Below are 72089 nucleotides of genomic sequence, written 5' to 3'. Positions count from 1 at the left end.
AATACTGTCTATGAATAACCTAGATCTTGGTATATATGACATAGGGAAGACAAGATGAAGGAAGATATTTGAAGACTGCCGTGTAGAAGCAGAAGTAATTATTCGCTACTCTAAAGGCAGAAATAGACGGATTATAAAATGTTACATTTTGACAACATAAAAAAAACAAAATTTAATAAACTAGAATTGTGCAACAGAGATATCCGAGTAAAGGATATACATCTATCAAAAAACTACAGGAAGAATTATTGTATTAGATGGAAGGCTGGCTCATTGATTGCCAAAGTATCTTCCAGTTTTTTTGTTTGTTTGTTTTTTGTATTTTTTTGTGGTACGCGGGCCTCTCACTGCTGTGGCCTCTCCCGTTGCGGAGCACAGGCTCCGGACGCGCAGGCTCAGCGGCCATGGCTCACGGGCCCAGCCGCTCCGCGGCATGTGGGATCCTCCCAGATCGGGGCACAAACCCGTGTCCCCTGCATCGGCAGGCGGACTCTCAACCACTGCGCCACCAGGGAAGCCCCTCTTCCAGTTTTAATCTACTAGGATTCCATGAATCAGTTTTGGTTTTATGGATAAATCAACAAAGGAACACTGTTACTTAAAAAAAATAATAACTGATTATACCTGCATTTTCCAGATTGATCATCTACATTACAAACCAATTTTATTCATCAGAAAATATCTTGAACTCCACTTTATGTAGATCCATGCTATGTGCATTAACTGAGTATTAAAGCTTTTTAAAATAGTTTTTTTTTTTTTTTTTTTTTTTTGCAGTAGGCGGGCCTCTCACTTGTGGCCTCTCCCGTGGCGGAGCACAGGCTCCGGACGCGCAGGCCCAGCAGCCATGGCTCACGGGCCTAGCCGCTCCGCAGCATGTGGGATCTTCCCGGACCGGGGCACGAACCTGCGTCCCCTGCATTGGCAAGTGGACTCTCAACCACTGTGCCACCAGGGAAGCCCTAAAATAGTTTTAAGTTGCTTTTCAGCTCAGCTTTCTGCATAACTTAATCTTCAACAGAGAATTTTTTTAACTCAAAGGTGGAAAATTTTTAACATACCATTTCACTAAAATACCGAAATCTAACTTCATTTCTTTACTTAGCTATCATTAACCTATTCTTCACCACTTATGATTTTTAGTAATAAATAAAATTTTTTCTTCCAAAAAGAACATATAAACCTTGTTTTCCACAGCTACACAACCCTTATGTCTCAAGTACTAAGGTTATATTTCAATAAAACTATTTTCATCCTATGGCAATTTTGGTTCAATATTCTGTCAGATTCCATTATTGTCAACATATTTCTAATGGCCATTTCTGTTGTTCTATATTTCATCAAAGGTGATTTATATCACCTGTATAGGGCTGACTTAGGTGTCTAAGATGATACTACAGAAGTAATAGTATGTAACTTCTGAGGCTAGGTCATAAAAGGCATTGCAGCTTCCATCTTAGGTTCTTGGATCACTTGAAGTAGGGGAAGCCAGCCACCAGGTCCTGAGAACACTCAACCAGCCCAGTGGAGAGGCCCAGGTTGGGGGGAATGGAGCCTTCCCACTGACAACAGGGATAAACTTGTCAACCTCTTGAGAAAGGCACCTAGGAAGTGAATATTCCAGCCCTAGTAAAGGCTTAAGATGACTACAGGCCAGCCAAAATCTTGACTACAACCTCATGACAGAGCCAGAGCCAGAACCACCAAGCTAAGCCACTCCTGAATTCCTGTCTGGGAGAAACTGTGAGAGATAAAAAATGTTTATTGTTTCTTTAAGTAATTAAGTTTTGGGGTGATTTATTTCATAGCAATAGATAACTAATATGCAGCATTGCCCAGATCCCACATATATTTATGCCATCATTAATATAGAGAAGAACATATATTGCTCACTTTTAAAAGAATTTTTATGATGTTTCTGTTTTGGTTGTTCATTTTATTTTTATGTATCTTTTTTCTCTTAAATCTAACTATTTTAAAGATTAATTGCATAAGAAAATATCCTTGGTACAATGTTAAATTTAGAAAAGCAAATTACAAACTCTCTACACAATATGAATTATTCCAAAATGTTCATTTCTGTCAAAGTGGTGGGATTACACATAATTTTCTTATACATAATATAAAAGTTAATTATTGTTGCCTAACAAACAATCCTCAAAGTTAGTGCTTAAAACAAGACAACAATTTATTTGCTAACAATTCTGCAATATGGACTGGATCCAGCTGGGCAGCTTATGTCTGCTCCATATGGTATTAACTGAGCTTACTCATGCATCTGCAGTCAGTTTGCAGTCTGACCAGAGCTGAAGGATCCACGATGGTTCCATCCACATGTCAAGGTCCTAGGCTGGTATGGCTGGAATGGCTGAGGTCTGGCTGAATCTCTCTTTGTAGTCTTTCCACAACAGGGCCTCTCTTTCTATAAGATCTCTCATCCTCAAGTAAATTAATTCAGGCTTTTTTACATGGTGTCTCAGGACAAGAAAATGCTGCAAGGCTTTTTTTTTTAATATAAATTTATTTATTTACTTATCCATTTATTTATCTATTTACTTATTTTTGGCTGCGTTGAGTCTTCATTGCTGCATGCGGGCTTTCTCTAGTTGCAGCAAGTGGGCTTTCCCTAGTTGCGGCGAGCAGGGGCTACTCATCACGGTGCGCGGGCTTCTCATTGCACTGGCTTTTCTTGTTGTGGAGCACAGGCTCTAGGCACACGGGCTTCAGTAGTTGCGGCACGTGGGGTCAGTAATTGTGGCTCATGGGCTCTAGAGCACAGGCTCAGTAGTTGTGGCACACAGGCTTAGTTGCTCCACAGCATGTGGGAATCTTCCCAGACCAGAGATCAAATCCGTGTCCCCTGCATTGGCAAGCAGATTCTTAACCACTGAGCCACCAGGGAAGTCCCTTGCAAGACTTTTTTTTTTTTTTTATTGCGGTATGCGGGCCTCTCACTGTTGTGGCCTCTCCTGTTGCGGAGCACAGGCTCCGGACTCACAGGCTCAGCGGCCATGGCTCACGGGCCTAGCCACTCCGCAGCATGTGGGATCTTCCTGGACCAGGGCACGAACCCGTGTCCCTGCATCGGCAGGCGGACTCTCAACCACTGTGCCAACAGGGAAGCCCCCTTGCAAGAGTTTTTAAAGCCTAGACCTAGAACTTGCATAACCACACTTTCACCCTGTTTTATTATACCAAACCACAAGGCCAGGCCAGATTTAATGTGAAAGAGGACTACACAGGCCTTGAAATCACATAAGCATGGTTCACTGGGAACAAATCTTCACACATATAACATGTGTATTTTCTAAATATTCTAAAATAAAAATACACTATTTTTATTTCAATAGAAAAATAATTTTTAAAAATTGATGGCCATAAAGTTAAATTCTTGGAAGAGGGTCACTGCTGAACCTGGTTTAGAGGGAAATAAGTCTCTGATCTCTACTGCCTCAACTGGGAACACAGAGTTCTTTTATTTGATGAATACCTTGGGTTGATGCATACTCAGTTGATGTAAACATATTTAATTATTGTTCTTACACCAATTTCATGTTTAATAGGTATACGTGATGCCTATTTTAAGAATTTCTAGGGATAGAAGCTTTCAATTCAGTCACCATTCTAAATGTTTTGTCTGCAATATTTATGGATGGTTACAAGCAAAGTGGTTATGGTAGAAAAGCTTTGGAGTAATCCATATTGTTATATTACTAAAAAAAAAAAACTCATGAAAAGGACAAATCCTCACGGGCAATAGGAATTTTTAAATCAATTCACTTTTATTTAAAAACCTATACATGCAAGACCCTAACTTAGGCACCATGAGGAATGCAAAGCAATAAAAGACAAACCCTTGCTTTAATGAACATTAAAAAAATAATAATCAGATCGGATGAGTCCTAAAAGATTGCCACACAATAGCTTTCTAAAACATCTTGTTAATAAAGTTATAAATATAACCTTCAAATTTAGCAACTTCTGGGCTTCCCTAGTGGTGCAGTGGTTAAGAATCCACCTGCCAACGCAGGGGACACAGGTTCGAGCCCTGGTCTGGGAAGATCCCACATGCCGTGGAGCAGCTAAGCCCGTGTGCCACAACTACTGAGTCTGTGCTCTAGAGCCCACGAGCCACACTACTGAGCCCATGTGCCACAACTACTGAAGCCCGTGTGCCTACAGCCTGTGCTCCGCAACAAGAGAAGCCACCGCAATGAGAAGCCTGTGCACCACAATGAAGAGCAGCCTCCGCTCGCCACAACTAGAGAAAGCCCACACACAGCAACAGACCCAACGCAACCAAAAATAAATAAATAAATAAATAAATTTAAAAAAACAATTTAGCAACTTCTTTTCTTTCTTAAATAATAGGACTAACGGATCCATGACAGATGGGTTTGGCAACAAAACACACGTCTACCCCATAGGTAGTAGTGGCTGTAATAATGGTACTACTCTTGAAATAGCAGAGGGATTCCTGAGTTGCCCTTTTTTCTTTTCCTTTCCTAGAAGTGGGCCATAACATTTTTGCCTTTCCTATGGCCATGAAGCAACAATCCTGAGCTATAAATTTGACTTCAGTAGGATAGCGGCCCAGAAGGCCAGCATGGTAAACCTGAGCACACCAACCTCCCAGTTTCAAGTCTTTTTCATTTACCCCAAACCATGCTCCAGCCTATTTCAAGATGACTGATGTCACCATAATATTATCAAGAAACAATCCTAGAAGAACTTCACATAAGAAATGAAGCATAAGGAGTTTATACTTTTTAAAATTATGAAGTGTTAGGAATTTAAAAGCTCAGAATAAACTAATCATTAGAAATGTTATAATAATGGGGGCCGGGCTTCCCTGGTGGCACAGTTGTTGAGAGTCTGCCTGCCAATGCGGGGGACGCGGGTTCGTGCCCTGGTCCGGGAAGATCCCACATGCCACAGAGCGGCTGGGCCCGTGAGCCATGGCTGCTGGGCCTGCGCGTCCGGAGCCTGTGCTCCGCAACGGGAGAGGCCACAACAGTGAGAGGCCCGCGTACTACAAAAAAAATAATTAAAAAAAAATAATAATAATGGGGGCCACCATTTATTGAACTCTTCCATGTAACAGTTGTCATTCTAGGCACTACAGCTACATTATCAGCAAGAATTCTATGATGAAGATATTATTACAAAACACGCCCCCTTTATGTATGAGGAAACTGTTTAAATGATTTGCCCAAGATCATCCAGGTTGTTAGCGGTAGTGTTGGGATTCCAGTCCAGGTTTGCCTGATGCCAAGTCAGTGCCCTTTTGACTTACATTATACAATATCTTCTTTTTTTTAAATAAATTTATTTATTTATTTTATTTTTGGCTGCATTGGGTCTTTGTTGCTGCACACAGGCTTTCTCTAGTTGCGGTGAAAGGGGGCTACTCTTCCCTGCGGTGCACGGACTTCTCATTGCGGTGGCTTCTCTTGTTGTGGAGCATGAGCTCTAGGCACACGGGCTTCAGTAGCTGTGGCACGCAGGCTCAGTAGTTGTGGCTCGCAGGCTCAGTAGTTGTGGCTCGCCGGCTCTAGAGTGCAGGCTCAGTAGTTGTGGCGCATGGGCTTAGTTGCTCCGCAGCATGTGGGATCTTCCCGGACCAGGGCTCGAACCTGTGTCCCCTGCATTGGCAGGCGGATTCTTAACCACTGCGCCACCAGGGAAGTCCCTATACAATATCTTCTTAATTTAAGTAAACAATTCTGTCAAAAATTAACCCATTTCATACAAACTACTATTTTAGACATATGAATCAATCTGACATTCTAAATTATTTTACTTGTTTCTTGAGCATATATAAACTGTCGTCATCAACCTGAGAAGTTTTCTACATTTCAGACAGATCACAACAAGTTATTCGTCTTCTATTTGTCATCTCTTGGTCATCATCGATATTGTCTGTTTTATAATAACAGCTCCCATAAGACAAAAGGTTCAACTGAAATTTATTGACTGAATGCACAAGTTCTATCTTCAGCTTTTTAGTAAATAGTATCAACTTAGAGTACCTAATAAATAATAGTGATTATTACAATTACTCAATTTAAAAGTGCCAAAAGAACTCTTGAGGTTTGGTGAGCCCCTAAAGGATGTTTTTCAAGTCTAAAGATGTTTGAACATTAACTGCAAGTGTGTTACAAATATTTTTGAGTTGTATATTGCAGGGATTTATCTATATATTTCCATCTTTATTCAGTATCTTTTTACTTAAACTATAGGACTCAAATTTGACCTACACCTACACTTAAAATTCTCAGCCCATAATGTTTTCTTCTTAGATTTAAACTATGTCTTTTCCTTAAACTTCTTTACATTATTCATTTACATATTTTATTGACTGAGTCTGAGGAATAGTGAGTTCAAGAGATAAACCTGCTAGAAATTACATTTAAAACTACTAAAGCAGGGACTTCCCTGGTGGTCCAGTGGTTAAGACTCCACACTTCCAATGCAGGGGGCACAGGTTCAATCCCTGGTTGGGGAACTAGGATCCCACATGCCACGTGGCCAAAGAAAACAAAAAACAAAAAAAAACGACTAAAGCAGTGGTGAAGGAGTAACAACAAGGGCAAATTTTCAGGTCACAGAATCGATTTGACTTAAATGTTATAGGAAAATCTATTCCTAGTTGTCAGTTAATTAAATAAGTTTAAAGACTAATACTTGATATGGCAAGGGCAGGGGGAAAAAAGAGAAAACTAGCCTAGAGGAATTGAGTCCACTTCTTTTTCTATCCCCCTTTATTTCTGGGAGTCCATTTCATCCTTAATTTTGTTTGAGTTTATCTCAGTTTGCTTCATTCAGTGTATCTCCAAGTCTTTTCTTGATAATAATTTTATTCCCCCGTCTGCCTTTTCTTGGCAACAGCTGACCTGGATGCAAGTCTAAAACGTAGTCAATGACAAATCACTACCAGATGAGTCTGTAAGTTTTACACAGAGTGTTTCCTCCAGGCTCAGAACACTTTGAGGCCCAATAAAATTACTGGAATGATTCAGGATCACAGTGAGATCCTTTTTTTTTTTTTTTTTTTTGGTGGAAATCCTCTGGTTCTGCTAGACAATAAAGCACTAACGACGAATCCCATGAATTTTCAAAATCAAAAAATAGTAAGTTGTAATGGGCCAGGAAAAATTATAATAGTAACTAGAAAATTATTAAACAAATGATATCATGGTAAATCCTCAACATTTAAATTATTTTCCTATTATTTGTCTTTATTTAAAAATTGTTATAAAAATTATGCACAATAATTTTTTATTGTAACATTAGAAACCAAACTCCTCAAAGAAAAAAAAAATCACACAATCTCAGCATTAAAATGTTTGACTATATCCTTTTTTTTCAGTTTTGTTACTCTTAGTTTTAAATATTTGTGACCATACAGTATTGGTATATAATATTCTAATCAACAAATAATAAAATTTTACTTTTTAAAACTTCATTATTGGGTTTATGGATGGGTTTTTAAGAGTATGTAGACAATAATTTTTCTAGGCTCTAATTAATTAAAAAATAAACAAAAATAGAAATTTCAGTCTATAACTGAATCCACAATAAAAACAAACCTACCCATTTGAATCACAAAGAAAATAATCTTAGCAACTCTTTCAGATAGTTATAATGTATAATTTTTCATCTCTTAGGAGTCTTAAGAATCTACCTTTCTCAGTCCCCAACCACAGATATCAGATTTTAAAACTTTATCCTACACGCCACGTAACTTATTCTGAAAAATAGTTAGAAAACCATCTCCTAAAGATATGTGTTATAATTTGGGGGGGACATTTATGACATATCGAAGTGTTATGTATACAAGTGAAAATGTGCAAAAAGTCTATCAAATTAAAACTGAACATCTGTAAAATGCTTTGTAAAAGAATGTAAAAAACATTTATAAATCAATTTGTGGGTGTTTAAAACAATGCGTATTTGCTCTGCACTTTGAAGTTTGACTTATTCTCAGGCTTAATGATGCTTTATATAGGTTTAGCCTTTGGAAAATCTCAAGAAACCAAATTTTTCTATACCTCCCTTCCCACCAAAGAATCCTCATTAAATTTTGGTGTAGTGGCAAGATCTTACAATCAGATCTCGTTTTAATCCTTTGCCCTTTATTAACTTTGCCAATTTAAGAATGTTACTAAGCAGAAGCCTCAGTTTCCATACCTTGAAAAATGGAAATTTGATAGTGGCCATTTGATGATGGCCTACTTAAGCAGGATTATTTTTAGGATCAAAACCAAAGTGAGATGATATATAGGTAAAATGCTGTTTTAAACTATAGAGCACTCCATAAAACTGCTCTCTCTGGCCTAGCAGTATTTGTGCTGCAACCTCTCTTCCTTTTTTAACTCCTATTTGGTAAAAATCGATCCAAAACATCATTTTTCTAAATCTTAGGACTCAGTTCAATTATGTGATACTAAAAGACCCAGATCACTACCTGAAAAATATAAGTGCATTTCTTGGGGCTAAGATCCTGTTCCCACCATGTTGTCTAACTTATTAGTAAGTTTCCCTGTTGGAATTAAGCGCTTTGCAGAATAACTGTAAAGCCCTACTTAAAAAAGGTTTTAGGAAACTGAACACTTCCTAAAACTGCAACCCAAACAAGGCAGAAATAAATTTGAAGTGAATAAAGCTTTTTCCTACAGCATGAAGAACACACGCAGGACAGTTAACTGATATTAAAACAAACAAAATGGGTATGTAATAAGAAACACTAAAGTTTATCCTTTTATCAGGAAAAGAAAAAATCTAGAATTACTATGCAACCCTCATTCAACCCCCATCTCCCCCACCCCTCCCAATAAGTACTGTTTGGCTGTAAGACTGACTTCTGGAAGTTGTTATTAGTTTCTAGGTAAAAGTCTAAAGGAGTCTCAGGGTTTATTAAGGTTACCATTTCTTTAATGTTGTACTCACAATGAACAAGTAAAGGACTATGCTAAAGACTATGTAACCCCTTATCCACAATCTACTGCATCCATTGGAAATTGGGGTACATTGTAGGAAATGAGCATTTTCCCTAAAGTGAAAAACTTCCACTCTTTTGAAACTTTGCCCAATGTGCTAGTATCAAGAGAATTCAACTATATTGCTTTATGGAGGTAATGTAAGAAGAAAAAAACAAAAACAATGCAAGCTTTTAAAATTAGTTAAGAAATTGGCTGGAGCACCATTCTTTATTGATTATTGATTATTGATTATTACCAGTTTTAAACTGCAAATTTGCAATGAATGCTCTGTTCCTCAGAAAAACAAAACGAATCGAAAATTACTGTTGCATGACTGAGGTACACTCCCTTGGACCTTCCCAATCTGCAAAGTTTTCTTCCCAGCTTCTCCCTGTATTCCTCCTCCCTGGCCTGAAGCCACTGCCCAAGTAAGGGCCACCAAGGGTGATACTGAATGAATTCCAGGCAAATTCCATAGGTAGCCTGACTTTTTCTCCAGTACAGAGTAGTACAGTGAATGGGTATAATAAATAAAGCAGCAGCATCCACAGGCTCTAAGTGTTTAAGGTTGATGACCCTCCAAAACGAAATTTCAGTGAGCTGAAGATGCAAGCAAAAGAAACTTCAAAGGGTCACGTCTAGACGACACCTTCCTGTCTCAGGGAATTGCTTGCAACCTCCACTTAGATGCAGATGAGAGAGAAGGAAAGGCTGTCAAACCTCATTGACCAAAGGTAATGGTACAGGGTAATTTCTTCTGATAATGTCACCCAAAAAGGAAATCCTACAGACTAAACCGATTAAGACCTCAAGGGAAATATCATATGAACAAAATTGGGTTTTTTTTTTTTTGTTTTTTGCTTTTGGAGGTTGCGGATGGGATTTTTTAAATTGATTCAGGCCTCTTTTTTTGTAGAAAGAAAGAAAATGGACCTAAATTTAAGAAAAAAATTTAGTGTGATATGTAATAACAGATATTTCTTTTACAAGTTCCCGCACTAGATAGTTATGAACTCTCAAAATCTTGGTTCCCCACTATCAGAAACCATGTTTCTTTTCAAGACCTGTTATTTCTTTAAAAAGAAATAAAGTTGATTTTGGTAACTTGGGTAGTTTAAATTTTATTGTATGCTTCTGAGATGAGATAGGAAGATAGGGCTTGTGATTATCTGAACTGATTTTACGTCAATATATATTTTAAATGAACATATGTTTATAGCATACATTTATTCATCTATAAACAGTGACTAAGGAAGAAATAAGTAGGAACAGCTAATTCTAGTACTTTCAAATTAAGATGTCTTATTTATGAGTAGATGCCTCATGCTTATTATGGTACTATATATTTTCATTTGAAATGGATTTTTAAAATGAAGCAAAAACTATTTTATTTACTTTTTGCCCAAATTTCTCTTTTAAATCATCTTTTTAAAAAGCACAAGTGTCTTAGTTCTTTATAATGACCACCTATGTATTCTGAAAATTACGTGTTTATTAATGTGCTTGACATTCCAAGATAATACTTTTTTTTTTAAAATAAATTTATTTATTTATTTTTGGCTGTGTTGGGTCTTCGTTGCTGCTCGCGGGCTTTCTCTAGTTGTGGTACGCGGGCTTCTCATTGCAGTGGCTTCTCTTGTTGTGGAGCACGGGCTCTAGGCACAGGGGCTTCAGTAGTTGTGGCGCGCAGGCTCAGTAGCTGTGGCACTTGGGCTTAGTTGCTCCTTGGCATGTGGGATCTTCCCGGACCAGGGCTCAAACCTGTGTCCCCTGCATTGGCAGGTGGATTCTTAACCACTGTACCAGGGAAGTCCCCAAGATAATACTTCTGATGATTCTATAGCCATAGGAATGTGAACACGCTGTGAAATGTTGATCTTGTCAGCCATCCCTGGCATGTTATATGGGTAGAAATAATTACTCTTTGATAAGAATCTAAATTTTTTAGACTCTGTAACTAGCTACAATCTATGGTACCCAGTCAGGTGGGTCTATCTTCCTAACCTTTACCAGGGAGGGTCCAACACTATCCTGTATTGTTTGAAAATAGGATTTGCTGTACCTTTGACACCACAGTAGACGCCATCAATAGCTCCCCATGGTCATGGAGCTAGGACAGTGAAACAGCCACCTTCTACACCTTCCCCCATGAGACTGCACTTTTACGCAAAATAAGATTCATCTATGATAGTCATGACTATTTTAAAAAGTTATCCATGATACTGTGAAACTTTGATTTAGTGAGAAGCATGAAACCATGCTGACAGGCACATGTGCTAGCCTTCCTGATTTGGTTTTCCACTTTTCTTTGAGTATGTGTTTCAACAGTGTGACTCAGGTAACAAAATTCTAATAGACCACCAGTTATTTGTTACTAATGAAATTACATGCTTCTACAAGATTACCTCCCCAATTTAGGCTAAGAGAAAATAGTTTTCTCTACTGGTAAAAGTCTGATTTGAAACTTAAAAGCTGTTATTATTTTGCAAGTTATTACTTTGCAAGATATTACTTAAGTTATAAGTAATATACAAGTTATTATTTAAATAATTACTTTCAGGATAACAAATTTCACCCAAGCTAAGTCTTTTGAAAACTTGCTGATTAAAAATTCCAACTCCTATGTATTCCTGACTGAAAAAGTAATTGGAGATACATTTTGAAAAAATTTGGAATATGCAGAAACATTTAAAGAAAAAAATAAAAATCACCAACATTTTGACACATTTCATTTGATTCTTGTTTTCTCTCCAAATGTTATTTTGCATATAGTTGAGATCATACTTTATACATGACATCTCATTTTACTTAATTACATCATAAAATTTTCTCATGTGAAAATTTCTTCCAAAAAACAACTTTAATAACTATATAATATTCCATTATATAAATATACCACATCTTAATGATTCATCTATTTTGACTATCTTGCTTGATTCAAATAGCATGCTATTAATAATAACAAAAAGTTGTACTTTTTTGCACAAATCTAAGTCAATATTTAGGATTATTTCCTCAGAGTAGATTTCTAGATATGAGATAGCTGAGGCAAAGGATATGGTCCCTCCTCCCTAATTTAAAAGTAAGGTAATTCTCATTGGTTAGTAGTAGTAAATAAAAAAGCAGTAGGAAAAAAATACCCGTAACTTTCCTCCTTGTGCAACTACATTCTGTCATATTTCTGCCCAGTCTTTTTTCTTTCATTATAATGTAAACCATCTTGTATATTTACTTTTGCATCCAGTTTTTCTCATCTAACATATCAGAAGTGTTTTCATAAGGCAATAAAATCATTTTTATTTATTATTAATGACTGCATTATGTTCCATCGTTTGAATGAAGCATAATTTACCTAACCATGTCCCTGAGAATTTAGATTGTTTACAATTTTTCCTTTATATACAAAAGGCTGAGACAAACATCCTAGTGTATAAACCTTAGTGAGAATTTTTATATTATTTCCTTTGCACAGACTATAAAAAGGAAAATACTTCATTATAAACATTTTATAAAGCTTTTTTGCTACATATTGTTAAAAGCTGAATCAATTTTTACTTCCAGCAAGAGTATAGATGACCTTCACCCTTACCAGCATAACATACCTTTACGATTTGCTAATCTGATTTGAGTAATAAATAATCTCATTACTCTCTTATTTGTATTTTTCAGATATATTTGAGGTTGAAATTTTTTCATATGTTTCTCAACCATTTGTATTTCCTCTATTACAAAACAGTCATGCTTTTGCCCATTTATTTATGAGACTTCTTATTTTTTTATAGAGTTTTATGAGCTCTTTACTGAACAAAGTTATCAATTCTTTGTCACATTCATTGCAAATTTATTTCATCCTGTTAGAAAACTTATTGTTTAAATAGTACACAAGACAAACTTTGTTTAACATATCATAGTACATCAAAAATTTCACTGAAATATTTTAAATATTACTAAAATAATACTGTATAAATTACTCATGAGTACTCTCCCTTAAGAAAGGCTAACTTCCACTTACACGATTATCAACTCTAAATTAGCAGAGTTTAAATTTAAAAGGTTTTTCTGAAAGTAGGTTAAGTGCACTACCTACCTTTTGTCACTTTAAAGACTAGGGATGACTATAAAATGATAGTGGTAATTCACATGGGGTTTTCACTTAAGAAAACCTGTGAACATACAGAGATACTATTAGATCTGGAAACTCATATAAGGATTTCTTTTACGGCCAATTGAGCATAAAAGCATTTCCAGAAGATAAGAAACAATGTACAGCATCAACTTCAGGTCTCTACAGCATCCTTAATTATGAAAGACCAAAATAAGCAAACAAGTTTTCAAACAATGATTTTTCTTTTAATGGAGAAAAATCTAAATAAATTTGGCAAAGCTCCTCCATCCATTACATTAATAGTAGGGAATAGATTTCACAAAAATACTATTTAATTCACGCAAGGGACTTCCCTGGTGGTGCAGTGGTTAAGAATCCACCTGCCAATGCAGGGGACACGGGTTCAATCCCTGGTCCGGGAAGATCCCACATACCGCGGAGCAACTAAGCCCGTGTGCCACAACTACTGAGCCTGTGCTATAGAGCCCACGAGCCACAACTACTGAGCCCATGTGCCACAACTACTGAAACCCATGTGTCTAGAGCCTCTGCTCTGCAACAAGAGAAGCCACCGCAATGAGAAGCCCGCACACCGCAACGAAGAGTAGCCCCCGCTCGCCACAACTAGAGAAAGCCTGCACACAGCAACGAAGACCCAATGCAGCCTAAAATAAATAAATTTATTTTAAAAAATTCACTCAAGATTATAAAAGAAAGTTATTTAAATAACAGACATGGATATTAGGTCAATATAGGTATTTATGATGATTAAACAAAATTCTCAAATAAAGGAATGCCTTTCTAGCTCCACAAAGTCTTTTAGAATACTTTTAATTTAATTATATATTTTGAAAATTATTTTGTAAATTATAAAAAGCTAACCAAATTAAGTTATTATTTATGCCCTCTTATTTTGATGCTTTGGGGAGTTTAGCAAATTTGGAGTAAAAAATACACTTAGAAACCTACTTGAGAAAGGAATTTGGATCATTCATTTTATAAGTAAAATATATTACTATCAATTTATTTCTAACCAAGCTGGCTGATGAAAAAGAATTTCTACATAAGAAGTACCACTACCCATAAATGTTTTACTCATAAAAGTTTAACCAAGCATACATATAAGAATGCATTAGGTAAAACCTTGCCCAAACAATCCAGATTATTTTCAGAAATAAAGCAATTCTAAATTATTTAGATTTTTTCCTGGTTGAAAAAATATGATGCAAATTAAAGCTAACTCAAATATTCTCTATCAGTAATAAACTGAAGGTAGGGAAATGGTAAAAGGTCAACACTCATGGAACCTAACTTCAAGATATGGCTCTCTCTAATTTCTTTCATAAAAGATTGGAAAACTTCCATGTTGTTCCACACAAATATGCTCACATATTAAATTTTACTGGCTGAAAGCAGAGCCATTTTTCTCATTAACAATGAAATCAACAAAATGCATTTTAAGAATATACACTTTTTCCATGAGATCCAACAAAGTGAAAAGCAATCTTCTATCATTTTAAAATGTAAGTCTGCGCGTGAGATGTATCAGGTTTTTTATTTGTATGTTTAATATTTTAATTTTATTATAATGAGTACATATACCATAATTATAGTTAAAAAATAAAATAATTTTTAATTAGTCCCCAAACATTTTTTTCTGATTTACCTTCATGAGGGAAAAAAAAAAACTCTGCTTAACATAGCACTACATGTTCACTTCTGTTGGGGGAAACTGTTAATAGTCCTTAAAATGAAGCCATGAAGTCATCATATCTACTATTAAAATTAATGGAATCAAATAGTTCATAAATAACAAATATTTTGGCTCAAAGTTACACTTTTTTAAAAATTATTATAACCAGGGATCCATGTATGGCTTTCTCTTCAAGCGTTTCTGAATTATCTAAGTACCTCATGATCATTCCTGTTCTTTTCTCCAAAGTAAGTCAAACATAAAACAAATCTACCCTGATTCACATACACATAGAAAAGCTTTGTGTATAATGATTTGGACATCATGAAACTGCTGGAACCATGCCTTTGACAAAACAGATGGAATGCAGCTAAGAAAATAAAAAGTAAAGTTGCCAACTCTGAATGCTCTGTTACTTTGTCTAAACATAACTCATTATTTCAAATTATAAAATGTAAAAATGTATCCAGTGCTGGCATACCTTATGAAATGCAAAAGAAAACAAAATAACCTAGGCTCTTCATTGCAGTGTCTTTGTAGTTTGATTGAACACATCAATTATTTCAAAATGCCTTTGTCAAGTTTTTTGTTCTTTTTTTGTTGTCTTTTTTTTTTGCTTTGACATTGGCTTTCAACATTTTGGAACAGATTCATTTCTTATTTGTGGTCACACAGACGAATTCATAGAAAACTAATGCCTAAATTGTAACCTGAAATTTTAATTCCAATATGTTTATAAAGACCTATAATCTTAATGAACATGCATTATATTATTCTGTTAACAGATACAAATATAATTAACAAAGGATTATAAATGTCAACTATATTTATAATTACCCCATATGTTAAATATTACGTAATATGCAACTTAATTATGTTTAAGTATATTAATTATGAGGAATAAAACTGTATATTTTAATAGTTTGTAAAATATATACTAGTATTGGGGCTTCCCTGGTGGCGCAATGGTTAAGAATCTGCCTGCCAATGCAGGGGACATGGGTTCGAGCCCTGGTCTGGAAGATCCCACATGCCGCGGAGCGGCTAGGCCCGTGAGCCACAACTACTGAGCCTGCGCGTCTGGAGCCTGTGCTCCACAACGGGAGAGACCGCGACAGTGAGAGGCCCACACACCGCCATAAAGAGTGGTCCCCGCTCGCCGCAACTGGAGAAAGCCCTCACACAGAAACGAAGACCCAACACAGCCAAAAATAAATAAATATATATATATATTTATAAAATATATACTAGTATTTTATTATTTATTGTTACTGTAAGAAAAGCTTAAATTTAAAAGTATTACTTCTTTAATACAAAGACTGTTTAATATGTAGCTTATCAGGAGGGAAATAAACTCATAATTTCTACAGTCTTTCTTTTTTTTAAATTTCATTTTAGTAATTATTTCAGCGGTCTACACAGAAAATATTCAAAACTATATATCACAATTTTTAAAAAGTATTTGTTTTAATATTATTTTTCCCAGAAAAATATTTTACTTTGCTAGATCCATAACAGAAGTTCATCTTTGCTGCCTTAATACTGTATTTCCCTTCACCATAAGAGCAGTTTAACATGGAGAATCAAGGTGTTAGTAAAAAAAACAAAAAAAATACTGAAACTCCTAGCTATTTAACCTTGAACAATGGCTCACTTTCCAAATTCTTTATCAAAAATAAAGGATAAAAATGATGTACTTGGAACTAAGAGTCTATTAAAATCCACCTTATTTACACTCTAATTCTGATGAATTACTTTTATACATTCATAGATAATATATTCAAGATATTACTGACCAATCTTCTAAAAATACTATAACATTTTCTACAATGCGATTGTTTTGAAATATTTTTTCCAAATGGAAGAAAAAATCAATTCGTCGTTTGTGTAATTTAAATGAAATTTTGGTTATTCCTGAAATTATTTTAGTCACTCATAAATATCTATTTAGCATTTCTCTTTGATAATTTAAGATGTTTTATCAACAGTATTATTTTAAATATTTTTTTGTTCTCCAAAGAGAAGAGTAAGAAAAAAATGCTCTAAAATTTGAGGTGTTTTACTTGTAATTTAAATCTTGCTGAGACTTTTGGCTTGGCGTTCTCTTAAAAAACAAAAACAAAAAACAAACCAGTCACATTTAGCAACAGATACAATAGCCAGGCAGCCAAAATAGGTTAAACTTGAGTATGAGAGTGTTTTTACTTTATTTTCCCTTCCCCCCAGATGCCTAGCAATTCTTTCTAAAGACAAAATGCTGATTAAACTATAATATCCTAGGTAGACCTAACAGTAGCACTGGCTGGAAGACAAATAATGGTATTTTACCCATCACATTTTCATTGAACTTAAGAGATATGAAATAATTAGTTACCTGTGAACATTTTAAGTGTGTCAAATATAGTATTTACTTGTAAAATGCTCAATTTGTAACAAAGCACTTTCCTATACTTACAGTTTTACTAAGAGGAAAAAGAAAAGATACTAGAATCCTAACTTAAAAGGGTCAGCAGTGAACATGTTTAAAACTTCATGTACTGTATATTAATAGCTTACTTTAAAATCCACCAATATTCTGGGAAGTCTTTAGAAATACTAATACATATGCCTTTGGTCAATTACATATTGCCATCACAACTGCTGACCATCCAAGAGCCTAAGAGTTTGTCAACTGGTAAGCCTTACATAAGCAAATTGTAAAAAAAACCTGAACCAAAACAAAAACAAAAGCAGAAAGTGCCGTGTAAGTCCAGGAGAGTCCTCCACCCTAAATGTGTGCTCTAGAACTCAGTCCCCATGCTAGAGGAGAACTACATACTTTCCTACTTAATCTCACCATTAAAGACTCACAACCAGAGTCTAAGCGAAAGAGGGGCAAATACCTGAAGACAGAGACATTTATTGTAAAGTTTTTAAAACACCCCCCCACACACAATTAAAACAGTGAAAAAGGTCTAGATGAATGGAACATACAGTAGAAAATTTCAACTAGCAAGGCTTAAGTCTGACTCATTCTGAATTTCTGGTTAACAAATATCAGTAATAAATATGTACCCCCTGAATTTCATCATTTTCAAAAGCTTTAAAGTTGTAGTTTTTAATTTCCTCTTGGTTCTGTTTAGGGCAGATGTGCATTTTAAGAGACATTCACAAAAATAAGGGACTACTATGCTTTACTTTAAAATACAAATATCCATAATTTTTCTCTCTTTACATCAAAATTTAATAACATCAAAATTTATTTTAATATATTCTTTATTTCTTAGGAACCAGAAAAAAGTAATCTATCAGGAATATCTGCCCCCATGTAAATCTACAAGTTGGAAAGCAAAAAAAGCCAAGTGAACAGTAACTCAATATAGAGAAAAAAGGCAATACTTCAAAGCAAATTCTCAAAAGCATTTAGGAGAAACTGTAGCAAAAAATATATATATAAATCCTTTATCAGGATTAAAATTAAAACACTGAATTAATGACTGAGTTACATACCCAACAGCTTAAAAATATTTTGTAAAGTAAAAAATAGTGGAATTGGTGATTTGATGGTTACTCAGAAGTACAAAAGACTTTCCTAAAAATGGAAGCTTCAGCTGCATCATGATAAGCAAGCCAGTTTGATTATTTAATTTTCTCTGATCTAAACTACCAGATTAGCTAGTAGCTAGAAATAATTGACAGATGTGGAAAACCTCTTTGCAATACAGTTTTGTAAACACCACGTTTGTGCAGAAAGTGAGATAGGTAGTAAATACTTAAGATCAGGCATTCTGAGATTTACAACCAACTCTGAAGCCAGCAACTTCTAATAGTGTTTATTTGCCTCGGAGTTGTTTTGTTTTATTTTATTTTATTTTTTTTTTAATTCTTCCTGCCACATAGACTACCAGGTTGTTTTATATTGTTGTTTGTTGTTGTTTTTTTTTTAATTAAAACTACAGTCATCAGCTTCATAAGGTCATAGCCTGTAGGACGGAAGTAAAATATTTTTTTCTCACTGTATTTCTACATCCTTCAGAGTCTGACCATGAATTTACTCATTTATGCAACAAATATTTATTGATTACTTACTACTAATGAGATAAATAAGGATAAGTAATAAGGAGAAATATGTTTTAATAAACTTTTTCCTTTAAAACACTCAGTAAGATTCATTTAAATTAAAAAGTTTTCAAAAATGTTTACAGTTAAACTATCATGGGCTTCCCTGGTGGCTCAGTGGTTAAGAATCCACCTGCTAATTCAGGGGACAAGGGTTCGAGCCCTGGTCCAGGAAGATCCCACATGCCACGGAGCGACTAAGCCCATGCACCACAACTACTGAGCCTGTGCTCTAGAGCCCGCGTGCCACAACTACTGAAGCTCGCGCGCCTAGAGCCTGTGCTCCGCAACAAGAGAAGTCACTGCAATGAGAAGCCCGTGCACCGCAACGAGTAGTCCCCGTTCGCTGCAACCAGAGAAAAGCCTGTGTGCAGCAACAAAGACCCAGCACAGCAAAAAATAAAATAAATAAAATTAAAAAAAAAAAACTATCACAACTTGGTTTTGTTCTTAATTCTTTTGCTTTTCAATTATTTGTTTTATTTAGTTTGAGATTTTGGAGAATTTGCCCATGTCTACTTTCAGTGTTGAATTAAATTCTACATCCTTAAATAATCAGACTTAGTGGTAACCTTGAGGAAGATAAACAAAGAAGCACTTTAAGATTTATTTTGGAGAATGTATGAAAATTAGTTTGGGGAGGAAAGATGAAAGAATTATATTATTCTACATTAGAAAACTGGTTCATAAATATTTTGCAGTATCATCTACTCCCATCTGTGGGAAAAATTATTTGTAGAATAAGTTGTTAAATGTCTATGTCAGCCAACTGCCTGGAAGCATCAAGGGATCAGGAAAGACTGTGTCTGTTCTGTTCATCAGTGTGCCCCCAGTGCCTGTCACAGTGCTTGGCACATAACAGGTGCTCAATAAATACTTGAGTGAATATCCACAAGCCATATTTTCCATTCTCTTGCCGACAGAAGAAAAGGTCTACTACTGCTCTGCTTATCACTTAGATTATCTATATACTCTGTATGTTTTTAAAAACGAGTTCCATCTACTTATTCTTCCTCTAGAGGGAAGAAGAACCTTAGTGCCACAGCTTTTTCCTTCCCCACATTTAGGGCTTTAGACTTTGCTTTCCTGATGACTAGAAGGGAAGACCAATAATCAGTACAAATTTGAGAGGAGCAATGTAGTCTGTAGGTTCATAACTTTAGTTCAAGCAGTGTCTGTTTCATCTGCCATTCCACCAAGACTTCCCAGTGTGTCTTCTCTTAGCAGCAAGTCTTTTTGGACCACACCTTATAAACTCTTTAGAAAGCCCCAAGCAGTTCTAAATCCCTAGGTTGCACACTATCTACCAAAATCAAGTCACTTCAGTTTAGATATGAATTGCAACAGAAACCATTATCAGATTTTCTCATATAATCCCTAAGTGCTAATGAGCCCTTATCACTGTGGCTTCTTTTGTTTGTTTGCATTTAGAATATGCTCCACAATTTATGCTCTAGAAATTCAAGAGGTTACCTAAAGTTGTAGACATCTCTGATACACTATCTCATTTGATGATCACAATGACCCTTTAAGTTAGTCAAAGTCATTACTACCTTCATTTTCTAAATAAAAAAGAGACATGGAAAGGTCACAAGGCCACTAAGTAGCATAGCTGATTCTTTTGACTCTAACTTCAGATTTTTTTTTTTAAAGACCTAATTCAGGAATCCCAAACTAGCAATCTTTGTGTCTTGACACTCAACTTTTTTAAAACCAAAATTAATCTGAATGTGCATAAGCAAGGTATGTCACAGGCCTACCACTCCCTATTGTATTTTATTGAACCTCTTCATACATTCATATTACTACTGGGTCACTAAATTTATTTGCATTGAGATCCCATCAAAAAGAACAGCCATTCATTTATTCACTGATCTATTCATTTGTTCAACAAACACAGTATAGCCACTATTTAGACACCAGGATTATCAAGTTCCATAAGACATGGTCACTGCCCTCAAAAAGTTTTCAAGCTAGTAAGGGAATCAGATAAGGCCATCTGGATACAAGGTAGCAGATAGAAAAACAAAACAAAAACAAACAAACAAACAAAAAAAAACAAGGTAGCAGATAGAGAAATGTACAAAATACCAGCCAAGCACAAAGGTAAGGTATTTAAATCAGAATGTGCAGATCAGATCATGAAAGGTAATCATTGTATGGCTATTATAAGCCCCAACACCTCTCTCCCAATACCCTCCTTAGTTTTCAGATAGCATTCCAGAGCACAGCTTTCAAAGTTTAAATTTTGAGTTCTTATTAATATTCTGTCATATGGAATGAAAACTATAGACAGCTTCAGGTTAAGCTCAAATCACTATAGATTTGTGTTAAAAATTAGTAATTATGTTTTGGAGGCAAGCCTAAGGCTACAATTCTACTATAGATTTAAGAATTTTAAAAATAGATCTTTAATATATAACAAAGAGGTAGATGAGAGATGCCTTATTTCTGATATATAAGCTATATTCTATATTATAGTTAGATTAAAACCACTTCACAAGTGTTTTATTTAGCACTATGTATACCACTGTGTTCTAAATACATGTGCTTTTATTATATCAAATTTAGGGAAGGTAAAAAGCACATAACAAAATTTACCTAAAAGGCACATATCCAGTTTTCTATGTATTACCTAATACTCACTAAGCCTCTGGATCTAGAAAAACTGAATTATATTTTTAAAACTATTTGTTGATTTGTTAAAGGCGGTCTGGCTCAACCACAACATGAAAACTGTTTAGATTTCACATGTCTTGGAGTTTTTACCAAATACTCTAATTCAGTCAGATTGTCTGATGGTAGTTTTGTATTCAAGTCTTTAAACTCTTAGCCTCAAGAATCAGTGTGTACAGGAAAAGAGCTAATGAATGTGCTAACTGGTCTTTGTTATATACCTTCAACTGTTCTCCATATATCATTTAGGATGCTCTTGGTCAAATCAAAAATATCTAATTCAAGGTAGTTTAAACCATAGAGGTAAAGTAGAGGTACAGGTTAACACAGAGGCTCTTTTTCTCACTCATTTTCTCAGCTTTGCCCTCCTCTCTCCTCCATATGTCAGTTTCATCTTTGGGCATTTCTTTCATGGCCACAAGATGGATACATTTGCTACAGGCTTCCTAGTTTATATCTATGGAAAATAGGGACTCTCCAACATTCTGAGGATCAAACAAAACTCCCAAGGGTCATTTTGATCAGAGAATTTGCTTCCTTTATTCTTTCAACATATATTCATTGATCATCTACTGTATGTCAGGTACTATTCTTGGCACTGGGAATACAGCCATGAACAAAACAGATTACATATCTTCATGGAGCTTAAGTTTCTGTAACCATCCCTGAATTAACCACAGTAAGGTTGCACACCTGAAACTAATATAACATTTTAGATTAATTATAATTCAATTTTTAAATCACAGTGACAACTGGTTTACCTCCATTAGTTTGCCACTCCTGGACCTAGGGTTAGAGCCAATCCTAATCAAACTACACAGCTACTGCATGATGGAACAAAATAGATGTCAGTAAGGCAACTGCAATGTTTATTCCTCTCACCTATTAATATTTGGCAATGGATATTGATAATCAATTAGATCAATTCATACACAATTCTATATGAGTTGAAAAATATATATATATATATATATATGGAATTATTCTACATGGAAATAAGCTATACCTTGGGGAGAATGGAAGTAATCCCCTGCAGTTGTGAAATGGGCTATGGATCTCAGCCAGACAGGATGATGGGACTTCAGTTCTACCCAGCTGCTCTTGAGTTGTCCACCACCTAAAAAAAATGTTAGCCATGCCAATGTTTTTTATCAACGTAATTAATGTCAGGAAATACGTTGGATAACTTTTTAATAAAATTTATATTTTGGAAAGTAAAATATCATCACTCTCCAAACCAAGCATACAGTGTCCTAGTTCCCTTTAGTCTCTTCCATGGCCACAATCTTCATCCTTGAGTTTAGTCCACTGCCCTGCAAATATCCACTAAGGAGACCTGAATTTAGGATGTCCATTTCAGTCCAAAGTCATTATGACTACCAGAAAACAAACCAAAAAATACATGTCACACTCATGATGGGTGAGAGTTCTGTTAGAATTAAAAGACACCAGTTAAATATGTTGAGCTCATTAACAAATGACCTATCAGATCACATTACCAGTTTCTAGCTCTGCCTCATCTTCATCATTACTGGGGTTTATTTAACACCAAACCTAAGGATGAATCAACAAAAATAGGATGCCAGAGCTATAGCATTAGGAGAATCACATTCAGCTGTGCCTACAATGGACACTATATAGCCAAGCAACTGCCCAACTCAATGAATGTGGCTGCTCAACGAAAAGAGAAATCACCTCCAACTTGAATGGAAATGCTCAAGGAGAAAGCAGCATTTAAGGTAGGTTTTAAAGGTTGAGGGAAAAGAAGCAGAATAATGAGGAAGCCTGTTTGGGGATTTCTCATTCTGCTAAACTTGGATCCATACTCTGGGCTGGAGTCAGAGTTAACTTCTCTTAAGATAATTTAATCTAGCTTTGTGGAAGGAACCGATGCTGGTTAGAGACCAGAGTTCAGCTTCAAATTGATTTCAGTAAATAAACTATGACGTGATGATACTCTTAAACAGGAATATAAACTGAAGAAACATTTCCTTCTGGAGGACTGTCATAACTAAGATTTCAAAGCTGGTTTAAGAAAAGTTCTTAAAACTCTGTGAACAGTGATTTACCATTAAAAGCTAGGAAGATTTTCAATGATGGCTTATTCTGATGACCCCCTATCTCCCCCCAAAAACTGCAGAAACTGGGGCTTAGAAAGTTAAGTGGTTTCCCCAAGGTCATCACACTAACTAAAAAGAGAAGGGGCTAAAACTGACATACAGGTCAGCAGATTCCAACTGTAAAAGTTTTCACATCATCATTTTGCCTTCCTAAGAAGCAAGGAGTTGAGGAAAATGCAGAGAATCAGAAATGAAATGTACAACAGCCAGTAGGAATCAACTGACCACATAAATAAATCTGTGATTATGAGGCAAATGAGATGCAATATCCTCTAAAAGGAAAACATAATGTAGACTTACTCCAAAAACCATGATTAGACAGAAGACAATTAAAATGCAATGTTTCCTCATCACACTAACTAAAAAGAGAAGGGGCTAAAACTGACATACAGGTCAGCAGATTCCAACTGTAAAAGTTTTCACATCATCATTTTGCCTTCCTAAGAAGCAAGGAGTTGAGGAAAATGCAGAGAATCAGAAATGAAATGTACAACAGCCAGTAGGAATCAACTGACCACATAAATAAATCTGTGATTATGAGGCAAATGAGATGCAATATCCTCTAAAAGGAAAACATAATGTAGACTTACTCCAAAAACCATGATTAGACAGAAGACAATTAAAATGCAATGTTTCCTCAAGGGTAAAAGGCATTCAATTAATTCAATCAAATGATTGCTCCTTTCTCTCCTGATATTTTTCATCAATGTATAATAAAAGAAGAAAATTATACTTTAATCTCTAAAAGTATTAGAGTAATTAAAATTAACTTAGCTGTAATTCTTTGAAGTGCTAAAGAAATTTTACATCTACATTTTTTTACTCTAAATTCCCAACAAAACTTTCTGTAAACAAAAACATTCAACTTTTTAAAAAAATCTGCTAAACACTTAATCCCAAATTGTTTGTATGAAAAATAAGCTCAGTCTTGTAGTTTTGGGATAATTAATTCCCAAAGTTAGCAAATATATGTTGGAAAAAAATAGCCAATATTGACCTCGATCATCCATTGCCTTAAATGATAGTCTTTGTAGAATCCTTCTCTCCCCTCCCAATCACCTATAAAATTTTTCAGTGATAAAAATATAAAATTATTTTGTAGGGGAGAGGGAGAAGGCAAGAGGAAAAGAGCTGTTCCAGATTTTGGAATTAAACAAACCTAAAATTTTTTCTAGCTCCAGTACGGCGTCCCACTACTACTTTTTCAACAGATTCTACAACAGACTGAAGAATAACTATGATGCAAGACTCAAAATAATTGAGCAGATGTTTCAGGAACAGCAAGTAAATGCTGTCCCCTTCCCACACCTGAAAAAGTACCAAAAGTCTTGGTTCTCTCAGAACCATATAGCATTCTGGGGGTAGTCTGCTTTTATTCACTTTCATTCCATATAAATTCTATAATTTTTTTAAAAATTTTAAAAACCTATAGAAAGTACTATGATAAGATCATCTGACACTTTACCAATTCAAAGCCCAAGGAATAGACAGAAATCATTATAGAATTGCAGGGATGAGCTAGTTCTATTTTTGTCAGTCTTTTTAATAGATTGGGAATTTTCTGAGAGCAAGGACGACCCATGTCTTACTCTTCTTTGTATCCACAGCACCCGGTACTTTGTAGATGCTTGATGAACTGAACCCCAAAGATGTATATAGTTTTCTTTCAATAATCATTGACATCATATTGAGACCATCCCACTTTTATACATCCCACTTTTATACTGATGTAACTGAAAAATAATCTTTTAAGAAAATGCATCTAGTTAATTATTCTTCTAATCCGAGGTTTTACATGAGGATAATTATGCATTAAATATGTATAGGAAAAAGCATTTGACCTTAAAGAGGCACACAGAATATTTGTGCAGAACTGCAGATTGACAAAATTAGGTTTGTTATTTTTTCCATTAAATAGTCTAAGCAGATTAATTGGAGCCAGACATGTGAAGATTCATAAGGTTTGACTTTTTGTAATATCAGTTATTAAAAAGAAATTTATAGGTTAAATTTGACACATCTAAATTAACAGTTTAAGGAAAATGAAGATCTTGATAAAAAATTTTTTAGAAGTATATATAGACAGAAATGTTATGAGACTGGTTCCAGTTCTATAACCAGATTTATCTCACAGAAACACAGTACTGAATTCCAACTCTCTTGATTAAATAATGTCAGTTACCCACATTATTATGGATACATTTTATTTAGAAATTAAATATACCAAAACAAAGATTTGTTTTCCTAAAGAAACAAATAGAAAGAGACTATAGCCCCCTAAGCAGTTATCTAATGGACACATCTTTCATCATAGCATCTACCATAAAAGCAGTCTGTCCAGGTAACAACTGAAAGACTGTGACAATCTGTTTTTGGCATAACTCAATCAAAGGAAATGTCTTTGTCAATTGAAGAATGCTGATTTTCAGGAATGAATGTCAGAAGTTTATTAACCCAAGTGTCAAGCTTTATATTTCTATGCTTTTAACTAAAGTATCACGCGGAATTACCATTTTTAAGGCTTTACACTGGGGTATACACATTGGGTGTAAACAAAATAGGTCAATGTATCAATAGGAGTGTTGCGTTCTAGAAAAGATATTTGAAAACATACAGCCAGTATTCACTTTTTCAAGCCAATTCCAGTCTTATGCCACTATTAGATATATATGCTTAGCTATCAAATATAGATACTTTAATTTTTTTTGAATTGTCATAAATAGCTCTACTTTTTTTGGTCACACCCAGGGCCCTTGGCAGTGACAGTGTGGAGTCCTAACCACTGGACAACCAGGGAATTCCCTAAATAGCAGCTCTACTTTTAAAGAGGTCAGATGTGGGCAACATTGCCTGTTACCTTTTGATAATACAGTGAAAAACCTTTATGAATGACCTCATGATAAAGTATCTATATGTATATATAGATATATAATTTTAGTTAGGCTCAATTATTGTTTATCTGTATGTACTTAATATAATTTAGTATATATTTTATATGGTCACATTATAATGTTATTCTACTTTATTACATTTTAAACCAGTAGTTACACCCTTGGGAATAACGTCAAAAATACAAATTGCCAAGTTTAATATATATAATGAAGAAATACATAAATCATCAGAAATACACATTAACTCCCAATAGCCACATCAAGATTCTTGTGTGTGTGTATGTGTGTGTGTATGTGTGTGTGTGTGTGTGCGTGCGTGTAGCAGTTGTTTATTTGGATGATCATTTGATCTAAATTTAATAGTTTTATTTCTAAATATTTTTCTTTTTCAACATCTTTACTACCTTAATATTGTTCCTCCTATCTAACATTAGCTAAACTGCTGTTGACCTGGGCATATGTGTTTCTGATGTCTGTCAGCAACTATAAAAGCATAATTTCATTAAAGTTTATTATATATATGCTCAGGACTGAGAGCACATTATAAAATGAAGAAGTTTGGCTAAAGTTCAACTGGGCATCAAATAGCACTGGCAAGAATTTTCTTAAACAGATGGTGTAAAATCTTACTAACACAATAGTGTGTGCTTAACACAAGACCAATATCAGAAACAGATGTGCTGCAAATGACCAAAGTACCAAACAGAAACAATAAACATGGGATATATAATAAAAACGATCCCTGTGCCAACTGAAAAAGAAAGGGAAAGAAAAAGAGTGAGCAAACGCATTTCCTTGTCAAATAAGAAATGCTACTGATATTTTTCCAGACCAAGGTAGGCATACAAATATTTTCCCTTTGGCTTCCTCTTATGGTTGGTATTAAACCTCTAACAGGGTGGCCGAAATTAAGAATATAATCTTTCATGCATGTTTTTAAAAAGTGATCATATAAAAAGGAAATAGGTTTTTGCATTAACCTAGGAAATTTAGAGGATCTAAGAGTCCCTATCCATCATTTGGAACTGCAAATATTCTCATCAGCCCAGAAAAATCTCTCTCCCCCCCCACCTCCGTCCCTCCCTCTCCCTCTCCCCCTCCCCCTCCCTCTCTCTCCTCCCTCCCTTCTCTGTCTCACACACACACACACACACACACAAACACCTTTTATCAGAGCTATACACAAGTGCCTGCTCATTACGAGTATTTGCCCAATTATGGCACAGCAGTATTAAAAGTACCAAGGGCCAAGCGTCTATGGCTGGCACAGAAACTAAGACCAAGTAGAAGAAACTCGAATTCCTAGAAACGCCCTCCCTGAGGCCAGAACCTGCCCCTCCCAAACGCAGGTCAGGTTCAAAGTCCTAGGGCCTAGATCACCAGGGCCTTGGCCTGCCTGCGTAGACGCCATGCCTGGAGGAAAACCAGTCCACGACGCGACTCTCTGGTCGTCTGTCCCGAGCCAGCCTGCATTCCCGACCGGGGTATTTCGAGCCTGTCCACTTTACTGATCAGTAAAGGCACACGTTGTTCTGACCTAGTCGGGCCTCGCTCCACGGCCTGGTTTGCTGCAGGCTTGGATTTTAGGTTTCTCCTCCTCTGTAACAGCTTTCTGTGGGATGCTAAGGTGTGCCCTCTGGGGGCTGGAAGGGTTGAATAAGAATTACCTACCTATTTACGGGCAGATACAGCTGAGGGGCAGAAGGCCTTGGGCCTTGGGTCTCCTCCAGGCGCTGACTTTTTCGGGAAAGAAAAGTCTTAACATCCTCTGGAATCCAGATATGATTCCAGGAGACGAATGTTTCGCATTTGAAACCAAAGCTTCCGCCCTACGGTCGCCCACGGAAAAGGGGGCGAGGAGGGCGGTGGTCAAACCCACCAGGGCGACCAGCCTGACTTCAGAGCTTGGCCTGGGGTGGGCATTCGGGCGCTCGGAGCCGGGGCCACCCTCCTCCCGCCTTCTCCCGGAGCTTGGATTAGTGATGTGGGGGTTCACGCAGGGTCTCCGCCTGCTTTGGAACCGGGGCATGTCGCTGGGGTGCTCGCCCTCGTCGCCCTCTCTGCTTGCGCCGCCTCGGAGGCTCCCGGGGTGCACCGCGCGACCGGAACGTTCCCGGCCTGCCCCGGGGCCGCCGCCGGCCTCTGACCAAGGCCAACAGGCTGGGGACCACGGCCCGAACGCCGCGAGGACCTGCAGGGCTCCAGGGCCGTTCTGGGGAGGTCGCCTCCGAAGGCAGGCGCCGGCCGAGCAGGCCCAGGCCGGTGCCGGCAGGGAAGGGCCTCAGCCCCCTCGGGAGGCTGCCTGCAGGCCTGCGCCTTGGGCTTGGGGGTTACCAAGGAAATGCAACAATATTTACGACCTGGCGATGAGAAAGTGTTCGCCCAGCATGAGATCTACCTCCTTCCCCTCCCCCGGCAGCTTCCCGCCCCTCTAGCCCTTCCTCCCCTCCCCCCTCGGGCTCCACGCACGCTTCTGAGCCCTAAGTAACTGACAGCGGCGGCAGTCGGGCTCCTCAAGCCTTGCAGTCCCCCTCTCCCCCTGCCAGCTCCTAAGAGAATTCAGGCTTCTGGGACTCCAGAAGCAAGGGAGGAGCCACACTTCCAACCAGCCAGAAGGGGGCACTTGGCTTCATACTCTGCCAGGCTCACCAAATATCCTTTATATATAGTACAATGGTTAAGACCTTGGAATCGGTTCGCATCCCGACTCTTGCTAATTTGCCTTGATAACTTGAGTCTCCTCTCAGCTTTAGGCTCGCCGCCTGTGAACTGGGCATAATAATATCTACCTCCTTGATGATTGTGGGGAATATACGTGACAACATGTGAAATCTAGGTGAAGCTAAACAGTAAATGGTATTTCTTATTATAGAAGAGTATCTACACACATGCACATATTCGTCTCTAAAAATACAAAGCCTTTTAAGGAAAAAAAGATATCTTGGCCTGGCTGGGGATGGGGGACCGTGTAAAGAATCAGGAATTGTGGCTTAGTTTATTAACTAATTTTTTTGCACCCTGACCTTTAAAAGACAGACTTCCAGATCAGTCCATGTATATTTTATAATGCGAGAGGTTTCTCCCATAATATCCCTAAAATTAATTATTAGGGCAGAAGTATTTTGAAAGGAGGAGGAAGAAGAAACCTTGAAAAGGCATTGTATTTATTTAAACCTTCACCAGAAACGGCTGCTTATTGTTTTGGGTGACTTTGAAACTCAAAAGCAATAGTAAAGGCAAACTAAGTGCTGAGCAGGTCAAGGCGTTATTCCTGAAAGGTAGTGCAACGTGTAGGTGCCCTTTTAAAAAACGCTGCTCTGAGTCCCTCCAGGGGAAGGGGCAGCTATTTGAAAGAAATGAGAAGGGATTACACTCTTTTAAAGGGATTTCCCTCCCCCCCCCATGTTTCTTTGCCTGCAGCGGCTGTGGCTGAGTTTGCAAACCTTCTTGGTGCATCTACCAAGAGACCCCAGTCTTCAAGATAAAGCCCTAGTGCTTTCCTCTTGGTGTCGCAGTAAATTCAACACCACGGGGCTGGTGCAGTCATCCCAGGCCAAGAGAACTCTTCCAGCCATTTTCCAGGACTTCGGGACCCTAGTTGCAGAGTCCCATGGCTACTGTTCCTGCTCTGGAGCGGTCCTTGTTTGAGATGGGTTGGGTGGCGCAGAGAGGGGGATCTACCTAGCTTTAGACTATCCATCACCCACACATCCCCTCCACCTTCTTCTGTAATTTTGCAGACTGTAAACAGGGGTGCATCTCCTTTCCAAGCCAGGGAAGCCTGACAGCATCCGCATCTGGCTCTCAGTGACCTCAGCTCCCATCCTGACTGTCCACCGCAGGCTCCCTTTTTGCCCTGGGGCAAGCCAAAACTTATGTCAACTTATGTCAGGCCAACACACACAGCATTTCCATGTGTGCAGTCAGAGTGAGTCCATGGAGGCTTACCGGGCTTCTGGGGTCCAATATGTTCCAATTCCTAATCCCGTTAGCATCCTCCTCTATAACTGAGGTTCAGACCTGGATGGTCTCTGAGGCACCCAGAGTAGGCTTCCAATTGCAAACACTGAGGTCTGAAGGACAGTTAAGGTGCAAAATGAACCATTATAAGACCCTCTCCCTAGAAGAAAAGTGGAGCCCGGCAATTCCCTCAATTTAAATTTTCAGAATATCTGTGCCCTTCCTCACTTCGATTTAAGGGATTAAAAGATTTTGGGTCCTGGGCAAGAAGGTGCCAATGTAAAGAAATAGGAAGCTAGAACTACCAATACAGAGAAAGGCGTGAAACCCTCTGTACCTGCCAGCACATACTTTTTTTCCCATTCAAAAAGCCATCCTTTATTGCCTGGTGCCAGACACTGAACTAGGTTCCAGAGAGTCAGAACAGCACATGGTTCCTGCCTCTGGAGTGCCTGAAGCCTGGAGCTGTGAAAGATCTGTTGGGGTCGACTTTATTCACCTGTTTGTTTCGGGGAAAACTATTTCTAAGGACTTCTCCGGAGTAGTGATAGAGGGTGCGGCGAGATGACCTTTGCACAGCCGGAGCTGGGCACCGAGGCTTCTGCAGACTCCACTTTAGTGGAAGTCCACAGGAAAGTTCCGGAAGTGGGCGCCGGCCTTTGCACCGCAGGAGGTACGGAGAGCTGTGGTCACTTGTTCAATCCGGGTTTTGATCCACCCGCTGATGATTAGTCATCGGATTCTGTAATTTGCAAAGAAAAGGAGAAAGATTTTACCACCGATTTAAAATCTCGACTCTTTTTTCCCCTTTGTAGTTGGCTTATTAGACACTCCAAACCATTCTATGCTTTTAAACCTCGGTACCGCAGAGTAAAGGTGGGGGAGAGGGAGCTCTTTCCCTCCGGATACCCGACTCCAGGCAGTTGCCCGCTAACTGCAACTCAGCCGGAAGCGGGCGGGGGCAAGGGGCTGGCAGGTGGACCACCTGCCCTGGAGCCGCAACCCAGGTCAACTGGACTACGTAAAAAACCATGTGCAGTTGGGGTAAATGAATCCATTGAATGAAATTGTCCTTTTCTGAACTCACCCCAAAGAGGACAACATAGCAGAATGGTTAAGACGCGGGCTTTCAAAAAAGAAGGAAAGTCGGGCCATAGCATCCAGCGTCTGGGTTCGAATTCTGACTCAGCCTGGTAAAATGGCCTTAGGCAAGTTACTGAAGTAAGATTATGCTCCTCGGCGCCAGTGGGGCGTTTGACAAAAAGCAACAGCTATGAGTACTGCCACTTTCACAGTACTCAGAAGTTTGCACAAAGTGGCAGAAGGCAGGGTGCCAAGCATTTAAATGCCCCAGATTAAACCCCAAATAAAGCAGTGGGAGGAAAGTTGTTCGGGTGCGTCCTCGGGCCGAGATGCCACGGTTTAGAGGTGGCTCGCAACTGTGCGCTCTTCTCCAGAGGCCCTGCATCACTGAGAGGCTCCTCCGGCATTGGTGACCAGATCAGGTGAACTACTCGAAATTGTCAACTGGAATCAAGGTCAGTGCTGAGGAGCATGGCCTGTCCCCTTCACCTGGGGAATGAAGCCTTTGGTGACGCCTCTGCTTCCGGACATCTGTAGGGTGGCGAAGGAAGACACGGAGGAGAGGAAGAAGATTGCATTCATTGAGAATCTACTGTGTCTGTCGGTGTACACATTCAACATCATTAGTGCTGTCATCCCCATTTTACTGATGAGAAAACCAAGTTGTTAAGTTGTTAAATAAATTACTCGAAAATCCAGTACAGTTAAATAAATTACTCGAAAATCCAGTACAGGTTTGACTAACTTCAAAAACCGTGCTCTTAGTATAACACATTGCCTAGCTCTTAAACCCTGATCTCCCATGAAGGCAGGCAAGCAGGCAGGCAGGGAAGGAGGAAGGGAGAAGGGGAGGAGAGGAAGAAAACACTGCCACAATTACAAGAACCAATCTCCCGTGGCAGAAATCCATATAAAAAGTTATTTAAGTTGAAAAATTATGGCTCAAGATTATTCCTCAGGCTTTTGAAAAGTTATCATTTTACAAGATACATCTGATAAGCAACAATGGGACATGGAAGTGTTGCCGGGGGAGAAACCTCGACACTGAGGTTGCGGGTAGAGCTGCGTGGGCTTTTATGGGTGCACTCACACTGGCTAACCACCGGAGCTGCAAATTCTCTTATCAAAACCGGATCGACGCTTGCGAATGGTAGGCTCACACAGCTCCCTGCCACCACTACCCCTCCCCACTCCACCCAAAAAACACCGTCAGGCGCCCACGTTTTTGCACTCGGATCAAGTTTGGCTCTCCTGCCTCCCTTGCTGGGTTTTAGTTAACTCTCAGGGATCCCTGGGAAACGAGGCGGGGGCGGGGAGTGGAGGACGGGAAGCCTGCGGGGATTGGTTTCCGTCCTCTTTCTAGATTAGTGAGCTCCAAGCTAGATCAGCTTGGTGGCCTAGGATGTGTAGGAAAACGCCGGGGAGAAGGGAATTAGTGAGTTGTTGTTGTTTCTCTCCAACTCGTAGTTTGGCACTTACAGAGTTGCGTGGGCAGAGGTCTGTAGAAATAGGTTAGAATCGGGTTTCTTCTGGTCCTACCCTGTTGCTCATTCTGAACGATAAAATGCATATAAAATCAGCAGCTCCAAACCACAAGCGTGCTTAAGGCGAGATTGTCGGCTTGGAAATGTCACAACGAGTAAAGAGTGTAGTGGACTTCTGCGCTTTGCGCAGTAGCATTTAGCCCGGGAGCGTCCCAGACTGCGCCCTGCCTAATTTCGGGCTGTATATGGCTTCTAATTCCCTCTCTCCTACCATCCGTCCTATCAGGCGAGAAACACTTCCGCTCTCTACTGCCGCAGCGGACCTGGCGAGTTTACTTGAGCTCAGGAGGGAAAGGGGGAGGAGGGGGTCGAGCGCACCGCCTGACAAGGAACACCGAATCTACACGTACAACCCTCTTGGAAGCAGGACTCGGTTTTCGGTTATTGGGTTTCTAGAACTGCTGGTGACAACTGGCCCCAGCGGGCGCATCCGACAGCATATAGCGGAACAGATTCCCGGCGGGGCCGGAGAGCAGAGGCTGGGTCTGAGCGCCGTGCACTCCAGCTGTCCCGCGCCGAGCACGCTAGCCTCGCCGGGAAGCCCCTCCAGCCTCGGCCCGCAGTGGGGGAGAGACTGGTGGGTCCCAGACGGAGGCCCTCGCCACCCTTGGGCGACCTCCGCTGGCATGAATAAACGTGCCCTTCCCTTTTCCTCGGAAACTGGGTGACGAGGTCTGAAAAGGAGCCTGGGACCGGTAAGTCCCAAGGTGAGCGTATTTCCCACTCCGCGATCTCTAAGGGGGCTTCTGAGCTGGGCAAATTTGTGTGTGTGTCGGGGGGGGGGGGAACAAACCTCTGGAAGCTACTTCTTTCCGTCCCTTTCCAGATCAATATTAATAATGGTTAGACGAGGTGGGCAAAAAGCAAAGGATACCCTGAACCAAGTGTGACCTCCGCAGTTTCAGAGAGCTCTTGGCTGAGCTTTCCCGCTTACGGGTAAAGAGGTCACTGCAAGAATCACCCACAAGCTGTGTCTTCTTACCGGCGCAGAGGTCTTCCCCACCTCCACGCTCCGACAGTCCTCTGGCCGACCCCCGGCGCGGGTACCTGGTGGTAGGGGTGCGGTCAGCGAGAGCCGCCGGCTCGGGAAAGTGCAGGGCCCCAAGAGCTGGCGCTGGCTTTGCGCCTGCAGGCCCAGGAGTCCTGGACACGTCTCGTTTGACAGCGTTTTCGACCGGGCCCCAGTAGCGTCTCTCCCAAGTCTACACAGGTCTGACTCGAGCGCGTCCTCAAAGGCTGGTGGGAGGGCTGGGAGCCGGGGCGGGCGCGGATTCAGGAAGCGAGATCCCGAAAGATTGCTTGAGTACCGCGGAAACTCCAGGTTAAGTTCCGTCAAACATGTGGTTACTCACCGCGAGGAGCTCAGAGGCAATGGGTTCAACAGTCAAGTTTGTGGGGACTTTCCCTACTTAAAGTAATAATTTGCTAATTCGGATCTATTGCTTTTCAATATCGAGTTCCAGAGACCTCTTGTCAATGCAGGCTTAATTTCATCCCACTGATGAAGGATGTTTATAAACGGTTCCTGTGGTGCAAGCCGAGTGTGAAAATATCAGTTTTATGCCTCTGGATAAGAATTACCGAGGTGGAAGGCTTATTAGGCGATTACAAATTTCGCAGCTGCTCGTAGCCCAATTAGGCAGCTCTTCGCCGTGAGTGGAAGCTGCGGGGGTCAGAGCGGGTTGGTGTTCCAGCTCTCCAGCCCTGGACCTCCAATCAAGGCCTGACTCTACCCAGACCCCTTCCCTGACCCCCTCGGGCTTTAGGGAGACACCCTGCGCCTCCCAACTAGCTGGGCACTGCAAAGCCCGGGACAGGATGCACTCCCAAGTCTCTGGCTTTCTTTCTCCCACCCTTGCAAAGAGCCCTGCCCTCCAGAGGTGTTGGTTGCCCCCTGGGTGGGCTTGGGGTCTCAGATTTTCATTTAAGGAGCGGTGGCATTCCAGAAATTTCAAGTTAGTAGGTAGGAACCGCCCCAACGCGGCGAATCCTCACCCACCTGCAGACACACATGATGATGTTTTTTTGGTCTGTCCTTGTTCGACCAAAATTGGTCTCAGTTGGAGTTCGAGCTAAAAACCGTCATTACGAAGACAAAAAGAGTCCTGCCTTTTAGCACAAGCACCTAACGTAGGAAGAGGTAGTCTGCAAACCATCAGGCGAACCCTTCCTTTTCCGGAGCCGAGGAGGAGCCTGGGTAAAAGGTGTGACGCGAGCTCCGAGGAGTTGGGGCCACTGTGCAGGAATGACCCCTCGGTATACTTGCCCTTGGCAAGGGGTCACAGGGTGGTTGGGTCGAGGACGAGGGGGAAGCTCAGCCCTGACATTCATAGCAAACACCTGCGCATCCTCCTCCTCCTCCCGCCTCCACACACGACCTCCAGCCAAAGGCCTACACCGCCTGGGACTCAGACACTCATCACCTGCAGGCCTACTGAGCAAGGCTGGGTGCGCGTAATTACCCCGCGGGAAAAGTCCGCGTAGTGCCGGGCGCCAGGAGTAAAGCGGCCGCCAGACCAGTCTTTTAGGTCTTCTTATGTCTGCCTACCACTCTTCTTCCCCAAGCCCAGAAGCCTCTAAAAATGAATCATTTCCTCCACTTATGCAGCGATAGGAGCTCTTAGATCAAGATTAGTATTTTGAAAACCTGATTGAGAGCCGCCTGATTAGGCGGGGGGGGGGGGGGGGGGCTGGAAAGACCGCATAAACGCCCGAGCCCCCGCCCTACTTCCAAAAACAACTCCAGCTCTCCCCGGATCTCCAAATGACCCGCGCGACTTATTCTCCCAGATAGCAGCCAAACAGTACCCCAGATTCATTTTGCAGACCCTCACGCATAGAAACTGTAACTAAATCTCCGAATTGGGTCTTTATTTTTAATTCCACTTTCATTCCTGCTCTATACACGGCCTGGTAGTCAACATTCTACACGACTCTTTCCATTCAGAAGAGCCATCTCGAGACCGATGCTATTTCATGGAAAATGCATTATGTGGATTTTTCAAAAAATACTAATTTTTGCACTTGATGAGAAACACAAGTCTTTCTGTTCTCCAAGCACAGGTTAGCTTTTCGAGAAGTCGGTCCACTCCAAGCCTTCAATTCTGTAAGAGGGCACAGATTAATCATAGCGTCCCCCTCCCCACCCCGACTGCGTAAATTTAAGCGAGAGCTCCCAGAGAGGACCTGCAGGGGGATAGCTAATATTAACGTGGGCGCAGCTGTGCGTAAACAATGGCGTTAGGAAAATGCTCTAGAGACCCTCGTGTTTACGGGAGAAAAATGTAATGGAAGAAAAACTAAATTTGCAGTCGTTGCTTGGTCCCAGGCTGTTACATGGGCTCACTTCATCACAGTAAAATCTACCTGTGTTTGCCCACTGCCCTTCCTCTAGCCTGCTGCTGACGCGTCTGGGCCGGAGCACTTCGATCTTCCTCTTCTAGACAATAAGGCAAGGAGATAATATTATAAACATTTATATCTTATCGAAGCAACATCATATGATTTTGTTAAATGCCATTAAGAAACAGAGACTCCTAAATATTCTTATATTACTGTTTCAGAAGCTTGCTTTGTTTTCTCAAAGGGAAAATTGGAAATAAAAATTGTTAGCCTTACCAAATTCCTCTTTGTACACTACATAATGAAGTAAAATCTATACCATAAATAAGTTATTTAAACACACCCTCCAATCCTAATCAAAATTACGGTATTCTGAGACCCCCCTCTCACCCCCCTTCCCCCCAACAAACCCGCCGCCAAAATTTGAGGCAGGAGCTGGCTGCTTCTATGGCTTAAATTTTGCCTAGGATGAGATGAAAGAGCAATACTATTAGCAACATACTTTTTGTCTTTCTTGTAGCCTTGATTTCAAATCTAGTCGCAAATCATAAGCTTTTGTGCTGCTCAGATGTTCCTTCTTTATCTTAATAAGAAAACTTTTCACAAAGGGAGTGCGAACCTCTAGATAAGTCAGCCCCCAGGTTTCCAGGGAGCCGTCTCTGTCCTCAGCTAGACAGGGGAGCTGCTCGTTTCAGGAGAATGACTGAAACATTCAAGTCACCCAGACCTCCGCTTCCCCTTCAGCTTGCTGCAGAAAGAGATGTAACCTGAATCTTTGTTTAGGTTTTGGTTGGGGAGTGAGAATCAAAAAGCCACGGCAAATGCAGAGAGGAGTTTTTTTTTTTTTTAAGTCAGAAGTTAACAGGCCATTCCCAATGTTTTGGTTTTTTGTTTTTTCTTCTTCTTCTTTAATACTAAATCTGGAGTAAGTTGGCTTGTCCTGATAAAGATCTTGACTTGTAGAGAAGGCGGGTGTTTCTTAATGAGGTGAGGCTATTCCTCCAGGAAAAGACTTTTCCCCCCACACCCTCTTCCCTCCCTTCATGTAAGGTTCCACCCTCTGGAAAAACAAAACTCTTTTTTTCCTTTTCCTAGAGGGACAGACCTCAATGAAGTTGGGAAACAATCTTAAGAGCAGTCCATCAGAGTGCTTACGGTCACAGCGGCCTCTTTGGACGAAGACTTGTAGCATTCTTTCTCTTCTCGGTGTCAGCTTTTATTAGTGCGCTGGGGCTGGGGAGGCGGGCCAGATCGGCAGACACGGACAGCCTCTGACCCTCTGGAGTTGGTATGTGATAAGCAGCCCTAGCAGTGCCATGTATTGGAAAAGCGAGCAGATGTTTGTGTGTAAACTAGAAGAAAAGGACGTGCCGGAGCTGGCAGTTCCTCCCGAGAAGGTGAGCAACCCGACGCCTGGCCAGACCAGCTGAATCGCAGTTTCCTGCGAGCTGTTTGCGCTCCTAAATGAGGTTCAGAAATTACCTGTAACGGCCTCATCTTCAAACCTGGCAGGTTTTTTTTTTTTTCTTACGTAGTAACGTTAGTCAGTAATCATTGCCTCCCCTCCCACAAGCTCACTTAACCTGAGCCCATGGAGACCGTAATTTGGGAGACGAAGCCTCAAGCCTAAGGCGCTCTCGGGTACATGTGAGTCGTGCTTTTGTTGTGTTTGCAGTGGTGAAAGGGCGGTGGGGAGAGTGAGTCGGGAGGTCCAGGCGGCTGTGGGGTGGGAAGGAACAGAGGCGCGGCTTCCCGCTCCCAGCCGCCGGCGGATGCTTGCCGGCCCTAAGGAGCTCCACCGGCCGTAGGCGGTCCGCGCTGCCGCGGCCCCACAGCGAAATAGAAGCAGACGTGGCCCCAGGAAGGCCTCTGGATCCTAGGGCTGGCTAGGAAGGCCACTTTACTTTAAAAAACCGAAAGAAGCCAACCCCAGGGCTCTCGAGTCACACCATTCTTCGAGTAGATGGGGGGAACCCTCACCTCACTCTGGAGGCAGGAGCCGCGGCGTATCTCGCGTTTTAGGTTTGAAAATCATCTGCAGCCTGTTTGAGCGCCTCCGCCGGACCCGCACTGGGCACCGCTGACTCTGTCTTCGCGTCGTCGCTGGCGGGGAACACTCGGCGAACTCGGGGCTCTTCTGCCTAAACTCTTTGTGTCTGCGGCGCTGGGTCCCGAGTAGGGAGCGCACCCGAGGGTCCCGGCGGAGAGCCCGAGGGACCGGGGGGCTCTGACAGTATCTCTTCTGGTGCTACCAGAGTGAGGGAAAGAGGGAGGCGAAGAGACAGAAATGCAGAAGTGTGGGCCGTTCGAGTTCCGGGACCCCCCCCGCCCCCCAAGCTAGAGTTTCCGTAAACGAAGGCAGAAAAAGACCAGAGCGGCTGCGTTTTCGTTTAAGAACAAAACTCCTACAAAGGCTTGGAAACACTTGAGTAATGCGCGTTGTTGCTTTAAAACATTTTGACCGAGGTTGGGTGAGTTTTATTTAATGACACAAATTAAATTCAGCTGGATATTTTCCATTATTCGACCCGCTTTTTGCGCTAGCTAAAAATAATCCTCTAGTAGCTCAAATGTTGACTTACCGAGCAATAAGTGGCAATTTACACCTTAAAGAAACGAGTATAAATCACTCGCAGCTCTAATTGCTGTTAAGTTTACGAAAGAGCTGCTGGCTCGGTTTAATCTGAAGCATTTTCATTCAAATTGTCATCGGAACAAACACCAGGCTTCTTAAATCCCGCTGTAATTAGCTTTCAAGTATCCTATTAAACCTCTTCACCTTTCGGGCTATCCAATTCAAAAAGCCCCCTTTTAAAAATATATATGTGTCTTGCTCTTTTAATTGAGGCTATTAAAGAAATCAAGTTCCTACCCTCACCCCCTCCTCAAATCCTCTTTTCTTCTCTCCCACTTCACCCCACCCCCATGCACCCCCTTTAGCCGGGTGATCCGTGCTCCGCTGTGATTGACGTCTAGAAAGAAACTGCTTTGTGCCGGGATGATTGTTATTAACTTGTTACCCCCGGCAGGGGGGCGGGGAACCGACGTGCTACGGTGAGCGCGGGGACCCGGAGCCCCGAGAGCGCGGCAGCGCGCCGGGCGAGCCCTTGGTGCTCCGGTGGCCGCCTAGTCGCGTGCTGAGGCTGCGCCGCCGCCGCCGCCGCCGCCGCCCGCTGCCTGCAAGGGAGCTGCGTCGGCGTCGGCTTGCCAGGCGCGCGCGGGCCCAGGCGCCCAGACGGCTGCACGTGCGGCCCGGAGCGCCGTGGGCCTTCATTAGTCCGCCCCGCGTGCGGAGAAGCTGAAGCTCTGGGCCGCACGTGCCGGCTCTGAACTTCTCGTCTCTGTTCTTCCCCACTTCCCCGCCCTCACCTCCTCAGTGCCAGGGGCTCATGTCGGAGGAGTGCGGGCGGACTGCAGCCCTGGCGGCCGGGAGGACTCGGAAAGGCGCCGGGGAAGAGGGACTGGTGAGTGGGTAGGGACCCGGGTGGCGGCGAGCCGGGCCGTGGGGAGGCAGCCCAAGGACGAAGGGCTGCTGTCCCCGCGCTCCTCCCCGGGCGCAGTTGGCCCCTCGGGGAGCGGGTGGAGAGGAGTTCTGGGGCGGGGGGAGAAGCTGAGCCAGTGTGGCGGGCTGCGCAGGGCCGCCAGGCGCCCCAGGTCCTTGAGGTCAGTGGTCTGCAGCCCCGGCGGGGGCGTGGTGGGAGCATGGACCCGGGGGGAGAGGGCGAGAAGCGGGACCTCAGAAACTGGGGGTGGTTTGGGGTAAGGGAGGGGAGGCTGTGAGGGAGCCCCCGTGGGTCTGTGGGATGGGGAGAGAAGGAGGGGTCTAGAACCGCCTGAGACCGCGCCTCGTGGCTTCCTGCAGGTGAGCCCCGAGGGAGTGGGGGACGAGGACTCGTGCTCCTCCTCGGCCCCACTGTCCCCGTCGTCCTCGCCCCGGTCCATGGCCTCGGGCTCCGTCTGCCCCCCTGGCAAGTGTGTGTGCAACAGCTGCGGCCTGGAGATCGTGGACAAGTACCTTCTCAAGGTAGGGCGGAGCCGCGAGGCCCAGGGGCAGCGGGGTTCCCCGGGAGCTCTGGGAGAAGAGAAAAGTTTACTTTCCCTCTCTTTTCCACTCAAGTTCTCGCTGGAGATTGTAGACTTTCTCAGCACTATGGCCCAGTCAGGGGCAACTCATGCGGTGGGAAAGAGTGGGAGAAGAAATCTTAGAATACCCGCTGTTGCAAAACTGCTTACGTGTGACCCATCCTGGTCTAGACGTGCCGATACCCTGGGTGGATGTGCTGGAGTTAGCCACCTACTTGTAGAGAAACAGAAGTGGGGAAATGCTTACCCATTCTGGAAACAGGGTCCTGCCCGATTATTTTTACTGAGCCTCGGGTTATGGTCCCTCCACCCCCAATAACACCCACACGTCTGCCTGCTTATGAGGACTCCAGGTCTGTATATGTTGATCGATTTCCCCTTTTCAGTGTCTCCTTTGGTGAGAACCACTGTCAAGTGCCTTAAAGGGTCTTTTCTGGATAGATATTTTACAGTCTTATGTTTATTTACACTAACCTGAGGCTTTTCCAGAGTAAATGTTCGTAGTAGCATTTAAATGAAAACCATTTTCAATATCTTCCTCCTCTCATTAAGGTTTAATACTTCAGGGCCACCGAATGATTTTTTTTTGTTAATGTCATCTTCATTGCTTAGTGGAAAAAAATGGAAATTGATGTAAATTTATACAAAACAGAAAGAAAGAAAAATACTTGGGATGAAGTGCTTCAAGTGGTGGTTTGAGAGTTGACTGTCTCGATTTGTTTTACTTCTCTCAAGATATTGTGGGGGAGTTTTGGAGTACAAATTCCGGCAGGCTAGTTACCCATGTCATTGCATGAAGGATCATAGTCCCTTGTGTCTTAATTCTAATACCATGGAATTTCAACTTCAATAGCTTTTTAAAACCACTATTTAAAATAATGATCTCTCCTACACTGACTTAGTAGCAAACCAGTTCACTTTCTATTCTCCTCACCTCCCCCCACCCCAGTTTTTCAAAAGAATTCATTATGGAGAATATGAATTCAAAAAGCAAATTAGTGAGTTTCTTTAAATTTCTCCCTTAACATACAAAGCTGCTTCATCTGGGGAGTTGGAATGATACCCTGTAGATACAACCCAGATAAAGCACCAAAAGGAGTTTTGGTGAAAACGTTTAAAAAGTGACTAATTTACTTAATTGGTGGTTGATTCTTAAAGCTGGCTTTCTCTTTAAATCTGCATTCTTAAGATTCCCATTCCAGTGTTTCCACACCTGAGCCTTTTTGGATATTTAAAAACCATCTTTTGGATCAAAACTAGTTTCTTATTTTCAATGAGCCCTCTCAGTAATTAGCTTAATCTTTAAGAATGTTTCTTGATGGATCTATAATGGATCCACTACATGGCAGAGATGATAAAGAAAAAAGTTATTATAAAGTGACTCAACATATCCTCTGGAATAGATAAAATCATTTTTAGTGTTCATCTTTTATATGTTAACATATGTTTATATGTTATATATGTGTATTGTATAAAATAATGTAAGTTATCTGAAGAGTCTTTTAAAGCTTTCCTTTGTAGTAGGACCAGAGCCCTCTCAATGAAGTCTTCTACATACAGTCTTAGTCCACCCCTTTTTGTACATATTAGTATATGTACAGGAAAACTAGCTGCTGCTTATTATATAGGAAACTAGTTCTAACAAAAGTTTGACACTTTATGATTAAAAACTGAGTTCTTAACTTTTTTGCCCCCATTTTGTGTGCTTATTCTTCCAGATAAGTTTGAATTCAATTTGAGTCACTGGTGAAAAAATAATTGTTAGACCTAATAGAATATTTGAGGGTATAACTGTTTAATATAGAAAAACACCATATTGTGAGGCAAGTTAAATGGAGTTAGAACAAAACACATGAGAGGAGTTAGATGCATCTGTTGCCCCATCTAATACTTCAGTGTCCTGTCATTTGAGTGATTTTTTTCTGGCTTGGTCCTATATATGTATACATACAGAGATTGGATCAATGTAGCCATCAGGAAAGGTTTATAGTCGCCAGAATTTTCTCTGTTCACCTTACTTTCATCTCTGGAAAAGAAATGGAAGATGAAGGAGATTTTTTTTTTTTAAGTAAACTTTGACGAAAGGTGGCAAACCAGGCGTTACATCTGGCTTTAGGGAACTAGAGAATGGCCATGACTCTTGCCCTGAAGCCTGCATCTAGCCTTGCTTAAAAAAAAAAAAAAAAAAAAAAAAAAGAGCCTGGATAACATCAAAATGCAGAAGGCCTTAAACAGCGGAATACTAAAGGAAACCTGTATTTCTACACTTTAACTTAATTGGGCCTGTTTGAGGAAAAAAATAGAAAGAAAATGCATCTCTAATTAATAGGACAGCATTCACCATTGTTAATTTTTTTTATTTCGATTTCCTCAGATTTTTTTCCCTATTGTTTCCTGTTGCTATTTTCCCTGTTTTCTTGCATGGTAAGCATGTAGTTCTTTTATAGCAAGACCAAAACTTAAAATTTCACTAAAATGATACTCTCATTAGTGCTTTGGAAAGAGACACATAACTGTAATTAGAAGCCAGTGAAACTTTCTTCAGCTTCGAAGGACCCTTTATATTTCATATCACAGAAAAATATGTTGAACAGTAACGTTAATATGATAGAATCATTGGACAAGATAGTCTTTATTATGAAATAGTTTAGCAAAAGCTGTATTTCACAATTTTCCATTTTTCCAATTTCCTAATTCTTATATTAGGCATTAGATCCATTTGTAGAGTATAACTGGTGTTTTTGCATCATTGCCGTTGTTTTAAATGAAATTTAATTAAGCATAAGCCTAGTTCTTGTGTCCATTTAACAAGAGCAAAATTTAGGAGGCTGCATTACAGGCAAATTGAATTCAATACACATCTTCGTTTTTGAAGGCTAAAGATGTGCCGCTTATACTATGATAGCAACAGTTTAAGGTAAGGCTATTTATGATTTGTCCCCTGATTTGACAATGTTTCATGCTCCTATATAGAATATAAAGTGCTGTGATTTATTAAATTAAATCAAAGCATTTAATGTCTTACTTCCTGAAGTATAAATGGCAAATAGTTGGGTACCTTTTTAGAACTGCTTATAATAGATTTATTTTTTTCCTCTAGTAACCAAATCATTAAAGTAGGGTTACCAATGCTTTTTGTTTTGATTATTTAATGTTAGACAGGAGCCAGGGCTTTGGCCATTTCAACATTTAAATCTACCTTAGGAATTTCTGTTTTGTAAGTAAAATGGATTGCCTGGCTTCTTTACACGGGTAAGTATTTCTTACAAAGCTTCTTTTCCATTTTCTTTCTCACTTTAACTAAAAAGTAGATTGAGAAGGGATGTGGCTTGAATTCTTTAGCTACCATGTTTCATGGTGGGAAGAATTTGGTTAAGGAAAAAAATATAAAACCAGTATGTAGGACTTTAAAGTGGCCAAAATTTTCTCTGTGTTCATATACATTCGATAACAAAACAAAACAAAAACAAAACAAAAAAACCTGAATAGACACTCAATTAAAAAAAAAACCTGAATTTTTCAAAAGTATATTTTAAAAATTAAACACAAAGTGTATAACATGCTACTGTGATTTTTCTGGTTGAGGTCTAAAAGAGAATATATCTAGATGCGTATTTGTGTAAATGACACCTCTTAGATAGAAACATTCAGAGCATGTGTTAAAATATTAAGAGGCCAGCTTTTAAAATTGCCTGATACAGAAAACCAATGAAGGATACTCTTAAGTGTGTGGTATTAGAATGGCTTCTCATCCTAACCCCTTCTTCTTCACAGGTGAATGACCTGTGCTGGCACGTTCGGTGTCTCTCCTGTAGTGTCTGCAGGACCTCCTTAGGAAGGCATACCAGCTGTTATATTAAAGACAAAGACATTTTCTGCAAACTTGATTATTTCAGGTACACCGAAACTTTTTTTTTTAGTAAGTAGATACTCCAAGAAGGTATTACACAAAGAGAATTTTGTAAATAGCCTTTCTTGTCCGGTTTTATTTACTGAAGCCCACTTTTTCTTATACAATGGATTTCAAAATGAGAATGCTTCATATTTTTGAGGTATAATTTGTATTAAAACAAATAAAATTAGCATGCTTATGTGTTTTAGGAACTCAGTATACAAAAATTAATTTTAAATAATTATTTCCACTTTGGTGAATGAAAGTTTTAGGTATTAAAAACAGGGAACTTCTTTGCTGTGCAGAGATACAAAGTATGAAATATAAGATGACTTATTATAACAAAGCCCTTTGTTCAGGGGGAGTAGCAAGACAAAAATGAAGTAATTATGGGGGAAAAAAATCAAGGTTTTGTTGTGCTTTTTCCAGTTTACTATAGAATGACCCCTCGGAATATACCTATAAAATGCCAGCAGTTTGGAAACTGATTAAACCATATTATTCAGAAGTGACCATTCCAGTCTCGGAAATACACCAAGTCTAATTACGTATTCTGCCTAAAAATCCTGTTTCTTTTGTCTGTTCTTTGATCTTTGCTTTGTGAGACTGTATTTGCCTAGGATATTAAATGTAACATTTTCTCCACATGGTCTCTTTATAATAGTTTAAATGTAAAGTTTCTTCTAAGATAGCTATCCACTAAGAATTAAATTCTATCTCAAAATTGAAATCATCCTTAAGCATGACTTTTGAAAATTATCACATTTTTTCCCTATTTGCATTTCCAAATGAAGAATGTTCATTGTGAAATTGGGAAGTTAATAGTACATACTGAAGTGTGTAATACTAATTATGTTATTTATACTCAATTTCAAAAACTGATTTAAGAGAGTTTAGTGATTGATTTGAATAAAATTGCTAGGTAATTTAAAGCACTTCATGAAATCCAGAGTCCTTTATTTTATAAAGTCATAGAATTTCATAATTACCCAAAACATATATTTCTCAGGTTTGGTCTCTGTTTCCTCAAAAACAGTAGCAGTTTGCCTCCTCTTTCACTTAGGATATGCTAATCTTAATTTTTTTTTATTTTTTGGTAATTTAAAGCCCCTTGAAATGTTTGGTTTCAGAGACTTATTGAAAGCCTAGTTCTTCAGGATTATTTTTATACTTCATATTTTATTATATTCTGAAATTTATTTTTATGATACAGTTTTTCAGATTAACTTAAAAACTGGCAATACCTCTATACTTATCTAGTTTAATGTGGATATGCCAGGTTATGACTGCAGTTGTGGCAGGAGATATGACAGAGAGTGTCTGGTCACTAGGACTGAGAGAAAAAAGAAATCTTTACATCTGGCATTTTGTTAAGATTAACTTGCATTTAGTGTCCAGATATGTGTCTAAAAGTTTTAGGTAATATCTCCCCTTCTCTTGTGGATGGTATTGCAACAGTTTGTTCACCAAAGGAAACATTTCTGAGTTTTCCTTCACTGAGGTTTCTGAGGTTTCCTCACACCAGAGTGAACAATTTCTGTTCTATTCATTCTTTGATAATATCAATTTAAAATTTTTTAACTTTAAAAAAATATTTAGAGCATTTTCTAATTATCTCAACTTGGTTTTAAGACGTCATTATTTATATCTTCAATGGTATGCTTTTGTATTTTTAGGTTTCAGTCTCGAGTGTGTGTGTGTGTGTGTGTGTGTGTGTTATGTTGAGTCTCTAGGTAATTTATAAATGCACTGATATTTGTTACAAGAAGGATACTGAAACTCCTATGTCATTTATTTTAAAAGAAAAAAATCCTTTTCTCCTTTAGAGTAACAATGAGAAGGTTTTGTTTTATAAACAGGTTTGAATTATGATCCCATCTCAAGTCTCGATTGTGTACCATATGACTTTTAAAAAATAATTGATTCCTGTTTCCTTTTCAAAAGATTTAAATACTTGGGTTAATCCAATGAGTAAATAATGTGTTAATTTAATCTTAGACTGATGAATATCTCACCAAGCATTAAAATCTTCACCTCCCACCCTTCTATTTATGTAGAAGGTATGGAACTCGCTGCTCTCGCTGTGGGAGGCACATCCATTCTACTGACTGGGTCCGGAGGGCCAAGGGGAATGTCTATCACTTGGCCTGCTTTGCCTGCTTTTCTTGCAAAAGGCAACTTTCCACAGGAGAGGAGTTTGCTTTGGTGGAAGAGAAAGTCCTCTGCAGAGTGCATTATGACTGCATGCTGGATAATTTAAAAAGAGAAGTGGAAAATGGTAAATATATACTTAAAATACTTTTGAATCTTTTGGGACAGTGAACACAGGGACAATAACGATTTTTCCTAAGGTCGTCTTAAAGCATTACTTTGTGCAGTGTAATTGTGGTGAAACTCATTAAGCCCTCTACTGTTAGTGATGGTCTCCATCTGTTTATTTACAAGAAAAGCCATGGCATATGTATTCGCCTTTTGCCATATTCTCAGGAAGCAGCCTTGAGTTTAGGGTTCTGTTTTGCTTTTTGTAACCATTTGTTTCCTTGTATTTGCCTTTGTAAGGATGAGCCTTAGATGTGCACTTCCAAACTGGTACACTTTTGACTAAATATACAAGCCTACAGATGGAATATTGTTTCCACAGTATGTTTCTAGTATGTTCTAAAACTTAAGGGATTTGGCAAACTAGATGTATACAGTTTCATACCAAGCCAAGAGATGCAAGAAACCTATTATTGTATGATTGTTCATACAACAACCTATTATTGTATGAATGGTGTGTTTTTTAAATGCAGGTAATGGGATTAGTGTCGAAGGTGCCCTCCTCACAGAGCAAGATGTCAATCATCCAAAACCAGCAAAAAGAGCTCGAACAAGCTTTACAGCAGATCAGCTCCAGGTAGACATGACAATGAATTTATGAGTTTTTGAAGCCCTTCCCCACCTAAAAAAAATACCAAAAACCACCAAACCCAAACTAACAAAGCCAAACAAAAAATAATCTCTATGGTGTCTTAAAACATTTTTGTTTTCAAAAAGGTTAGCCTGTGCTTTTTGTGAAAACTAACTTGTTAGATGTATGAAAACATTGCCCTAAATATTGTTTATCAATATTTTGAGAGTCATGATGTGATATGAACTCATCATTCAAGTTCGTCTCCCTGGGGTCTGTTAGCATTTACATCAAAGTGGAAACAAAATGTTGATCTGTTCTGACTTCCTGATAAAAATTACTTTAACCCAGGCATTTCCATTACTACATGTAATTGTGCTAGAAGATAAAATATTTGGGGACTCTTAACAGAAAGAGACGCTCAGTGTGTAGGTCTGTGGGACACTAATGTGTTCATCTTTTTAACAAACCACATTGAGTCTTTTAATGGACAAGATTGTACATTTTCTGAGTAGGAAAGAATTGTAAACGCTTTACCATAAATAGGAGTCTACCGATTGACTCCAATCAAGTAGACCCTTCTTGTTTTTAAAGAGGGTAGAGGGAGTAATTCTATAATTTGATGCTAAAGGTTCATTATGTTCCCTGAAAAGGGAGGAATTGTTTTCAACTTAGTTGCCCTTAATATAATTGTCATAAGTTCTGTTTATACAGATTGTCTTGAAAGTAATGAAATAATTACTCCTTGCTTTATATTTAAGTCTACGCATACAATGATTCTTTCTGGCATTTTTTTTCAGATAAAGAAATCACATTTTCTAAAAGATTAATGTGACTGAAATATTTGTTTTATGTTAAGGAGAGGTAACATCTGTAAAGCACCTACCATGTATGGCTGGGTGCTTTACACATAGTATCCATCTTAGCTCAGACTTGTAAGGATATTTATACAATGTTAAGAAATGAAGGTAATATTTTGAAAACTCACTTATAGTATTCTAATACTGGGCAGTATTTAAGATGAATGCAGTAAAAGAGAGGATTTTTATTTTGAGAATGATTAAGAAAGAAGCCTTGATATGACACAAATATTCCAAGGGAACTTAATGGCATTGGAAGCAATCTAGCATTAAAATCTAGATCTATTCTAAAAAATTTCCAAAAGATTGTTTTTGATTTCTTAATTTAGGCATAGACTGCATGGTCAGTAAGTAGGAAATGAAAGATAAGGCAGTTGAAAGAGATATCTGTTTGAACCTTGCTTTTCTGGGTGCCTCATTTGGTTGTAATGAAGATCACGTAAAGCCCCAGGTTAGGAGATATGAATAGCTGTGGGAGATCTGACAGCAAAATACCCAGTAGTTAAAAGGTGTCTGAGTTAAAATATAATCTCTAATATAAATATGTTCTGTTTATAAAGGGGGCTGTTTCCATGAAAGCCTGGCTATAACTTTAATAATCATAAGGTTGATAGCTTTAGTTTGATATAAAAATTTATTAGTAAAAGGATAACTGAAAATTTGAAACCACTTTAGGTAGATATACAATCTCATATAGGAAGATAGAGGCACTAATTAAATAGAAAGGGAATAATATTTGTGGAGGTCTTTGTATACCAAGTCTTATGCCAGACATTTTCTCTACATTATCTTCTTTTATCTCTTACAATTCCTTGATATAGGTAGCCTCATCCAAGAAGTGTAGGTACTCCCCCAGAGCAGACCACCAAGGGAATGGCAGAGAAGAGATTTGGACCCTGCTCCCCAAACCTCTGGTCTTTTCATTTTGCTTGGCTTCCCAGGAGACCATGAGTAGAACTGTGCCTTAACAAAGCTCCACTTAATGGCAGTGGCAGCTAAAACAAGAGTGAGATTCTGAATCTTGTAGATAGCCTTATAGTTTTAAATTGCAAATGTGCATAAGCTATTTAAGCCATGCATTATTATATGAAAATGTGATCTGAATCATGTTTTAAAAATTTATATCAAAATCATAGGTTTTTTAAAATGAAAGCAGAAATTATATACTTTCAAAGCATGTTCTCATTTATTCAGTATTTATTAGCATCTATCTGTGCCAGGAATGGCTGAAACAAATGAGACACAATCCTTGTCCTCAAGTGTTCTTTGTAGCTTAGGAATCTAGGATAAGTTGAATCATATTTTGCCAGAACCTCTAATAAATCAGGCAGTGTACCTCATTGTCAAATTGTCCTACTTTTCAGACAGCTGAATATATTTAGTGCTTGAATTTAGCAAAACAATAAAATATAGGTGATCAGTAAGTCAAGACTATTCATAGACTACCTGGTTTGGACTTATACGACTTAAAATGAGAGGAACAAACAAATTTCCCAAATTCTTCTTTAGAAGCTTATGGGAAGAAAAAGTAGTTTGACTTTCAGAATAGAGTGCTATTTTGTGTTAGCAAAAATATTTCAAATATTGTCTCATTTGTATAAATTGTATTTTAAAAGTTCTGGCAATACTATGGTTTGCTTATTGTAATTGGAAGTATTTGCTCAATGATTATTAATGTTAAACATGCCAGGGTTAGCACCTACTTTAATCTGCTTTCAGATCAAGTTGGTCAGCTGCTACTATGCAGACTCCTCACATTTCTGGTAGACATTCTGGCCTTAAAATGATGTGTCTACAAAGGCTTGCTCCTTGACCATGTTAAAAGAGCTCAGAAAAGGAATAGGGTGGGTTTTGGCATCATTAGTGACCAGAGAGTAATGAAACCAAGTTAAAATTAAAAGGGTTCTTTTGTGAGACTAAACACTGATGAACACATCTTACTTTTCCTTTAGCATATTCTAGCTTTAAACCATCAGTGTTGATTTAAGTTTTCCTTTATTCCTTAATGAGAAATTGCTTTAGTAAATGTAATTTACTTCCATTATTAAACTTGTGAATTTGAAATGCATTTGTGAAAAGCATGCTGTTTTTGTTTTATAAATTATCAATAATGGCCTTACAAACAAATCTTCAAATATCTGTTCAGCTTTTCTGCTTGAAAAATTAAAAAACAAAGACATAATTAATTTGTTCATTCTTTTTTCTCTTTGGGATGTTACATGCTCAACTACGTATAAACACAACTCTATTTGTACATGAAAATATTAAAGTTAACACATTTGGAGTAGGAGAGGAGGAAAGAAGTGAGCTGGACGAGATTATAAACTTTTAGGCTGATTCTGCCCATTTTTTAAAGAAAAAATACATGTGCTGTTTACAGCGAGTGTGTGGACAAGTGTAGTTGGATAGGAAGCCAGGAATACCTTATTCTGGAAGAGTCACTATCAGCGAGAACTTAACTGAAAAAAATTATATAATTTGTAAACTTCATGAGGTTTCCTGGAACAACATCGGTCTTTTTCTCCACGCTATCTTCAGATTTTCCTCACATTGTCGAGGTTCATTCCATCACAAAGTCTTCACTGAGTGACAGGAAGGGGGATTAACTCCTGCGGATATGAAGAATAAGACAGTCCCTTTGCCCTCAAGAAACTCACTACCTGCTGTGGAGAGCTCGACTTGCTCACACACTAGTTAGCTACCCAGTGACAAGTGCAGTGGCAAAACATAGTATTATATGAGGAGCATAGTGGAGAATGCAGTTAATCTTGCCTCCTGGAAATGGGGTCGAGGTCAGCAGGACTTAAGGTCATTAGGTAGATTACCCCCATCACATGCACAATCATGTTGGGTGCCAGACTCCCCTTTCTCATTCTTATAATACTTTCTTTATATTTTATAATACTTCCCTCTATTGACTTTTAAGTAATAAAATTCAAATATCCCACTTGATTTCCATGATTTCCTTTTCTGAAAGAATCCAAAGCCCTTGGCGTGTGCTTTTATTCTGGTACTCCTCCCTCCCCCCACCCCCACTCCTCACCTCTCACTTTAGCTTGTATTGTTGCTAATTATTGGCATGCGTATATCTTCTCCTAGGAAGTTGAGACCAGAATCACTTGGGAGCTTTTCCATCTATAAATGTTTAGATCTCAGGAAATTCTTATTCAATGGGCTGATGGGTGTCTCTTTTTAAGATCCCAGATGTTCCTTTGCATAGAGCAAGTGCTCAAAACAATTAATGATGGAGTCATTACAATTAAGTGGAATCCATCTGTTGCACTGTCTACTTTTGCAGACTGATAAAAATTGTGGTAGGGGCCTTGAACCTGTTTTGCTCAGTAGAGGCTGAAGATTCAAAAAATATTCTTTTAAGTTTTTTAATGCTAGCAATTTTTAACAAAACGGAAAAAATAGTAAAGAGACTTATACTATTATGCATTTGTGGGTTGTCAGAATGGAAGAAAAGATGAGCTTATTTTTAACAGCATAGTTGAGACAAGTTTTTATGTTGAAATAGATATTTTTTAAGATTTCAACATAGCAACTTGTGCATAAATGTACACAATATGCATTCTTTTTTATACATACTTCCCCATATTGATTTTCAAGTAATAAAATGCAAGTATCCCATTTTCTTGTGCATGTCTTATCTCTCCTGTCATCAAAATGCTTAAGATTGAGCTTCTTATTTTTAGCTATTTACTACCTACACTTTTTTAAAAAACAGGTTATGCAAGCACAATTTGCTCAGGACAACAACCCAGATGCACAGACCCTCCAGAAACTGGCAGAAAGGACAGGCTTGAGCAGACGTGTGATACAGGTGATTATTTTAAAGGTTAATCAAGAGATGTTAAAAGTTCTAGGTCTTTTTTTTCCCCCTTTTGGTATCTGGTTTATTTCACTTAGCATAATGTTCATCCAGGTTGTAACATGTATCAGTACTTCATTCCTTTTTATGGTTGGATAATATTCCAGTGTATGTACCACATTTTATTTGTCCATGGATGAATATTTGGGTCGTTTCCACTTTTTGGCTATTATGAATAATGCTGCTATACATATCAGCACACAAGTATCTGTTTGAACGCTTGCTTTCAGTTCCTTTAGATATATACCTAGGAATGGAATTGCTGGATCATATGGTAATTCTGTGTTTAGCTTTTTTTTTAATAGATCTTTATTGGAGTATAATTACTTCACAATACTGTGTTAGTTTCTGTTGCACAACAAAGCGAATCAGCCATATGCATACACATGTCCCCATATCCCTTCCCTCTTGAGCCTCCCTTCCATCCTCCCTATCCCACCCGTCTAGGTGGTCACAAAGCACCGAGCCAATCTCCCTGTGCTATGCGGCTGCTTCCCACCAGCTAACTATTTTACATTCGATAGTGTATGTATGTCGATGCTACTCTCACTTCACCCCAGCTTCGCCCTGCCACCCCACGTCCTCAAGTCCATTCTCTATGTCTACATCTTTATTCCTGCCCTGCAACTAGGTTTATCAGTACCATTTTTTTTTTTAAGATTCCATATATGCGTGTTAGCATAATGAAACAACAGACAAAGGATTAATCTCCAAAGTATACAAACAGCTCACGGAGCTCAATATCAAAAAAACAAACAATCCAGTTATTCTAGGTCTTTAATAGTGTAAATTGTTGTGGGGGGGTTTGTTTTGTTTTTTGTTGTTGTCATTGTTTTGTTTTGTGAAGAAATGTGAAAGCATTAGCTTGCCATTTTAGGTCTCTTCACACTCGAATCAATTTTTTTTAAACCTGATAATTAGCCTGCTTGGTCTAGGCTTCCATTTGTTGACCATTCATTCATTGCTCAGAGCAACCCTAAGGATCCTCAGGCTAAAAAGACAGCTGTGGTTCCAAGCTAGATCTGGTTTTGAGGCCAGAATTTTTTTCTACTTTTCTATTATTGTGTATGTGAGTGAGTGGGGGAGGGGTGGGCAAGAGGTGGGATATCTATGGCCTTTGTTAAAGATCCTGGTAGAGGGAGTGATGTAAACAAAACTAGGGAAGGACGAGTTAGAGCAAATCTGTTGACAGATAAGATTTATGTTTGCAAATTGTGGGGGATGGAATTATTGGAGCTGAACTTGGAGAGGCTGTACATGTAGAGTTCTCTTCTGAGCAGGAAGAGATTTTACGTGATTTTAGGAAAAAGGGCCTGGTGACAGTACGTGGGAAGAATTAGAGTTGGGAGAGGCTGCATAGAAATTGACACATTAGGTGTGATGCCCAGCAAAATAGTAATTTTTTTGAAAACAGATTTAACTGAGGTAGTGGCCTAGAATTCATCCGAAAACATTTTATTGACTGAACACTGATGGCAGGTACTGGATGCTAGAGAGACAAGAAAAGGACCTGGATACTGTAATGGGGAAGCAGAGAGACATCAAAGATGACTCTTAAATTTGAAGTCAAAGTATCCATGGGAATGGTGCTATTGACAGAAATATTATAGGTGTTTTTAAAAACGGGTTTGGTAGTTGGAAGGGAGATGTGATAATCAGCTGTGATAGCTGTGATAATCAGATAGTGAAGGTAGCAGTTGAGCACATAAACAGGTATTTTAAGGATGAACAGGACTCAAACAGAGAGATCCAGTCCCCTGAAATTGGGTAAGATCCTTTCAAAAGATATCACGGACAATAAAAAGGGAAGAACGGACTTTATGGAGAGAGCTGTTTGAATTGGGCCATTACAGTCAGAATCAAGGAATGAATCTGGTATAGAAGCATCATGGAGGGCCAAGGAGTTAGGTGGGTTCAAGATGGAAGTGGTCAACTGTGTCAAGATTTTCTACTACCTTCAGATCAGGGAAGTGGAAAATAATTTTAAATAATATTTAAGGTTAAAAAAGGTGTAAAGAATTAATAATGCTAGTGACTGTAACTATCGAGATGAAGTTCAGTGGGGAGAAAAAAGGTTAAGTCCAACACTGCACAATTAATGTTTTACTTCTTAAATTGGGTGATTGGTAAACAGGTATTTATTCTTTAGTTTATTAAGCCTGAAGTATTTCATAATTAAAAAATCATTTATACCAAGAAGTCAGTGGGAAAGACCTGATGATATTGTATCTTCTCCAAAGACCTAGATTCCCAGTGGATTTGGTTGAGTGCAGTGTAATGAGGCTCTCTTAAGAGGCAAGTCCCATGACCTCAGTATTTTTCAAATGTCCAGGGTATTGTGTTTGTTTCAGAGTGCCAAATTTTAGAAAGGGACTAACAGGGAACCAATGTGAAAAGAGTGCTCCCTTTACAGGAAGGTTAAGGTCATGAAAGTCTAGAAATTATGTGCTGGTATTAACAGCAACAGGGATATTTATCTGGAAAAAAGATCCAGAGATGGTAAGGGAAGGGATATAGACAGTATAAACAGAATAGGTGTCTTTAAACGTATGTGAAAGGCTGTCCCACAGGCAGCGGGATCGGGTGTCTGCAAGGGAATGTAGGAAAGAAACAGATTTCACTCACTATCAAGAATTTTCTCAGTATGTAAGTCTACAAAAATGGCATAGGCTACCATCGAGGTAGTGAGTCCCTGTACCTGGAAGTGAAGCTTCCTTTGTTGAGGTAGTTCAAACTTAATGGTCCGAGGGGTCCTTGTAATCTAAGACTCTATACGTTCAATGACAGTGACTGCTGTAGCTAAGTCAGATTCATGATTATTATGTTTTAGATTATTTTGAAGTTGGAAGGAAAGGAAAACGGAGGGTTTTCTGAGAGCTTTTCTTATTATTTGAAGAAATAAGGACCGCAGACAGACATCTGTCGTGTAATTTCCAGGTGTTTAGGTCACCAGTATTATGAGCAAGTTAACTTCATTTCAAGCACTAGAACTTGGAGAATATGCTGTTGGATGGTGGCTTTTAATATGTGAGGATTGAATTTAAATATTTTTGATAAGATGGCAAAGGAAGGAGTACTAGCAATTCAAATATATAGTCCGTCACAGTATTTTTGAAGGATTAATTACAGTGATCTCAAATAGTAGTCATAACCTCTTCGCTTAGCCTACTTCCTAGCATTGGGCACACTTTAGAAAAGTTAAAGAAAAGAGATTTGATTACTAGGCCTTGATTCTAATATGCAAACTAGGCTACCCAAAGATTAGGTACAAGTAATGTTCTTATACAGGGTGTAAGTACAGGTCTCACCTTTACTAGCTAAAGTCTGCGTAGTGAGACATTATAACAGAACAGATCGTCATTGAGCTGAAATCACAGAGTAAAGATGGATGATTTTACTTTTCACTCTGCATTCAGATACAATCACTGTTCACATACCCTTTCAGAGAGGTGAATTATGAATTGTGTATCTTACAGAAACATGATAAAACATTGCTATTTCTTCCAGTCAGTGTGCTCGAAGTTCTCTTTCCATATTAAGATCTACATCATTTTTATTGCTACACATATTGAGCATAGCACAATTTATTTAGTTTATTTCCAATTTTTTGCTATCATAAAAATGCTGTAGTGAACAACGTTGTGTGTATACCTTGCACGTTTGTTCGGTAGTGTCCGTAGGATAAATTTCTAAAAGTGGGACTGTTGAGTCAAAAGATAAAACATTTTTGGGCCTTTGACTGATAGTACAAAAATAGCCTTGCAGAAGGTTCATAACCAATTTATTCTACCAGGACCTATGTGTGAAATTTCCCTTTCCCCAATGCACGTAAATCCTAAAAACTGTCATTCTTTTACATCCTTTCCAATTTGGCAGTCAGAAAATATCATTGTTTTCATGTATATTTCTTTTATTGTCAGTAAACCTTAACATGTGTGCTTATTTTGAAAATAAAATTTGTATTTTTTAGTGCTCTTTTCTATTGGGTTATTTCTTTTCCCTTTATCGTACTGATGTTTATTGTTTATCATAGTTAAACTTTCATAGTTCATCAGTTTCCCTGTCACTTATTTTTTCCACATAGAAATTTTACATGGTTTTGTATTCAAATCTCTTAATATTTTTTTCTCATAGCTTTGGCTCCACCTAGAGAGTATATCAACGTTGGCTTTTGTTTCCTTAAACATTTATGGTCGCAATTATTTACACCTAAACCCTAATTTATCTGGAATTGACTTTTGGTTACATGTTGTAAAGTAGGGATTTTTCTGTTTCTTTTCTCCCAAACTATTAGCCGGCTTCCTCTAAATATTATGCCAATACTGATTTCCCAATAATTTAAAATTCCATCTTTTTCATACATTAAATTCTCGTATTTGACTCTTTGGGTTTTCTGAGAGATTCATCTTATGCATTAGTCTTTTCTTTTGCAGAATGTCTACATGGCCTGCTTTCAGCTTATGTATTTTACAATTTAGAACTCAAATTTTTTAAAAGAGTATGTTGCTCATAAGAAATTTTAGAGGTTAGAGGTTTGAAAGCAGAAGGAGGAAATTTTAAGTCAGTGAGGAGAGTCAAAGGGACTGCATTTTATTCCTGAAGCTAGGTAGCCCTCATGTCAGAAGTTGTTTTCTGATGTCTGGAATCTTCAACTATATTTTGCTGTGCAAGTTACATGACACTTTGTGTTTTCAAACCTCTCCCTGCTTAATTACCTGTTGATCTTTCCAAGGAGCTATTTGAATTAGCATTAAGGTAGTCATTCTGCTGTTTATGTCATGCTTTCTTCATCTTTATTTACAAAGTCTGAGATTTTTAAAAATAACTGAACAGTTTCCATCCAATATATAATTTATTGGAGACATAAGATACTTTGAAGACACTCTGGGAATCACAGCACCATGTGTTTTAGGTTATATGTAGTCCTCTGGGGTGCTTGTCTTCCGGGCACTGTCAGGGGAAAAGGCAGGTGGCAGCAGTTCCTGCTTACAAGTTGGAGAATATGTGAGTGTGTCTTCTTGGCTGGGTGGGTGACAGCAGTGGCACCTGTTAAGGAGCCTGTGGAGGAACTGTGACTGAAGACTTTGGGTAAAGCCTCTGTATAGGTACCTAAGAGTCTAACTAACGCTCCAGAAGATGGGGGAGAAGGCTGTGACTTCTCACTCCTTTTCCTTGATACATGCCTAACCTTGTTCCTGAAATATACCTCAGGTGCTACCGCTCAGCCACGTGCTCAGACACCATTGTATTATTGGTTTCTGTTCCTTTGGTTTTAACCCCTTGAGTTTATACTTTGCAGACTTCTGTTTGTGAGTCCCAAGGACAAGGTGTGCCTTTTGATATCAGGGCAGCTTTTTCACATAAATCTTTTTTGCAGCTTCCTTCTGTTCCACATTATTTAGCCCTGATTCCCTAGTGCCATCAAGTACCTACCTACCAGCCCTAGGTAGAGACTTATGCCCCTAGCCTTCTCCCCTGATCCCCAAATGTTCTTACCCTAATTTCCTTAATGTTTTTATCCCTCCACTTCTCTGTCTTCTTATGACAGAATTGTTCTGAGTGATAGCAAATAAATACTATAATATTTTAATAGAGAAACACTCTGTAGACAAGTTTTATCTAAGAGCAGGGAGTTCAAATGCATGTAGCTTAGATACTGGAAGCATTCTGGGCAGTCTAGCCTTACTTACCCTGACCTGCACATAAAACTCTGCTTACCCAGAATATGCTTCCTTTATTTCTGTGATAGAGTGGACAACAGGCTGGTTAGCTCTTTACATTCGGTGAACTGTTTCACCAGTGGATGTGTTTGTTATTTTATTCTGCTTAAATAGCACTAGTTGTTTCTTATTATAAGCCTAACCTTAACCTGCTTCTTAGAGAATAGCCTATGTATTTACTAAGAGAAATTGAACTCAGCAGGTTAGAGTGTGACTGGAATAACTGAATCAAGAGGTTTGTAGAAAGCTTAAAGCCCTCAGTAGGGATTTTAGTCATTTGAAAAAAGATTTAAAATAAGTCCAGCAGGTGTCTGAGAATACATTTAGTAGTGCATTTTTTAAAGTTTTCTGATGAAAGGGCTTTTTCTGTTTTCCTGTTTGTCCTAAATGCCAGTAGTAAAACCAAGGAAACTTTTCTGGAATTTTGAATCCCTTACCCCATTTTTATTTTGGAAGATGCTGGCTTAGTATAGAATCAGTTTTTAAGTAAATCAACAAATAATTATTATTTGGGCAAAGAAAATGACCATTGATAACTGTGCAAAATTGTTTCTCTTGTGTCTACGGAATTCTTTTTTAGAAAGCTTATTTAGATTTATGCTGCACTTATATGGTAGAGTGAGGTTGCATTCCTTGGTAAACTGAACTGGTAATGTACTCAACTGATGATGTGACATAGCTACATTGCTTTTCTCCTCCCTCAGGTGTGGTTTCAGAACTGTAGAGCACGCCACAAGAAACACGTCAGTCCTAATCACTCCTCCTCTGCCCCAGTCACAGCAGTCCCGCCCTCCAGGCTGTCTCCACCCATGTTAGAAGAAATGGCTTATTCTGCCTATGTGCCCCAAGATGGGACAATGTTAACTGCGCTGCATAGTTATATGGATGGTAGGTATCCTAATATTTAACAGCTGCCTCCCAAGCAATCAATTTCTGGTACCTTCTAATAGTATATTATTGATATACTATTCACATTTTTAACTATTACCTCAGTAGGAGCTGAAAAATATTGTCGGGGGTGGGTGTAGTAGGGAGAACTACCCAACATTCTTATTTCGGTGACTGCCTTTTAAGGGACAAGTTTAACACTCACCTTACGGCTAAAATACAAATATTGATAATGACTCATAGTGCTTGATTTTAACTTAGGAAAAACATTCTTTTTGTTTTCTCCTGATAACTATTTAAATAATTTATTTTCCTATGGTCAGAGAAAGTATTCACACTCAGATTTTTAGATTGGGGTTTACTGAGTTTTGTTAAAGAAACTTTTTTATTGAAGCAAAACATACATATAGAAAAGTGCACACATAAGTATTCAGCTTGATGAATTAATAAAATGAACATATCCATGTAAGTACTACCCAGATGAAGTAGTAAAACGCAGTTAGCACCCTGGAAGCCTCTCTTATGTCCCCTCCCAATCATTATCCTCTTCCTCCAAAGTAATATTGTGTTGACCTCTAAAGTCATGTTCTAGGTTTGCCTGTTTTTGAGCTTTATATGAATCGAACCATGCAGAATGTATTCTTGTGTCTCACTTCCTTCAACTACAGTGTTTGTGAGATTCATCTGTATTGTTGCAAGAATCAGTGATTTGTTTGTTTTCATTGTTATACAGAATTCCACTGTAGGAATATACCACAATCCACTTTAGGGTTGATAGACATTTGCGTTATTTCCAGTTATGCATATGCTGCGATGGACCTTATTGTACATGTCTTTTGGTGCCCATTAATTCACAGTTTGATTTGATATGTACCTGGGAGTAGAACATAGGGTCCTGGCTACACATATGTTCAATTTTAGTTGATTCTGCCAAAAAGTTTCCAATAGTGGTTGAACCAGTTTACACTGAGACCAGCGGCACATGAGAGTTCAAGGTGCTTCACATCCTGGCTAACACTTGGTATGGTGTGACTTCTTAATTTAGCCAATTTAGTTGTGTAGTGTTATCTCATTATTTTCATTTGCTTTTCCCTCATCACTGATGAGACTGAGCGTTTTTTTATTGGGCATTTGTATATTCTTTTTGTGAAGAGCTTATTCATGTCTTTTGCTTGTTGGTCTGTTGGCTTGTCTGTTCTGTTTTTTCCTTCATTTGTTCTAGTTTTGGCTATATATTGAATATAAATAAGTTTTTTGATGATTGTATGTGTTGCAGATATCTCCTATTCAGTGGTTTGCTTTGTCTCCTCTCTTAAGAGTAGGTTTTATTGAGCACAGGTTCCTAATTTTAATGTAGTTCATTTCATCAGTTTTTTTCCTTCATGGGGAGTGCTTTTCTTGTGACCTGTTCAAGAAATTGTTCCTACTCAAAGATAATGAGATATTTCTCCTATGTTATCTTCTAGAAATTTTGTTAAATTTGTTTTACCTTTGACATTTAGATTTACAGTCCATCTACAATTGAATTTTGTATGTGGTGTAAAATAAGGAGCAAAGTTTTTGTTATGCTTATGAAAGTACCAATTTCTCAGCGGCTTTGCTGTGCCACACTTATCATAAATCAAGTGTCCATATAATTTATGTGTCAATTTCTGTACCCTCTGTTGTGTTTTATTGGTCTATTTATTTTTATATCAATACCTAATTGTTTTAATAATGCTAGGCCTATATTCTTGATATCCAGTAGTACAACCTTGTCCTACTTTGTTGTTCATTTGTATTGCCATAAATTTTTCCACCAAAAAAGAGAAAACAATTGAGATTTTGATATCTATTAGATCCATCTGTAGGAAACTGCTATCTTAATAATATTGTCTTCCATACCATGATCTTAGTCTGTCTTTCTATTTATTTAGGTCATCTTCAAATGCTCTCTTATATTCTAGAGTTTTCTGTTTAGTAATCTTGCACATGTTTTGTTAGATTTATTCTTAAGTTTTTGTTTTGATGCAGTTGTAAATGGTTTTTCCTCTGTATGTGGAAATCTAGGTTGGCAGCTGTTTTCTTTCAGCACTTTGGCAGTATGAGTTACATTGTCTTCTCGCTTCCATTGTTTCTGTTGTTTAGAATATAGATAGTTAATTAACTTGATACCACTTATTGTTGAAGTCAGCTGCTGGTCTTATTCTTGCTCCTTTAAAAGTGAATCTCTTTTTTTCCCCAGCTTTTCTCTTTATGTTTGGTTTTCAGTTTTAGTATAGTGTGCCTAAATATGCTTCTTGAATAGCATAGTTTGATGTATTTCACTATGCAAAAGGATCAGATTTTGTCTCTTCAAGTATGGTTTCTACCCTTATTGAAAAAGTCCATATTTTCCAGCATTTTGACCGTCCATGTTCCAGTCTAGATATTCTTCTGAACTATCTTCCAGTTCACTAATTCTCTCTCTGTCTAGGCTGTAAAACTCATCCACTGAGTTCTTAATTTCAGTTATTGTGTTTTCAATTTTTAGAATTTCCATTTCATTCTTTTATATAGTTTCCACTTCTGTGCCAGAATTATCTATCTTATCGCTTTATTCCTTAACAAAATTGTTATATTAATTATAGTTACACTTAAGGACATATCTGACAACTCCAGTATTTTGTGGGTCTGTTCTATTGTTTTTTCCTCTTTGTTTTCATTCAAGTCATGTCTTATTTGCCTTGTTGTTTTTTTGTTGCACTTCAGATGTTAGGTATGAAAACTATAAATAATTTGAGGCTCTGGTTAATATCTTCCACCAGAGAGGATTTAGTTTTGCCTTTGGCAGCCGGTTAGGTCAGAGGGAGATCAACTTAATCCAATCAGGCATCAGTCCTCACAAGGGCTGGTGTATTTCGGGGTCACTACTCCTTGGAACTAGCCTTTTGGGATCCCCCCCAAAAGCTTACATTTTGTTTTGTTTTGTGTCTGTCATTTTTTTTAGAATTTTTGAATTTTATTTTATTTATTTTTTTATACAGCGGGTTCTTATTAGTCATCCATTTTATACACATCAGTGTATACATATCAATCCCAATCTCCCAATTCATCACACCCCCACCCCCACCCCCTGCTCCTTTCCCTCGTTGGTGTCCATACATTTGTTCTCTACATCTGTGTCTCAATTTCTGCCCTGCAAACCGGTCATCTGTACCGTTTTTCTAGGTTCCACATATATGTGTTAATATGCGATATTTGTTTTCCTCTTTCTGACTTACTTCACTCTGTATGACAGTCTCTAGATCCATCCACGTCTCTACAAATGACCCAATTTCATTCCTTTTGACGGCTGAGTAGTATTCCATTGTACATATGTACCACATCTTTATCCATTTGTCTGTCAATGGGCATTTAGGTTGCTTCCATGACCTGGCTATTGTAAATAGTGCTGCAGTGAATATTGGGGTGCATGTGTCTTTTTAAATTATGGTTTTCTCTGGGTATATGCCCAGTAGTGGGATTGCTGGGCCATATGGTAATTCTTTTTTTAGTTTTTTAAGGAACCTCCATACTGTTCTCCATAGTGGCTGTGTCAATTTACATTCCCACCAACAGTGCAAGAGGGTTCCCTTTTCTCCACACCCTCTCCAGCATTTGTTGTTTGTTGATTTTCAGATGATGCCCATTCTAACTGGTGTGAGGTGATACCTCATTGTAGTTTTCATTTGCATTTCTCTAATAATTAGTGTTGTTGAGCAGCTTTTCATGTGCTTCTTGGCCATCTGTATGTCTTGTTTGGAGAAATGTCTATTTAGGTCTTCTGCCCATTTTTGGATTGGGTTGTTTGTTTTTTTAATATTGAGCTGCATGAGCTGTTTATATATTTTGGAGATTAATCCTTTGTCCGTTGATTTGTTTGCAAATATTTTCTCCCATTCTGAGGGTTGTCTTTTGGTCTTGTTTATGGTTTCCTTTGCTGCGCAAAAGCTTTTAAGTTTCATTAGGTCCCATTTGTTTATTTTTGTTTTTATTCCCATTACTCCAGGAGGTGGATCAAAAAAGATCTTGCTGTGATTTATATCAAAGAGTGTTCTTCCTATGTTTTCCTCTAAGAGTTTTATAGTGTCCGGTCTTACATTTAGGTCTCTAATCCATTTTGAGTTTATTTTTGTGTATGGTGTTAGGGAGTGTTCTAATTTCATTCTTTTACATGTAGCTGTCCGGTTTTCCCAGCACCACTTATTGAAGAGATTGTCTTTTCTCCATTGTATATCCAATCAGGCATCAGTCCTCACAAGGACTGGTGTATTTCGGGGTCACTACTCCTTGGAACTAGCTTTTTGGGATCCCCAGAAAAGCTTACATTTTGTTTTGTTTTGTGTCTGTCATTTTTAACGAGGGCTTCTCTTCAGTGATCCCTGATCTTTCATATTTATTCCCCACCACCCAAAGTCTAGCTCCTGAAAACTTTGCTAAATGTCTCAGCCTCTCACACTCCTTTTCTTTTAAAATTGTTACCAAACTTGAGGAAATGTAGCCTCATTTTATTTCTCTCCTTCTCTGGGACTTGACTTTGCAAGTTCTCACTACCTGGGTATCTTTCCAACAGATGCCTTCAAATAGATTTCTAAAAATTTTGTCCAGCTTTCTTAATTGCTCTTAGAAGGACATTTGGTTTGAAGCAACATAGTTCTTACTGAGAGTGGAAAGTTCATTTTAAGGTTTGATTAAAGAAAAAATCAGAGCCTGTACCACTGATGCATTTACCTACACTAGGATTAAAGTTGTGTGTGTTCACATGAATGACTATAGTGTTGCCCAAGTCAAATGTGTTTTGATGTATGTTTAGGGACGAGGCAGCTCAGCATTCATAAATGAGAATTTGGGGCAGGGGTCACCCTATAGAGGCACCTTCGTATGAAAGCTAGCAACGTCTATGCAGGCAAAGCTCACATGTTTCTAGCTGCAGGGTAAAGTGCAGTGAATGGGGTATGGATGGAGGACAGTAAAGTGGCAAAAGCTTGTGACCCCAAGTAAAGATTTTGTGGTAAACCATTCCTGGATTCTCATTTAATACTATACTCACTGTGCTGAATAAGCTAATGCTCCTGCTGAGGTCAGTGGAATGAGTGTAGCTTGGTGCCCTCAGCTATAAAATCAGTAGTGAGAGAACATTGCCTCGGATTGCTTTTTGTTTGTTTTTTAAATCAGTTTTATTTACCCTACAAAACTGATCCACAAATTTCTTTCTATTTTGTAGCTCATTCACCAACAACCCTTGGACTCCAGCCCTTGTTACCCCATTCAATGACACAACTGCCAATAAGTCATACCTAATTCCTTTTTTCAGGGATAGAAATGATTAAGGATATAAACTTGTCATTTATTATGTATAAAATACCATTGAAAATATATTAATGTTAATTTTTTATTTAACATCCAAAGCATTTCCAACATCACTTTGCTGCCCAGGTATGTATCTCTAGTTGGCCTGCAAGACACTTTTATTGATTCTTCATTTTTTTGTAAAACTTATGTTTACAAGAAGAAAACAAATCAAAACTTTTTTTTGTATTGTATGGAAATAGTTCACTCGAGTGTGTATCTGTTAATTTATTTGTCATCAAAAGAGCACTTTGCCTAAAAGAAAGGACTGACAAGTGTGCAAAATGTTTACAATCCTTTGTGAAATTGTAGTGTATCATTAGTTTGTATCTGTAAGTTATTGTTATAAATATTACCTGTATTTTTTGTTATATACAGCTTTATACTTTGAAGCTTGTATCTGTGAATTTGCAACTGAAATTTATTTTGCCAGTGTTTTCTGAATGAACTGAATAAAGCTTCTGTTGTAGCATGCCATGCAAACACATTATTGTGTTTGTGGTTGATGAACTATGGCTGTAAATAACACTATAGTTTAATAAGCCCATCATTCTAAGTTTATTAAACATTTTCCATTCTTGTGAAAGTTTCAACCAATTAATCCTTTGTGTGTGTGTGTGTTTTCAGCAGTAAGTTGACGTTAGCCTCTTTCAAATATAACAATTCTTAATTTTAAAAAGTCATTTTGTTTTGAGCTGTGTTGTGAGTACATTTTAATAGAAAACTTATTTGTAGATGATTGCACTTACTCAACAAAAGAATACATGAAAATATCTAATTTGGCAGATTGTCCCTTTTGAACTATCTAATAAAATTAATATGAAGGAAAAGGCAGAGCACTTTTCAAAATGACCTTTTGGGGTGTCTGTCCCAAATCAGAAATGAAATGTGGGCCATAGGAATATTTTTCTTCAGGGTTGAAAAAGGAGGACTAGAAATATTTGGAGTTTGTGATCAACGCTTCTAGAGCAGAGACTCTTTACTTTTTCTTCCTAGTGAACCTTCTTTAGGGAATGTGATTCTGAGAGCTGAAATCTAAACCTCAGGACTTTATCCTATGTAGCAGTGGACACTTGTCTCGGAAATACAAAAGTAAGTAGTGCCACCCTCACTAATTTTGGGGTTTAAAGAATTTAATCAGTACTCACTTCTTGTCTTTTATATACCAATCAGGGAAAAAAAAGGTAGTGAGAAAAAAATCTTAAGAATCTTAAGTTTGCATCTTTAACGTGGCGGATTCACATCTGGCTGAGGACTGGAAGTAATAGTGGAGTATTTGTAATTCTATTCTAGTAATCATAAAAGCAACCAGAAAGCAGTCACGTGGATGTCAGTAACTTACTATCTACCTCAAACCAGAAGCAACAATCCTAAGTTCCACTATGGGAGAAAGGAGGAAATAAAGTGTTTTGTTTTTCTTTAAACTTTCTACTCCAGTTAGAATCCTTCTGGCCAAAAAACAAAAAACATAGCCAGTAGTCACTCCATCCGATCTTGTGAAATTGATGCTAATCTCCTTGTGTTTTTGTTTACCTGTCCCAGGCACAAAGCGGTGAGGTCAGCTTTACCTTTACCAGATGTGGAGGAAAGCACTTGTAGTCTAGCTGCACTGTTAGCAGCTTATAGCATTTCCCAGCTGCATATAATTGGCACCATTTATCTTGGGAGGTGCTTGATTGTGAATGTTCCTCCTCCTCTCTCTTGTGTTTTTCCTATACTCACCACCCTCTGAGTGTTCAGAGAAATTTTACGAACCACATCACTACCCTTTTTAGTTCCAAGGATGAACGCCCAAAGTTGAAGTAAACTTTCCATAACAGAGAGCTTCAAAGCTGTCAAAATGAATGAGACTTATATATCCAGCATATAAAGTTGTTAATAATAAAATACGATAGATAAGAGAATACTAAAAATATTTTGCATGTGTTACAAATATATGACTATGTTTTCATCTCTGTCAGTGGAAGTCAGAGGTCCTAATTTATAACTTTAAATTAGGGAAAAACTGAATTATTTATATATTAGTAATACTCAGTGTAAGCATGTAGGCACAGTACTTATTTGCTTGAAATTAGGGTGTGATCAAACGACTATTGTGAGGCTTGGAGGAAGAAGTTTTATTGTTGGACTAGCGAAGACCTGGGTAACAAATAAGTTGTCTCTTAGGCATTCAGAGATTCATGAGCTGTAAGAGGGTAAAGATAACTTTCTTGCTCTGCAATCAACTGAATTCATCAATTCAGACATTAAAAATGAAGTCACACTAAGTCTATACCCTTAAGTGATTCTTCTTAGTAAGACAGGGTAGCTTTAACATTTAGCAGTAATTGTACATTATGCAAATGTCATTCTTAAATTCCACATTACTTTAAAGTACATGTGTTTTGAATATCTCATAATACATATTGTTAGAATTATAGCTCATGCTGTTAAAAATTGTTATAAGCATTTGAAAACTTATAGCTATAGTATTTCTTGACTTGGTTAATTATGTATATAATTACTCTAGTAGCTATATGAGACTAAATGGGATCTTGGGACTGTGTTGTGGCATGAAGGACTTTACCTGTTAGTGAAAGAAATGATTCTACTTTCTTATTTAGAACAGAAGTCATTTGGATTGCAATACGCTAAGTACCAAAAGTATATTAGCCCAGGAAAAATTCTCAGTGATCTCCATTCCAGGAGATAAAGGAACTGAAATTAGCACTATTTGATTTTGCTCTTTTGAAATACAACCAAAGTTTTAGAGAAGAAATGGACCTGAATTCAAAACAAGTACACTGGATAATGTCTAATAAATGTCTGCTTGGATTCAGTCACATAGTAGAAACTATTTTATAGCCTGCTTTTCCCCTTTAATATAATAATCTTTCAAAGCGAACTACTCACCTGCAGCATCATTTTAATTGGTACACAGCACTACATTACTTGGAAAAAACAATTATATATGTAGATTGTTTTTAAGTTTTCGTTATAATGAACATAATCTAACATTGTGAGCACTTTCAGTTTGTCCTGAGAGCCTTAAATATATTTTGTTCAATATTCACAACCAGCTCATGAAACAGTTTTTGTTACTATAACCCTTATTTTACAATTGTGGAAATTAAAAGTAGTACATCCAGTATATCAGTGAGAAGTAACAAAGCCAGGATTTGAATCTAGCTGCAGAGTGACTCCAGATACCATCTTCTTAACTTTTGTACTTGAAGCATTCACTATATGTTAGGTAACACCATGATGAGCATTCGATAGCCACCCTTTTATTCATATTCTTATTTCCCCACTATGAATTCTTAGAAGTGGAATAGATGTGCATGAATAGTTTTAAGACTCTTGAAGTTCATTAATTGTTTCCAGAATGCTATACTAATTTACATCTCCACCAGCTGTGTTTGAGGTGTTTTCCAGAGCACTTGTCCATCTTGCCTACCAGTGGAATTAATATCGATTATTTTTCCAATATGATAGTCAAAAAGATAATTTTTAAAGCCTTATTTATTACTTGATAAGAAATTTTAATTTACATTTCAGAGATCTAGTTTCTTGTAAAAGGGGTAAAGTTAAACACAAGCAACCACTTTTATGACTTCCTTCAGTTGTTCTGCATACACGGCTAAGTGAACATTCTTTAGCATTTGTTCAGCTGAGGTATCGTTTACTTGACATCAAATATTTTACTTTAGCACCTGGAACTCTTTATAACATATTTTATTAGCTTTGTTGATGATTTTATTGGTATCTTTTTTTTTTTTTTTTTTACAAAGCCCTTCATGCTTTTCAAATGTTTTTCTGTACATCGTGTTCCCATTCAGCAGACGAAGGAATTAAAATTTAGGGAACTTTGATTAACATAATTAGGCCTTTAGTTTTAATATGCAAGAGTTCTTCAGAGCATCAGATTATTTTTATAACTCTGTAGAGATCTCAGGAGAATAAATTTGTAAGTGGTTCCCAATTGCTTGAGTTTCATAAGCAGCTCCAAGGAAGATAGACTTTCATAGGCTGAGAGGATGTGAAGCCCCCTGCAGGAAATGCCCTTCTCTCTCTCTAATTGTATCACCAGTACTTACTAAGGACCTACCAAGGATCTGTACTTGGTGGGGGCTAAGAGCAGAGTTTAGGGGTAGACCGTGTGTGTGTGTGTATGTGTGTGTGTGTGTGTGGTGGGGGTTATCACAGGACAAAAGTAGGGAGTATGTTAAGAAGTAAGGGATAGTGAGTCCTGCGAGGGACTTGCTTTCCCATTGCATTCACAGTGTAATGTAGTAAACATTGACTGAATTCATTGATTGAATGATGTGGGTAGGAAAATAATTAGCATAATACTCATGCTTGAGCATCCTAGGATAACTTCAAATTCTGAAAGAACTCTTCTTAAATTCTCGAAATATTCTTCCTTCAGCAAATATTTTTTATATACCTTTTGCATTTTATATTCTTTTTACACCATTTAGCTTAAGATGTGGGACACCCGGTTTTAGCAATTTCTGACAGCAGTGAACTGTAGAACAAGGACACTTAGCCTCCTTGGATGCCGGTTTCCTCAACAGTAAAAGGAAGATTTTTATGAGACTAATGTGAGATGATAAATGGAAAAGACATGGTAAAAACATGATCTATTAATTTAGTAGGGTGGGGCTAGTAGCAGGAGATCAGGCAAACTGAGGCTGGGCTATTAGAGCACCAGAAGTCTGGCAAGCACTGCCCAACCCCAAGCAACCCCAGAAGGACAGTGCCCTATCCATTTCTTTAAATAAAGTCAGAGGTGGGGCATCTATACTGGTAATGAGTTCCATGTTCTCAAATGATGTTTTCCTCTTAACCTCAGTACAAATGGAAAACATCTTTCATTGTCCACATGAACCCCTTCTTCATCTTAGAAAGCTTTTCAGGCAAGTAGAGGTGTCACCTTCTGTGATTTGGGTAGATAAAACCTATATATAATTTACCTTGCAGAGGTGATGTGAATGTTTCCAAAAATAGTTTTTAAATCTAAAGGAATGATGATGCTATATGTGAAAATGGAAATCATTGCTACAAATTCAATTTCAGAATATGTATTTCCTGGAACAAGGGTAAAGTCTCTAGAGGACCACTACTAGTTATCAGCTCATTTCTTTGAGATGCACTGGAATAAGTCTGTTACTTTGCCAGCATGGTTCTGAATCACAAAATTTCATCTTTGGTTGAAACTCCTCCAAGTGAGACCATGTGCAATTCTTAGTTAATCATTTATCTTTCGGAACATGGTCTGGTGCTTTTTACGACAATGATAAAAACATGTCTCAGGAGTCTTGGTGGGCAAAGCTGGCTTCACAGACTCCTTAGCAGAGCATGGCACTTGTAGGAGATCAGTAATGGAAGGAAGGTGAGAGAGGAATCAGGAAAATTCTAACCAAGACATAGATCCCACCCTCCGATGGGCTTGTATTCCTGTTAGGATGGAAGGAAGGAGACTGTGGTGAAACTAAGTGGAGGGGGCCCGAGTCTGCCAGGAATTCATGGGTTCTGAGGAGCATCCTGAGCTCACATAAGGCAGGGGACAAGGTGCCAGGCAGCAAAGAGGGCAGAGTTGAGGTGGTGCTGAGCAGGCAGGTCAAAGGCGAAGTTGCTGCCTCTGTGTGTCATTTGCCTGCTAGAGTTCTACCCTGAGAGCAGACTTCTGGCCTCAGTGAAGCACGAGTTTATTCTGATCTGTCATGGGCATGTGTGGAAACTGCATGGCAGCACCGAGGGCTACAGAAGCCATGTTACAGACAAAACCAGGACAGGGAGAAGCATTGCAAAAACTCTGAAGTCATATAGCCTGAAGTCCTGGTTTTGCCACACCCCACTGGTGTGACTGTGGGCAAGTGATTGAGCTGTTGTGTGCCTCAGTCTTCTCACACACAAGACAGAATAAGATGATAACAGTGCCATTCCCAAATGGTTGTTGTGAAGATGCAATAAGACAATGCCTATAAAGTGCTTAGTAATGTGTCTGCTGCGTAGTAAAGCCTGAATATCATCTATTGAATATTATTTTGGGGTAAACTCTTATCACCAGAGGAAAAAATGCCACCAGCTTTCACATTAGCCTTCCCTCTCCCTTCTTCCTAGCTACTAACTCTTCATCTTGCAGGACCCCCCCCACCTCCCCGGCATCATGTCCTCCAGGGAGCCTTCCCGACTGTTCCCCAGCCCATCCCAGTGCAGGTCAGTTGCCGCCTTTGTGTTCCTATCATTTCCTAAAAGACTACCTCTATACTTCACACACATTATTACAATTATTCTTTCTCAAGTTTGTCTCAAGACTAGACTTTGAGAAACATCAGAATAAAGACTGTTCGTTTTAGGGTCTGTAGAACCTCGCAGAAGGCACTGACAGAGCAAGCTGTTTATCAAGCCTCGCTACATTGTCCCAGCTTGGAGGCGGGCTCCTGTGGGCAGCCTTCCCCTGCTGGCTTCTCAGCCTGGGCTGCACCATGGTCCACGGAAGGTCTCTGACTCAGATGGACCTGTTTCTTGTCCTCTTCAACTAAGCAGAATAGACAGTTGGACCATTATCGAGTAATTCAGGCAAGAGAAGGCATCCAAAGCACATGCTTTTATCGGAGTTACCCAAATTGGCTGACTCCCCAGCCTGCACTTACTGAGTAATTGCTCAATCTTCCACTTGGCTTTTGCTGTGTAAATGTGGCCACAGGGTCTCTTCATTTCTGTTAAGTGGCTCCTCCCATCCTCTACCTAGTACAGCTTAAAACATAACATTTACCTTTCACCATGCCCATGGTAGCTATTCTAGGCGTCAGCTGACCTCGCTCTAGTAGTCATCAGAGTGGGCTAAAACGTTTGGATAGAGGGGTGGTAATTGTTTCTTTATCTGTGTTCTGGATAATCTGCTGTCACCTCTCCTCTTTTTTGGTATGTGAAGAGAAGAGGCCATGGATATACAGGATACATACACAGGCACTCACACACAACTGAGTCGTAAGTTTTACATGCTAGAAACTATCTATATTTTGGCCTCAGGTTCAGGAAATCCCTTTCTCAGGAACCTGTGGCATGGCTCACTGTAGTTAGGGAAAGATCACAGGGTTTGGTGTCAGATAGAGCCTTGTTCCAACTCCAGCCTAGTCCAGCCTTATTACCTATGTGACCTTGGGCATATCACTTACCAATTCATCACATGCTGTTTTTACTCTCGAAATGTCTCCAGAATCCACCCACTTCCCTACGTCTTTACCACTCACACCTAGTGCAAGCCACCTTCTCACATCTGGACTATTAAAGTATATACACAACTATTTTCCTGGTTTTTGCCCCTTCTCCCCTAAAATACAGATCTATTTAAAACCTAGATTAGTGTTTCTCCGTGCAAAACCCTCCAGTGGCTTCCTTTCATATTCAGAAGAAAATCCAGCATCCTCCATGGCCTTGTAGGGCACTTACCATCAGGTCGCCACACCCACCCCATCATATTTCTGTCCTCATTTCCAACCCTTGCCTCACTCTCTTGCTTCCAGCCACACTAGCCTTCTGGGCTATGGGCAAGTGGACAGGGTAAAACAGTGCTTAGAGATTTGGAATAAGACACATCGGGGTCTGCCACTTTGTGACTGTATGACTCTGAGAAAGTTGCTTTATCTCATGGAACCTGTTTTCTATAAATGAGCACTCTGCTCCCCTCCTTGCAGGGTGTCTGTGAAGATTAAATGAGATGGAAATGTAAGGCAGTTAGCCCCATATTTGGCATATTTTTGGCCCTAAATGAAGAATGGGTGGCAGCTACTGGAGTGAGGGGATGAGGCAAGAGGGGGGCGGAGGAGAGAGGGTGCTCTGAAGTGGGAAAGCAGCATTAGAGCTTTCCCTAACACACTCAAAGAGAATAACCCTCTGCCTCACAGCCAGGTCTTCAATTGTCGGCCCAATTTCTGCTGAAGTGCACCCCAAGCTTTTTCTTTTGATCTTCTTAGTAGAAATATTTTCACTCCTAACTACCACTTAGCCATCTAAATGCACTGTTAATCTCCCCCTCGCACTCACCCTCCC

At 39.0% G+C, this 72089-nt stretch overlaps 1 protein-coding gene across 1 annotated transcript; it reads left to right on the top strand.

The window, feature by feature from the left end:
* Window positions 1-37685: 37685 nt before the first annotated feature.
* LHX8 (LIM homeobox 8) lies at window positions 37686-64130 on the top strand. Its single transcript, XM_022580893.2, has 9 exons — window positions 37686-37893; window positions 39874-39960; window positions 40359-40520; window positions 44354-44475; window positions 46529-46749; window positions 47264-47367; window positions 51952-52047; window positions 58520-58703; window positions 63928-64130. Exons 1-9 carry the CDS (start codon window positions 37813-37815, stop codon window positions 64002-64004), a joined length of 1134 nt encoding a protein of 377 aa, XP_022436601.1. The 5' UTR covers window positions 37686-37812; the 3' UTR covers window positions 64005-64130.
* The last annotated feature ends 7959 nt before the right edge of the window (window positions 64131-72089 follow it).

This window comes from Delphinapterus leucas, chromosome 1, assembly GCF_059928025.1.
Source record: "Delphinapterus leucas isolate spDelLeu-1000000601 "Yukka" chromosome 1, BTC_Dleu_Yukka2, whole genome shotgun sequence".
NCBI classification, from domain to species: Eukaryota; Metazoa; Chordata; class Mammalia; order Artiodactyla; family Monodontidae; genus Delphinapterus; species Delphinapterus leucas.
Note: the sequence above shows the minus strand (reverse complement) of the source record. Positions and strands in the feature narration are given on the sequence as shown.

Bases quoted from the DNA above. Each gene is read 5' to 3' on its own strand.
- LHX8 (XM_022580893.2), top strand. From the start codon at position 37,813: ATGTATTGGAAAAGCGAGCAGATGTTTGTGTGTAAACTAGAAGAAAAG. The intron at 37,894-39,873 runs GTGAGCAACCCG...TCACCTCCTCAG, and splicing joins TGGCAGTTCCTCCCGAGAAG to TGCCAGGGGCTCATGTCGGA. The intron at 52,048-58,519 runs GTGATTATTTTA...CTCCTCCCTCAG, and splicing joins TGAGCAGACGTGTGATACAG to GTGTGGTTTCAGAACTGTAG.